General features: G+C 38.6%; 2 protein-coding genes across 7 annotated transcripts; one reads left to right on the top strand and one right to left on the bottom strand.

The window, feature by feature from the left end:
- Nucleotides 1-17,337: 17,337 nt before the first annotated feature.
- LOC103439040 (phospholipase A(1) DAD1, chloroplastic) lies at nt 17,338-18,462 on the top strand. The gene has a single exon (XM_008377590.3). It carries the CDS (start codon nt 17,377-17,379, stop codon nt 18,460-18,462), a length of 1,086 nt encoding a protein of 361 aa, XP_008375812.3. The 5' UTR covers nt 17,338-17,376.
- A 2,269-nt stretch (nt 18,463-20,731) lies between these two features.
- LOC103428470 (protein VASCULAR ASSOCIATED DEATH 1, chloroplastic-like) lies at nt 20,732-45,683 on the bottom strand. 6 transcript variants are annotated; one of them, XM_029105599.2, is made up of 19 exons: nt 45,355-45,683; nt 45,022-45,081; nt 43,184-43,234; nt 42,882-42,947; nt 41,460-41,555; nt 41,199-41,297; nt 40,609-40,706; nt 40,329-40,516; nt 39,806-39,846; nt 39,258-39,339; nt 39,030-39,116; nt 38,851-38,905; nt 38,524-38,590; nt 38,274-38,373; nt 29,207-29,268; nt 29,073-29,115; nt 28,685-28,986; nt 28,167-28,411; nt 20,732-20,762 (listed from the first exon to the last, which is right to left on the bottom strand). In XM_029105599.2, the coding sequence occupies exons 1-19, from the start codon at nt 45,550-45,552 to the stop codon at nt 20,747-20,749; spliced, it is 1,956 nt and encodes a 651-aa protein (XP_028961432.1). In that variant the 5' UTR covers nt 45,553-45,683; the 3' UTR covers nt 20,732-20,746. The 6 variants fall into 6 exon arrangements, 5 of the variants coding, with proteins under 5 accessions (XP_028961432.1, XP_028961431.1, XP_028961429.2 ...); XR_011582736.1 differs by lacking the exon at nt 20,732-20,762 and adding an exon at nt 22,351-22,677 and having other exon boundaries at nt 28,816-28,986; XM_029105598.2 differs by lacking the exon at nt 20,732-20,762 and adding an exon at nt 22,351-22,677.
- Between the last annotated feature and the right edge of the window lie 10,607 nt (nt 45,684-56,290).

The following is a 56,290-nucleotide window of genomic DNA, read 5'->3' as shown; positions in this document are numbered from 1 at the left end:
TTTGATCGAGCGATAGGATGAATATTCTTTGGTGAAAACCAAAGAAAGTTCATAGAAATTTCGGATGGATTGTGGCGGCAGGGTGTAGAACCAATCTTACGCCTCGCCTTGTAGAGTGGTGGCAAATATCTTGCACATAAGCTCATCGTTGTTTCGATAAAGGATCATTGCGCTTCGGTAGCGCTTTAAGTGTCTCTCCGGGTCTTCATCCCCTTTGAAAGATGTGAAATGTGGCATGCTGAATTCTTGTGGAGGCTCTGCCTACTTGATCTCGTCCGTGAAGGGTGACCTGCTTATGTTGGTCATGTTCCGTCGTAGTGCCTCGTCGGTGACCTCGTTGCGTTGGAAATCATGCAATCGCTTGGTCAAGAGTCTCTCTACTTCTTCCTGAATTTGCCTTTGTTGGGGTAGAGGAGCTCTCGGCTGCCCCCAGCCATGACTTGCTGGTCTAGGCTGCTCTTCCATGTGTTTGGCTCGTCTACGTCGCAGATGCAGTGCATGTGGTGCGTTCCTAGCAGGCGAGCGAGTTCTTCGCAGGCTGCTGGTTGAACTTGAGCTGGATTGAGTGACTGCTTCTCTCCGTCCGTCGTGCTGCCTACTCTGATGTGAGGTGGATGATGCTCCTTGTGGGCTTAGCCGCGAATGAACACTTTGTCCGGAAGGTTTTCTCATGTTGACTATCGGAGTGTGACCCCAACCGTGAATGTATGCTCATCCGTGGGCCTAGTCGAGAGTACACGCTCTTCCGCGCGTTAAGACGGGAGTATACGCTATCTCGGGGGCCCAATCGGGAATGTACACTGCCTGAACGTTCGGCTCGTGGCTGGTCGAATGGCTGCTTGCCGGGACGCTGCTGGAAAGGTTCGTCTGCCCTTGTCCTACTTCGGGATACCTCGTCCGGGGCACGTTGGATCCCGATGCGTTGCAAAAGTTGATTCACCAAAGTTGTCTGTTGTGCAAGGGCGCTCGTCAACTCTATGACTTGTCGAGACAAGTGTTGTTCGCCATTTGGATTGGAAGAGCTTGGAAGGAATGCGCCTCCTTGGGCAGTGGAAATGTGGTAGACTCCGGGCGCGAGATTTGAATTGGGAAATGTCAAATCCGTAAAAAAATATGGTGAGAATGCCCCCGGCTCGATGGTAGGATGGTTGAGATAGTCTTGGGTTGACTTGGGCTGCTTGGAAAGCCACTGGAGCATGATGGGCCGTGAAAGTGGGCTGCTCGTCGGGAGCAGGCTGGGTCACGAGAGCAGGCTACTCGGCAGGAGCAGGTTGGGCCGTGAGAGTGGGCTGCTCGACGGAAGCAGGCTGGACCACGGGAGTGAGCTGCTCGTCGGGAGCAGGCTGGGTCACGAGAGCAGGCTGCTTGGCAGGAGCAGGCTGGGCCACAGGAGTGGGCTGCTCGACGGAAGTAGGCTGGACCACGGGAGTGGGCTGCTCTTCGGGAGCAGGCTGGGTCACGAGAGCAGGCTGCTTGGCAGGAGCAGGCTGGGCCACGGGAGTGGGCTGCTCGACGGAAGCAGGCTGGACCACGGGAGTGGGCTGCTCGTTGGGAGCAGGCTGGGTCACGAGAGCAGGCTGCTTGGCAGGAGCAGGCTGGGCTACGGGAGTGGGCTGTTCGACGGAAGCAGGCTGCTCAACGCGCGGTGCATGTGAATGCGAGGCTTGGGTTTGGGTCCATGTAAACTTGGATGGCACGGCTTGGGTTGTGGTCTTGGTACCGTGAGCCTTGGATGGCACGGCTCGGGCCGTGGTGAAAGCTCCATGGACCTCGCCACGAATGGCTACCGAAGTAGCCACCGCGGTGGTTCCCATGGTGGCCATGGTGAAGGCACCATGGACCTCGCCGTGGGTGGCTACCGAGGTAGCCACCGCGGTGGTTCCCATGGTGGAAACTCGTGGTGGTGATGCTGCTCCCCTTATTGTCACATTTTGCCTCACGGATCTCCGCACTCCCATTTCTTGAACACTAGAATTTTCACTTATGGAATTTTCTAAATTTCTAGCCATTATATTTTGCTTATACGTTTTATCAAAGAACCTTTGCAAATAAAAAATTCTAATAATAAGAACGTATGAAAAATATTCAAATGGACTAGAAAATAAAGAAAAAACCTTTTTTGTGCGAGAGTCTTCTACGAGTATGGATTTCAACTCTCAATGAAAGCACCAATTTGTGGATGCAAATTTCTTCCTTCTCGATCTTAGACGATTTTGCACCTACAAAACAATTAACACCTTAGGTTAAGGCCAAGAGCCTCACGCGCCCAAGATGAATGGGGGGGCTTTGGCCGAAGAACCTCCGATGCCAAAGTTAGAATTTAGAGAGAAAGAGTGTTTAGAGAATTTTGGGATTTTTGCCAAAGTGTTGGAATTAGCTTTTTGGTGAGAATTGGAGTATATTTATAGGGATAGGAGGTGGCTAGGGTTTTTAGGTTTAATTTAGGTTTAATTAGCCAATTTATTTGGCTATTAAACATAAGATGAATGTTTTGGTGGTTTTTGAATTTATTGGGTAATAAAAAGGAAGAAATGGTGAAAAAGGTAGAAAAAAGTGATGGATTAGGTTTTGAAATGGGGATAGCCGGCCATGTGGTGTTTTAGGGTTGAATTGGATGTATTTTGTAGTTATTTGGATATAATGGATGGTTTAATTGACAATTAATGGGTTAATTAGGCAATAAACCCATTAATTAGCCAATTAACATAATTTAAAAGGAATGTGTTTGGGAATTACCTTGTAGAAAGGATTTGATGAGATGGACTTTGAATTGTTACCTATTTTGGGCACTTCTGTCTTGGTTGAAAGAGGGTTGCCCGCTGCTTGCGCGTAGGAACCTCGTTGTACTGCAAGGGTATTTTTGTCATTTTTGTCCAAAAATCCACGTGTCGCCCTGTGAATATTTTTGGCTCCACAGTAATGGCAAGATGAGAGTATATCATACCCTTGAAAATTGAATACCATGTCTGTATTATGGACAAGCTGGATAATTAATATAACCATATACGTGTAAGTTGAATACCATGTTCGTAGACAAGCTAAATATATAACCATACACGTATAAACTGAATACCAAGTTTGTAGACTTGCTAAATATATAACCATATAGATGTAAGTTGAATACCACATTCGTAGACAAGCTAAATAATATAACCATATACATGTAAGTTGAATACCATGCCCGTAGACAAGCTAAATATATATCATTCACGTGTAAACTACATATCATGTTCGCAAACAAGTTAAGGATATATCATACATGTGTAAGTTGGATATCATGTTTGTAGACAAGCTAAGTATATATGTCATACACGTGTAAGCTGAATTATACGATCATATACTATAAGGTCTAATTCTAATTAAAAAAATCTATTTCCCCATAAACGTAACTAAAATCATATTTACCTAAGCCCGCTTAATATTTGAAACTGCTGACACATCAAGAAAAAATTCCAATCACTCACATGAAAAATTTAGTAAAGTTTGTATCTAGACCGAGACACAATAATGTCTCATTCTAAATTTCGAGACGAATGAAATATTTAATGTTTATTTAATCTTAAGACTTTCAAGTTAGATTGCCTACGTATTCTGTGAAATGATCAAGTCAATCATAGTTATTCCTTTATACGAAAATTTTCAACATATACTTCTTAAACATTTGAATATCATCCTTAGCAGAAATGAATGTCTCACTTAAATACAAAATAGAGTGACGATGGGAAGATTTTGACCGCTAAGTCTATCAGACCTCTAGTGATACTAACTTCAATATTCGAGAATTATTCAAACATGTTGGCCCTAAGTCAACCCTTAATAAAATGGTTTTTGTTAAAGTCAATCACCCTAATTATTCTCATTCTGAAAGATCCGCACATCAAATTTCCGATCTATGAGTTTCTAAGGTCAACACATTACTTCTAAAATAACACATTACAATTTCATAACGATCTAACGGTCGAATCTCCGCCCATTACAAATTCAAGTGGCGATTAATCATGGAACGGTGCTCAAGTGACCAAATTTGAAGAAATGGAGTATGGATTTGGATTCAGCGCATCGAAATAACATCTGGGGGTCCCAGCCAAAAAAAAAATAAATCAATAGTCAACGTTGACGCGAGCAGAGTTGAGCCGGCGAAGAGGACTCGAGCCACCGGAAAACTCATCGAATTCTGCAAATTTTGCCAAAAAATTATCTGAATATTCTCGGCTTCATTCTCACTCGATTCTCAACCAAACCATGCAATCCATAAATGAAAATTTATGTACTCGACGAGATGAACACAAAGAAAATTGTTTTAAGCCTTATCTCCACCAGGAAAAAAGCCCATGACGGAGATCTGTGCAACGGTGTCCAAACTTTGAAGTTCAAGAAATGGAAACTATTGTTGAACCTGTGGTTGCAAGAGGAAGATGATGGTGATTTTAGAAACTCAGTTTGTCGATGATTTTGAAATCATGGTGGTATTGGTGTTGTGTGTCGGTGGAGGAATAACCAAGAGAGAGTGAGAGTCTCATCCCCAAAAAGGCACGGGGGAAAGGAAGGGAGAAGAAAATACCCCCTGGTTCCCACTAACTCTAAACAACCAATAAAGTTCTCCGAAGACGGGACGAATTTATGAAAATACCCTTGAATTCAAAGTCCCGTAAAAACCTTATTTTATGTACAAATCTTGTTCCTCTTGCGCCCACGTGTTTGTAGTGACGAGTATTATAATAATATACTAAATATTTGTACATGGAAGAAAGGAACATCATTCCCTGCATTGTTGATATATGTTGATGAGCAGGGCCGGTCCAGAGATTTTTGAGGCCCGGGGCGACACCCAAAAAAGTGCCCTAACTTCATATAAGAAAATTATTTATTTTCATACATAAGGCATTGATAAAATTATACTTAGAAAAACACTTCAAACTTAATAATTTAGAAACACAAAAAGACTAATTTATTTTGTATTGAGAGAAGAAAACCAAACAACTCTGGGCTTATAAGTGGATAGATGATGAGTTTTGTTTTCCATTTGAACTTTGAAAGTGTTTTTGTATAAATCATGAGGTGTTTTTTCTTATTTACTAACCTTGTCAATATGGGACTAAAAAAATAATGATGTTTTCGAGTCTTTAATTGATATGTATTAGTAATGAATGGACATTAAATTAAATATTTTGATAACACGTTATATAATTTACAAATTTGCGCTAAAAATTTGGTCTACGTATTACTCATTGTTGAAGATTAGACTTGAATTGAAACAAATATTTAAAAATAACAACCCACATAGCTACTAGCTAGTAACTAAAAATAAATTAACAACCAAACAAAAATTTGTAAAAATTGAAAAAAATAAACATGCACATAGCGTTTCGAACTTAGGACCTCTTGTTAATTTTAAACAACAAAAACCATTGCTTTTAATTAAACTTGTTGATCCTTTAACCAAATTTTATAAATTTATACTCTTATGAAAAGAAATTTGTAAAAATTAGAAAGTAAATAAGCACATGTGGTGTTTTGAACTCAAGACCTCTCATTATTTTCAAATGACCAAACCACCTCTTCTACTTAAATTTTTGTGTCATTGAACCAAGTTTTATAAATTTATACTCTTATGAAAACATATATAAATATACCACCCTAATAATTTTGGTGCCCCCAATATTTTTGGGCCCTGGACGATTGCCCTGCTTGCACTGGGCCTGGGCCGGCCCTGTTGATGAGTGATGACATAGTGATCACCAGAAATAATGTTGCTGCTATCACTTATCTTAAGCAGTTCCTTCTTTCTCGTTTTCAAATCACATATCTTGGTGACCTCAAATACTTCTTGGGCATCGAGGTGTCTCGTTCCAAGATGGGAATAAAATTTCTTAGCGAAAATAAACCCTTGAAATACTTAAAGATGGAGGCATAATTGAGCACGCCAACTACTTTTCCTATGGAGCAAAATGTGAAGTTATCTAATAAGGGCGATTTGCTTATTGATCCAGCAAAATACAGAAGGTTAGCAGGCTAGTTAATTTATTTAACCATTACTAGACACGACATTATGTATGCAGTGCTTAGCCAGTTTCTGCATACAGCCAAAGAAAACCTCACGTGGAGGCAGCGCTTTGCGTTTTGAGATACCTTAACAATACTTTTGGACAAGCGCTTTCATTCCATCTCAAAGTAATTCAAAACTTCAGGCTTATTGTGACTCAGACTGGGCTGCTTGTCCAACTATAAGACGTTCGATAACTAGTTATTGTATTTTTCTGGGAGATTCATCGATTTCTTGGTGAACAAAGAGGCAGAAGACCATTTCACTTTTCTTCGCAGAAGCGGAATACAACGCAATGGCAGGGACATGTTATGAATTATCTTGGTTGCGTTATTTTCTATGAGTATTACAGTTGCCTTATCTTAAACGTGTTACACTTTATTGTGATAATAAGGTTGCCCTACATATAGCCGTCAATCCTGTCTTCCATGAATGCACTCGACACATTGAGATAGATTGTCACTTTGTTAGGGAGAACGTGCATGATGGTTCAATGGTAACTAAGCACATCAGATCATCTCAGCAACTTGCAGATGTATTTACTAAAGCCTTGGGGTGAAGTTGCATTCAATGGAATCTTACGCAAGTTGGGTGTTTTTGACATTCAATATCGAACTTGAGGGGGAGTGTTGGAAAGTCAATGATATCCCATGTATTTGAGAGTATAATTAGTTGTGCGAATATGTAATTGATAAACCCTTTTATTAGTTGGTTTCTTTCTTGTATTGTTAACATGTTGTAAAATCGACGGTGTGTGCAGTAGAATAAATAAATAAGACACAAAATTTACGAGGTTTTTCTACAGTTAGTGTGACTGGAGTACATCTTCGGGGCAATAGTGATGCTTTCATTATAATATGAAATAATAAAAGTACAAAGATAACTCTCTCTATTATCTCCTCTCATCTTCCTCTTTTTCTCTCTTCCTCTTCCGTGAGTCTCTCACTTCTTTCTCTCTTCTTCACATGCTTTCATTTTATAAGAAAAAGTTACTGTAGCAACACTATTCACTTAACAAAATTTCCACAAATGAATAGTGAAAATAATGTGCATAAATAGTAACAAACTATTCATGTGGGCCTTCTACATCACAACAATCCCCATTGGATGACCACAAGTCTTCAATTGACTCCTTAAAATCTTGATCTGTTTTGGATACTCCCCCTAATGAGTATTTCCCTCTAATTTCAAATCATTTAGGCTGATCGTTGATCATTCTGCTTCAGTCTCTTAGTAAAAAGAGTTGCCGAAAGAGGTGTTTTACTTGTTGTTAACTTTCCATAGGTTTATTCTTGAACTGGGTTTGAGGGCTTTCTGTTAGACTTGCATTAAATGTTTGAATTTACTCCTTTTATCTGGAGCGGAATTTGATTCAAGGGTGGTGGACTCTTGTTCTTGAATCGGACTTGTGATTTCTTTAAGGACCTTCGAGGCTTGATCTTGAATGAAATTGGACCATGAGGAGCTTCACGTGGCAAGTGATCTTTGACTTTGTCGGGGATAAATCAATACGTGTTTGTTGCACTTGTCTCCATATGCTTCAATGTATCATTTTCACTTGTCTTATCTGTTCCCCTTGCATAAGTGGTATTTTCCCTGGTTTTCACCCATGCATGTGTGGCATCTTCTCTTGTAGGATTTGTTCATTGATGCAAGAGTGGAATGAAAACCTTGCATTTGAAAGGTCATTCAGAACATCACTTCTCAGTGACTCATCATTCTTGGCAACTCCAATCATCATATCAGCAGTTGAAAATGAGTACTCGAGAGCAATGCTAGGTAAACAATTAGGAAAGGTTCCAGGCAGTTGGTTCCTTACCGAAAGTTTGAGTGGATGTTTCGACATATTGCTTTCTTTATCCTTGTCTTTGCAGATAAGAACAATGACAAAGGAAATGATAGGGAGATTGCATGATATGAGATACTCTTGCTCTCGTCCTTGATGATATGAGATAATCTTGCTCTGGTGTGACTTGTTTTGAAGAGGTATTCTCAGAGAGGAAGAAAACTGAGTATTTTGAGATTCTTTGTTGAAGATGCATTCTCGGGGAGGAAAAAGAGTTAGATATTTTTGTAGGTCTACCTTGTTATGGAGAACAGAGGTCGATATATATAGAGATTTCCCAATAGCAAGTGGTGGTGCTGTGCCTTTACTCATGTCAGCAACTGTGGTGTAATTAGAACAGTAAGATTTACACGTTTTCAATTTTGTTAGAGATCTTTGACAAAGTTGCACACAATATCATAAAAAGCTGAGATTATGTCTGAAAAATGCCAACGAAGTTTATTCAGGAAAATCTGGCTTTTGAAATTCGGAGAAGGGTGCCTCTTCAATCTCTGAACAAGTGGCTATGTTGCCTCTTCTTTTATAGAGATATCTATTGTGTTCAAGAGTATGCTCAAAAAGTTGTTGCATGCAGAAATTTTTCCCTTCTTGCACTTCTGAAATTTTATTTGACCTCCTTTTTCCTTCATCATTTCTGAAAATGACTTGCCCATCTAACATTTGCTTAGATATGAGTCTTATGAGTGATATAGACGAGCATCGTCAGGATAACATATGGCGCCCGTCTTTCTTATCTTATAATGATCCTCTTACAGTTGGGGACTATGTGATGAAAAATAACATAACCGCTATTGTGGTAGCTAGAAATCTTTTCACTCCAAAGGATAACATAATCCTTTCAAAACGATCTAATGAGTTGGCCGTTCAAGACTCTTTGGCTCTCAGTGTTCAGTGCGGGCTCGGTATCCAATATGGGCCAACGCCTACTTGCTCAAACTCACCAAGTTGAATCATTGATGGCTAAGGTAGCAAGTCTTAAATAAGAGATCAGAGGGCTTAAGCACGAGAATAGAGTGTTACACATGCTTGCACATAATTACTTGACGAGCATGAAAAGAAAGCTCGACCAGCTGCACGAATCCGAAATTTGGATTCAAAGTGATCGTCAAAGGTTCGTTGCTAGATTTCGAAAGCAACTGATGCCTTCCCCTTCTGGTGTTTTGCCAAGTATTGGGGTGCCACATGATCAATCTTCAGTGCCTCCTCCTTCTAGGGTACTGCCGAGCACTTAGGCTTCACATGAGCAACCTTTGTAAAGGTTCCATCCTGTTTGTTTGTTTTAACTCATGTGTATGCACATATCTGTAATTTCTCGGAGATATTAATAGATAAGCTTTATTTCATTTAATGTATTGTGCTAAATACAATAAAGCATATACTTCACTAAGATGTGGTACTTCTGGACTAAATATCAATTTATCTTTACCCTCACGAAGATAAATGATCTTTCTTAGTGTCTACATCATTTGAGTATTCAACTCATAATCTTCAATCCATATGGTTATTTAACATCATAAACATCATGGATAAGATTCGTGTGAAGGAAAAATTTTGTCCTAGCTAAGAACAAGTATGAACATTTGAATACACATGCAAGCTATTAACACTTTAAAGTAGGCCTGCATCCAAAAACAATTCATAAAACCCATGACTTTCAAAGCCTAGTATATGGTGAACCAATAAACTCTTTAACAACATTAAAGAGAAGTAAAGATTTAGAGTTTCTTTACCCTTGAAGCTCATCCTTGTTTACACAAGGGATTCACCCAAGTGGAGGGCCTTCAAGTCACCTCCAAGCTCCTTAGATGTTCCTTGTGCTTTTCCTCCCTTTAGTGCTCCTTTGATGATTTGAGGAAATGAGGATTAGTTCTCCAAAACACCAAAAGTTTGATGTCTCTAAGTCTCTTCACCAAGGATGTATCTTGTGAAGATGATATGGATGACTTAGGGAATAAGAGATTGCTAGATGTCCCTCCCCTTAGTGGCCGGCCTCTCTTAAGAAAAAGGAGAGTTTCACCCAATTTCCTTTAGAAAAACCCTAATGAGAAAATAGCTATAAAGTTGCTTTTATAACCTTTTCTTTGGTGAGTGGCAAACTTGCAATTAAGCAAACTTGCCCATTCACCCTAATGGCCGGCCCCCTTTGATGTTATTGGGCTATTTGCCCATTTTGTTTTAGTTGTCATACAACTTAAACATAATGGGCCTTTTGGACCAAAACACTTTTGGGCCCCGAAACCCAAAACCAACATATAAGCCCAATACGAACCTTTCGTAAAATTAATTAACTAATTAATTAATCTTGACCATTCTTCAATTAAACCATTTAATTGCTTATCCATTTCATTTAATTTCTTCACATACATCCTTACTCGGTGTACGATCCATTAGGTTCCAATTAGCGAGGCAGTGGGCGATGTTACTCTTAACGATCGATTGTGAATTGAAACCACATTTCAATTCTCCCATTGATGATTAGTGTTTGCTAATCATTAGGGGTTCCACAAACCATGAGTGACACCTAGCAGTATGTTATGGTTACCCAAGCTAAGTAGAATTGGTTGGAGAACCTATCCAGTTACAACTACAATGCAATACGGTCCTTCTCTAATACAATACTCTTAATCACATTGTTTAAGTGATAGTTTGTTTCATTCTACTATCCAATGTGATACTTTCCTATATGATTCCCTTGAATATGATTTGGAACAAACTTCCTAAGTCATTTTCATTTGCTTTGGCCAAAGACTTTAGAATCATATCTTAGAGTATTCTCCTTCCACCATGGAAGGTTAGAGATCCCTTGTTGTGCATTCATATGCCTACATGACTAGATAGCTTGACCCCAACAATGCCGTGGACACTCCGAGGGAATGCCGTTGACATGATTAAAGATCAAGGACCTAACCATTAGACATCTATGATGCCTCAGGTCAAAGGACTACTTTGCATATTGTAACTTTAGAGTTCATACATGACATGTATGTTTGAACTCTCTTTTGATCGTAGTTCAGTGTACTCGATTACTCTTTCGAGCACCTATGTGTTTGTCTTAGTGTCCAACACCAAATGACTTGAGACTAGTTCATACTCACGTTTGAGTCAACATAACACATACTAACCTTAGCGGATTGTCAATGCCCAATTGGCAATCCTATGGCTAGGAACGTTTTAGGAATGAACATAAGAGAAAGGTCTCGTTAATCTAACTTACTTAGATTACTTATCTCTTAGATCAAATACATTCCTTGGATTCTCTTATTGCTTAAACACATGATACAATAAATAGTGATTAACAATAAGCTTTGCCCTTCCATTAAACATATAAAAGTTCAATACAATAAGTATTCCAAAAGCTATTACATCAAATGAGTGGCTTTGTGGGCATACTTCCAACATCGTGTTGGTAGATTGTTCGATCTGCAGCTCGAGACAATATTTCTCTCAACACTTTATAATCTTTCTTGACTCTTCAGAAGTCTCAATTTAATATCACCAACTCTTGCAAGAGATTTTAGTATGTTGCAACAATATCATAATGATAGTACTCACTAAGGCAATTTATACCATCCATTGGTATTGAGTACATAATTTATGTTTTACCCTTCGGGAGCTTACTTCAAGCAATTTGAATCTTTCAGGGATTTTCTACACTTTATGACACATTTTCCTTTGGAATTTATATAGAGCAATTTGCTCCCATGTATACTTGAGGGATTTACTTATGGAGATATGATATGGGTGACTCACAACCCTTCGTATATAATTCTCCATTCATATGAACTCGTTTACAAGAGTATAATAGTAACCTTGTGTCATATCATGTGAGTGTATTTCACTATATTACAAATGCCCAATGTAACCTCCTTGGTTCAACATCTTTGTTGTATTGTATTCAAGTATATAGGTCCATTTTTTTCACGTTCTTATAAAATTGTAATGGAATTGCCCTTCTCCATTTTGGCCAATAATTTTTCTTTTCTCAACGAACAAAAGAATGTGACTCAATATTAATACAGTTCATTGACGAATTTAGTAGCTACTTGTAAAAACCAGTATTGTCATTGGTTATCATCAATCCGTGATCCCATATTCTCATGTGCATGCGCATGCATAAAAGTTTTTCATTTCCTTTGGATATCCATTGTCTCTTCAAGGGCATTACACTATCTCTTCCAGGATAGTCGTAATTTAGAGAATGCGGATCATAATCTCTTCTTGAGCGTTATAGAGCTTGAATTTTAATCTCCACTTCTAGGAGTTGAGTCATTGGAACATATACGTCTATCATGCTTCAAGCATGAGACATCAAAGTTCCCATGTCCACAGATTGTCCTTCTGGACCATGTATTCATGCAGTGACTGTCATGCTTCCGGCATGCAACAGTTATGCTACAGGAATGCAATAGTTCAATAATGTCATATTCTTCTTCTTTCGAAGGAATGAACCTTTTAAGTCTGAGGGTCTGCCACGCTTCAGGCGTGCAACAGATAAATCATTTGCTGCCATATTATTTTGTCCAACATGAACATCAATTCTTATAGGCATATTTGCAGCAAGTATATATGATTTCATCACTTTCGTTGCATCAGTCAATTATTCTTACTTCATTTCTAATTGATTGCTTCATGAATCAAAATAAGACAAATTCTCTTTGTTCTTCTAGAACGGGCTTTTCTCATCATTCTTTTGGAATGATATTTTCTCATTGTTCTTCTAGAACAATATTTTCTCCCCCTAACGGCGGGAAAATTGTCTTATCAAAATGACAGCCCGCAAACCATGCGGTAAACATATCCCCAGTCAAGGGTTCTAAGTATTGAATGATAAATGGTGAATCAAATCCAACATAAATTCCCAGTTTGTGTTGATGCCTCATTTTAATATATTGTGGCAGTGCAATAGGCACATAGATAACATAACAAAAAACTCGTAAATGTGTAACGTTTGGCTGATGCCAAAACACGAGTTGTACTGAGAAATATTGATGGTTGACAACTGGTCTCAACCGAACTTAATAATGAATTATTTAAAATGGCATGTCCCCATCTTGCAATTTCTTTTTCATGAGCAAAGCACGAGTAATCAACTTCATCCGCTTAATAAATGTTTCTGCTAAACCATTTTGAGTATGGATATGAGGAACATGGTGTTCAACATCAATGCCTAATGACATGCAATAATCATCAAAACTTTGAGATGTAAACTCTCTAGCAAATATGCATTATATTATCATTTACATACATCAAGGAACTTCTGGTCCTTATTTAATAGCCTTGGATTGGGACTCTCATAGCCTTTATTACAATTAAGTTGTGGCACTTCGGCTCTTCAAACTTAAGGTACTCATCAAGGAACTTCATGTTCGATCTTGAGGATCTAGGGACTTCATGCTTGATCTTTTTGCATGATGAAACTTCGGGTCCAATCATTTTATGTGATGAGTATCAATAAACTTCAGGTTCTTATCTGATCAAGGAACTTCGGGTTTAGTATGTACTCATCGTAACAAAAAAAAGTACAATAAATAAATTAAAGCAATAGGCGGTAATTCTGGCCATGGTAAATAAATTGCTTTTAAGTAAATAAAGCGTGTGACAAGGGCTTTGATTCAGCACCATTCACATAAATATCAAAGCTTTAAAGCAAAGGGTAATAATTCTACCTACTGTAAATAAATTGCTTTAAATAAATAGAACTTGTGAAAGGATTTTAAACCAACACCATTCACATAAATAAATAGTATCATAACCTTTTATTTTGCCACTTCCTTTTGTCCCTTTTATTTTGTTAATTAATGTTTTTTCTTTCTGTCGGCACCAAGCTTCAAAACCTTTTCTTTTCTCACATGTTGCACAATTCCAAAAAAAAACTTTGCTTTTTGTTTTCTTTCACATGGTGCAACATACATTTTCAAAGCTTTGGTCCCATTTCCCTTTTTATTTCAGTTTTCATTTCACAACAACAATAAGTTCTTTTAGTTACTCATGAAGTAAAAGTAACAATAAGTTCCAATTGGTGTTCCTCCTCCGGTGAGTTTCGAAAAAGTCGAAAAGGTTCCCATAAGTTTTGGAGTCAAGAGTGTCTACAACTTATGAGAAGATCAAACTGTTAGATTTAGTTCAAATTTTAGTATGATATGGTTAAGAGGATACCGAACAACTTTCCTGAAGAAACAATTTCGATCTGAGCTATCGAAATGGAGTTTTGGTACTCATAAGGTGGCTGTCCAGTTTTCTGCGGAAATTGGAAATTGGTTTGGTATTTCAAACATCTGCGACGATCGCACCGTTAAAGTTTTCTGAAAATTTGATATGTTGTAGTTACTGAGCGGACGAACAACTTTCAAGAAAAAAATATTTCAATCCGAGGTCCGCAAGTTGGAGTTTCGAGGCTGTTTACATGGCTGTCAAATTCTCTACGAATTTTGAGTCTGTACTCTTTTACTTCTGCAAAGGATGATATACAGTCATACAACAGTATATATAGTTGCTTCAAGAAAATCAATTGTACTGAGATTTGAAGATGAAATGAAAAGATTTTCTTATCTGTGAGATTCCAGCTGAAGGAGGTGAACATGGTTTGTGGTGTTGTGCTTTCCACTGGCACGAGAGCTTCTCATGCTGATAATGTGTAAAATTGACGGTGTGTGCAGTGGAATAAATAAACAAGACACAAAATTTGTGAGGTTCCTCTACAGTTAGTGTGATTGGAGTACATCTTCGGGGCAACAATGATGCTTTCATTATAATATGAAATAATAAGACTACAAAAATAACTCTTTCTATTATCTCCTCTACTCTTCCTCTCTTTTCTCTCTTCCTCTTCCTCTTCCTCTCTTTTCTCTCTTCCTCTTCCTTGAGTCTCTCACTTCTTTCTCTCTTCTTCACATGCTTTCCTTTTATAGGAAAAGTTACTGTAGCAACACTATTCACTTTAAAAAATTTCCACAAATGAATAGTGAAAATATTGTGCATAAATAGTAACAAACTATTTATGTGGCTCATCCACATATTTTTCACAACATAACATAGATTATAGGTCTCTAAACATAATTGTAGAAATTACTACTGTTTATATTCCTCTATCAATAACAGAGAAAGGTATTGTGGCAAACATATTCTTTTTCCTTTTTACACTGGAAGAACAACAAAGCATTCTTTAGAACTCGCTTTTCCTTCGGGATGCTTTGGGCCTAGTCCATACTAACTCAGAAACGGGGAATGTGAAGGTTTTAGCTCATCTCTTTACAACACAAGCCCATCAAAGCTTTCGACACAAAAACCCGCCAACACTCATTAAAGTCAAAAGGAAAATGTTATACACAAATAAAACTGTAATTTACATAGGAAAAACGAACTACTTAAATGTAATGCGTAAGATGCTTAAAGCAAGTCCACCCCTAAAGACTTTACGCCAGCACTCAGCGCATTTATCCACTCAAGTGAACAGTGATAGACCACAAGGAACAGTAATAGGCCAATGCATCTCCATCCCTAAAAAAATAGCCTAGTCAATTTTATTAAAAAATTATTTTTTTATTATAAAATAATAAAAAAATATTTTTATTTTTAATTTCTGACTTTATAAAAAAATATATTATTATTATTAAAATATTTTTATTTTCTCATCTTCCACACCTCCTTTCCCTTCCATTTCTGCATCCACCCCTATACTTCCTACATCTCATGCATCTCATCACCTCTTGCATCTCCACATCTCAACAACTAGCTCCTCTACAGCATCTCCACACCTTCTGTCCTTCAACGCCGTCGATTCGTCCTCCTGCATCTCCACACCTTCGACGCCGTCACTTCGTCCTCCCGTCGTTCTCCCTCCGTGGTTCATTCCCTTTCGACATCCTCTCCCGCCTAGACCAGCTCCGCTCCTCAGCCTCCACAACAACTCCCTCTCTGGCGCAACTCCCTCTCTGGCGTCCTCCGACGCCACGCTGACGTCAGATAGGCCGGTCCCAAGGTCTGTCGATTTTAGGCCGGCCTGTGGACTGGCTTAGGCTAGGTGCCAGCCTGATTTTTTGACTGGGTGCCGGGCTATTCCACCTCCGGTGGAACTGCTCTTATGTCTTATCCTAATACTACATGACAAACCCACGCGTTGCGTTAGATTTCATATACCAACATATATATCATTCATCTCCCTACCTTTCTCTAATAAAGTACCTTACCTTTTCATTGCTCCCCGTCGATTCAAAGGTGGAGAAATTTTTCCAGATTCAGGGTCCATTAGCTGACCTGGAGTTCCACCAACCTTAAATTGACACCTATACATATTTTAACACCAACCCACCATTTGAAGATAAAAAAAAAATCATATTGGGGCTTGGACCCACTCCTTCCTACCTATCTCCCTTCTTCGGGAAACTGAAAGGCTTTTTATGAATTCAACACCGGCCAGCCTTCTCTCTTCCTCTCCCTTTGCCGTCTCCATGCACACCGGCAACCAAGCAATCTCCGATGAAAACATCCAAGATTTTTTCATTTACATTATTCAAAATTATAACTCAACAATTAATTTCAAAATTATGCCATCTCTTTTAAAATCATATTTCAGTTGGGAAAGACTATAGAAGAAGATGGTATCAAATTCATATTTTAGTTGGGAGATAAAGACTGGAGTTTCAGGTGGGTGCTCTTAGTGGTGGGCATGATGTAGTTGTTGGGTGGAAGGCATCAACATCGAGTGGGTGATCTTGGTGCTGGCAGTAGCGGACGTTCGGATGTAGGTGGTGGTGACGCTTTGGTCGGAGATTGCTTGGTTGCTGGTGTGCATAGAGATGGAGGGGAAGAGAGAACGTCGGTGCTGTAGTGATGAAAGGCCTTTCCTGAAGAAGGGAGAGAGGAAGAAGAGACTAGAGGGGCCCAAACCCCAATATGTTTTATTTTTTTAATTATTAAACGGCATGTTCTGTAAAAAATGTTTCCAAGTATCAAATCATAATGGGTGGAACTTCACGTCAGCTAATGAGCCGGACGGTGGAAAAATTTCTCTCAAAGGTGGTCCTATATGTTGAAGTTCTCTCTACTAGTACAAGAACATTTTCATCTTCTTTACTGTCTCTTCGTCATACCAACTCTCTCTCTGTCTCTCTCTCTCCGTACACAGGCTCTACTTTTTGTTATTATAAAAGGAGTCAAGGACCATCCCTAGCTCCTTCGAAATGCAACTACAAATTGGCACCCACTTACAAAGTGAGAGACTCAGTGAAGAGCTAGCTCTCTCTGAACTTCTCACAAACCGATCACAATGAAGCTTTCTATCAGACCCTTCTCACACAAGGCAACAATCACCTCACGCACCCTCACTCAATTACCAACTCTAAACCCCAATCACATGACCTTGACTCACAACCTTCCCAACTGGCAGCAATTGCTCAACCCAGTTGACATTAGCTCCCTAGCACTCACCCCTGTCACCCCCATAACCACCAACCCCACCGCCGGTAAACAACCCGTTCGCAAAAGTTGGATGGATTACCAAGGCTTCAACAACTGGGAAAACCTTCTCGACCCTCTAGACGACAATTTACGGGGTGAGATTATCCGGTATGGTCAGTTTGTCGATGCCGCATACAAGGCATTTGAATTTGATCCAGATTCCAATTTTTACGCAACATGCAAGTACTCGAAAGCCTCATTGTTTGAAAAATCCGCGCTTCCGGGAACTGGCTACAGGATTACAAAAAATTTACGTGCCACGTCGGGAATCCAGCTTCCAAGCTGGATAGAAAAGGCGCCGAGCTGGGTCGCAACACAGTCCAGCTGGATTGGCTACGTGGCGGTCTGTCAAGACAAGGAGGAAATTGCAAGGCTTGGAAGACGGGACGTAGTGATTGCCTTTAGAGGGACCGCCACGTGTTTGGAGTGGCTCGAAAATCTTCGAGCCACTCTCACCCAACTTCCGTCCAGCCCTAAGGACAACTGTGAACCAATGGTCGAAAGTGGATTTTTGAGCTTATACACTTCAGGAACCGACTTAATCCCAAGCTTGCAACAAATATTACGCCAAGAGATTGCGCGGTTGCTTCAATCCTACGGCAACGAGCCTCTCAGCATAACATTCACCGGGCACAGCCTCGGCGCCGCGCTTGCAACGCTCGCAGCGTACGACATAAAAACTACGTTTAACCGGTCGCCGCTAGTCACCGTCTTTTCGTTTGCCGGGCCACGTGTAGGAAACAGTAGCTTCCGCCGGAACTTGGACAAGAAAGGCCCAAAAGTTTTACGCATTGTGAACTCCGACGATGTAATAACTAAAGTACCTGGTTTCGTAGTCAATGACAATGAACGGCGCCACTTGGCATGCGACAGCGGGTTCCGAAAGGCGGTGGAGTTCCAGAACTGGATCCACCAGAAGGTGGAGGACACGCAGTTGTCGTACGCGGAGGTTGGGAAGGAACTCAGGTTAAGTAGCAAGGACTCGCCGTACCTGATGGGCACCAACGTGTCAACGTGTCACGAGCTCAGCACGTACCTCCACCTCGTCGACAATTTCCAGAGTTCAAAATGTCCGTTCAAAGCCACGGCCAAGAGAATATTCAGCAAAAAACAGTAATTAACAAAAGCAACCCGTAGAGAGTAGCCACTAACGACATCGTTTCGTCCATCTCATTTGTGCATATCAACGTAATTTTTCCCCGCCAAATCTTGGAGGAGAGGGGTCTCAATTATTTGTAATCACTAAACGAGATAAATTAACTAATTAATGACGGGTTTTTGTTTGACTATTCTAAGTGGAAGTGAAAGCGAGATTATTGACTCGCTCAATAATATCACGTTGTTATGTTTGACTAGTAGAGCATAGTTTGAGATACACTTACAGTAACATGTCGTTGCTACGTTTGATTTGTAAAGCAGTCTGAAGTAGCTACCGAACCATTTTCTTTTCCTTATGCTTTTATTCTCTCCCCAAAAACATGCAGCAATACAGCATTTGAGCAATCACAGATTCACAGCAGAGGCAGGTGGGGTTCTTTTTATACGTAAACCACCGGGGCCCGTGTTTTCGTAAGAGCGTGACTAAAACCCTAAAAAGGCCAATATTGTCTGTTTCTTATTGGAGGGGTCTCAGAAGCCACAAGTATCCTTGGCACCGACACATTATTACGCATTGCGGTTTCCGTTTGACTGCACCGACTTGGGACGTGGCACGTCCTGCTACTCTGTTGGCAGCAGGGGTAGCGCCGTCCATACCCAACACTTCCTCAGTCGGTTTAAGCGAAAATGACCGGAGTAACCGTCGGCGCCAATTTTAACTGCTTCGGAGCTAAAGCTTTTCAACGCACCAACATAAAATTGTGGTCATACTTGTGTATATATATGACAATAAACTTCATAACTTTTTTATTTGGATTGTTGTGTTTCTGTTAAGGACTTGGTTAGGAAGAAAGATAAGGGATGACATAAGTGATGAGAAACAAGAAAAGAAAACGAATAATTGATACATAGGATTAAATAACAAACCAGTTTCAATAACATATATGTAGGATTTATATAATAATTAGATATATAAAATACAATATTAGTCCATCCAATATGGGTGTTATATATATAAGTGTGTGTGTGTGTGTTCTTTGTCCCACATCAACCGTTTCATTTTCTCCTTCCATACTAGCCACTATATAAGACTTTGTGAAAGGGAAAAGACACACCAACAAAAGACATCAACTGTTTCATTTTCTCCTTCCCTACTAGCCACTATATAAAGAGACTTTGTGGAGAGGAAAATATCTTCACTCTTCTAGTAATCTTTCTCTCTCTTAGTTTACCCTCTATGGTATCACCTTTGACCCTAGTATAAAAAAGCTAATAAGAACTATGGCAGTTTGATGTTTGTGCATTGGCACAAGGTACTTAGGCAATCTAGCTGGGTTAGATGCAACCGAATCCTCAATTTTGTGATGCTCTTGTTCGTGGTTCGTGAAACGAGTTGTAAGAACGTGACCCACCGTGGAAGATTGCTTGAGCTATTCACGTTTTTATTCCTTTGAAATTTCTAGATTTTGTTGCTTGGTATATGTTCTTCATGGTTATATGAACTTGTGTATGAACTTTGGTGAAAAAATTCCAACCCGTTTGCTAGAAAAGGTTTGTTTGGAGAAAAATGTGATTCTTTTCAAGTTTTGTGACCCCCTTTTCGTGCTGTTAGAGTCAGTTTTTGTAATTTGACCTTTCCAACGACATAAGATATCATCAAACACGAGTGAGATATGGTCTCAAAAAGTTGACATCACAAAATCGATAATCTTGGATGTCCAGATTTCTTGGAGGAAGATAAAAGTGATTCATGATTTCACTCTTGGCCTCACCGTTGTATCTCTAACGATTTTGGGCATGTTTATCTACACTATTGGATTTGTCTTTGGGAGATGAATCGAATGGCGGAGGGGGTGTCAACGAACAACCAAAGGCTGGCGCGTAACTTGCACGCAACAATGGAAACTAGATGTCAACGAGCGGCACATAATTGAAATTGGACAATTTGATTCGTCCGTAGTAGGGTCCATTGAAGAAAGGATCATATATTTTTTGTGAGTATTCTTTTTTAGTCTTATCAGTACACAATCTAGTTCTTTTCTCGAGTACATTCATGTACCAGAGCCTTGTAAATATTAGACATCTTGCCCAGTGGGAAAGCTACATCCAGTACTTGACCAATGATTTGAGCGATATGCCCCAAGTTTTTTTTAAGTGCGGGAACACATATTTAGATCGGTTCTCAACCATAGATATAGAACAAGAGCCAGCTGAAGGTGAATTCATGGCCCTTGTGTGTGACTTCCACGATCTATCTTCTTGTTTTGTGAGTTCTTTCCTTCACGGTTTTGCTCCCATTCTTTTCAATCTTGTAATAGTCTGTGCCTTGAATCAAATCATTTTAGAACGACTTTGGTACTCAAGATCAAATAAAATGCGATTTCAGTAATGACAATATAATTTGTTTTGTTCAATAAGCAAGTCAATTCCTTTTTGCCTTATTTGTCTCTACTTGAAACTCTGAATCATTCTTTTGAAGCCCATCCTCTTCATCATAAGTGATCCACTTGCCCTGAAATGACTTGACCCAATAGGGAAATCCCAATTCATTGGGCCTTTCAATGCAATCAAATAGAAAACCCCCAATGCGCCATATTCTAGGAGCCCAAACGAACATTTTTGAAAATATTAGGTTATAAATTATTGGATGAATTCTTGACAGAAGAAAAACATATTCTTTCTTTAATCTTCCCAAGAGCTTCTACCAACCGCGGCCTAAAAAAAGGAAAATACGAGAAAAAGTAGAGGTGCTTCTCCTTGCTCTCCCTATGACGACTTTAACTCTCGGCTCCCTTCGCAAGGGAATAGAATCCCCTCCCCTCCCCTTCCCTCCCCTCCTTTTACACTTTCTTTTTTTCTCTATATAAAGAATTCAACAAAAAATGTTGATGTGATTTAATCTTAACTGTTACAAGAGTAGGGGAGGAAGGAGAAAGATTAGGAGAATCCTACTCCCTCTACAAGTTACGGTTTTACAAAGTCCGATGTTTTGCCCTCGATTTCTTAACTTTCTTAACTTTCTTAAACTTTATTTTCATATCACTCTTCAACCTATAAGTTTATTTTATTTTATTTTCATTTAGAACTACAACTGTGCTTTTAGTGAAATTATACAAGCCCTAAAATCTCAGGGGGGACCTGAGAGGAAATTTCGGAAAAAAGACCTTCTAGGTCCCCTTATTTTAAAACTCTCAGAGTTCTGCCTCTTCTATGTGTGAAAATCTTAATAAGCCTAATTGCATTAAAATCTTTTGCCTAGTTTCCATTGCTCAAGACGCACCTCCAGAATAACTAGAGCCCCCGGCCCTCCAGAATAACTTAGTGCTTCTCGAGCCATCTCTCTGTCTCGAGTGTCATATGTTCTTCTTGGCAATATTATTCGAGAGGCGTCAATATGAGCTCGTGCTGTTCTCGGCGGAGGCTCGAGTTGTTCCCCAAGGGGTGTCTCGGGCAATGGGGACTAAACAAAAGGTTTGAATGCACAGAATTTGCTGTATATACCACAGAGTTATCTTACTCAAGCTTTGCCAAATAAACAAGGGACCCAATAAACAATTAAAAGCCATGAATAATCATTCGTTTGAAACACTTGCTAAAAGAGCATATCAAGGCACGGTGTTCGCTCTCTAAATCCGCCATAGGGCCTCGCGGGCATGCCGGGGATTTGCTCACATACGAGATTGGTAGGGTGCGGGCGTGCCACTACTAGATGCCGCTAGTAGACGGGATTTGAATGATTGAGGTTGTGCCTGAGTTTGACTTCGAACCAAGAGATTGTGCCATTGAGTAGGAGTTACTCAAATCAAAGTTCTTTCTTTGCCTTAAAAATAAGGACTTTACTTATATGGAGAAATAGAATAATATGTAAATGACAAGGTTGCTTGGAAATGTAAATGACAGAGGAAAGTGACTAATATTGCAGATTGCTTGTAATTTATATGATGGAAATGAGTACATAAAAGCTACAAATGAGATCGATACTACAAGTGAGTAGCAGAGCTAATAAACAAGAAAAGCAAAGGATGCTTGGCTAAAAATAAATGTCTACAAGGAAGCTGATGAGCTAATTTGAGTAGAGTTTTGATTGGTTGTTTTGAGTGTTCCTAATCCTTGTGCTTGTGCTCCTTTATATAGAGGTTTGGAAGAAACCCCCTGTTGAGGTTTTGTACTTGCTCGAAAGAAGCTTGGGCAGCTTGCATTTCCTTACTTGGGTAGCTTGCATTGCTTTTGCCAACTTGCATGTAGAAACAATATTAAAAGGGGAACTTGTATTTCCACCACATGTTTTCATCACATGTTTTCCCACTTGTAATAAACTAACAATTAAAAGAAGCAAGTTGGCTTCTTTCACATATTCTTGCCCGAAAGCATGCATGGTGACTTTCCATCCACTTGCATGAAAAAGCATGCACTTTATCTTTGATTAAACAACTCTCTTGGTAAATCTCCACCAACAACAACAACAACAACAACAAAGCCTTTTCCCACTAAGTGGGGTCGGCTATATGAATCCTAGAACGCCATTGCGCTCGGTTTTGTGTCATGCCCTCCGTTAGATCCAAGTACTCTAAGTCTTTTCTTAGAGTCTCTTCCAAAGTTTTCCTAGGTCTTCCTCTACCCCTTCGGCCCTGAACCTCTGTCCCGTAGTCACATCTTCGAACCGGAGCGTCAGTCGGCCTTCTTTGCACATGTCCAAATCACCAGAGCCGATTTTCTCTCATCTTTCCTACAATTTCGGCTACTCCTACTTTACCTCGGATATCCTCATTCCCAATCTTATCCTTTCTCGTGTGCCCACACATCCCACGAAGCATCCTCATCTCCGCTACACCCATTTTGTGTACGTGTTGATGCTTCACCACCCAACATTCTCTGCCATACAACATCGCTGGCCTTATTGCCGTCCTATAAAATTTTTCCTTGAGCTTCAGTGGCCTACGACGGTCACACAACACGCCGGATGCACTCTTTCCATCCAGCTCGTATTCTATGGTTGAGATCTCCATCTAATTCTCCGTTCTCTTGCAAGATAGATCCTAGGTAACGAAAACGGTCACTTTTTGTGATCTTCGCTAGATTGCTCCGGTCATTAGTGTGGATAAGTATATAAATGGATAGAGATAGGAAAGCAAACACAAGATGTACGTGGTTCACCCAGATTGGCTACGTCCACGGAATAGAAGAGTTCTCATTAATTGTGAAGGGTTTACACAAGTACATAGGTTCAAGCTCTCCTTTAGTGAGTACGAGTGAATGATTTAGTACAAATGACATTAGGAAATATTGTGGGAGAATGATCTCGTAATCACGAAACTTCTAAGTATCGGAGTGTGGTGTCGTCTTGACTTGCCTTATCTGTCTCATAGGTAGATGTGGCATCTTCTCTGGAAGTACTCTTCCTCCATCCAGGGGTGGTATCTTTAACTGGTGGAGATGCACAAGGTAATGTATCAATTTCACTTGAAGCTTACTTGTAGTTTCAGGCTTGGTCAAGCGCGATACAAACCATGTAGTAGGAGTCCCCCAAGTCGCCAAGCTAGGGGGTCTGCTGAAAGAGGTGACAGACAAGGTAAGCAATCAGAGCTCCGACTGATTGTTCACCTTCTCCCCATCTTGCAGCAGCATGAAGGATAAAGAGAAGAAAAATGAGAAGAGATGATATGAGATACTTTTGCTTTTGAAGAAGTAACTTTCCACAGGCTTATTCTTGAACTGAGCTGGAGGGTTTTCTGGTTTCCTCCAGAGTATAAGGCCGACTGAAGAATTTGAGGGTCAAAACAAGTCCATCAAATCTAGAGTACGTTCCACCCTGCTGATATGGGATACTTTTGCTTTTGACAGAGTAATGGATGTATCGGCACGTGTGCTGTTACGCTTGTCTCCACATGCTTCCTTGTATCCTTCGCACTTGCCCTATCTGTTCCTCAAGCAGATGCGGAATCTTCCCTGGAAACATAAGATGATGAAGATGAGTACTCGAGAGCAATGCCAGGTAAGTAATCAGGTAAGGGGTTCCAGGCAGTCAGTTCCTGGCTGGAAGCTTGATTCCAAGTGCTGACATATTGCTCTCTTTCTCCTTGTCTTGCAGGTAAAAACAAGGCCAAAAGAAAAAACAGGGAAAAAGCATGATATGGGATACTCTTGCTTTTAACCCTGATGATATGAGATATTCTTGCTCTAGTATAGCTTGTTTGCAGAGGTATTATCGGGGGGAAAGAAAGCTGAATATTTCGAAAGGCTTTGTTGGGAGTGCCCTCTCAGATATGATGAAGGGTTGAGCATTTTTGCAGGTCTGCCTGTCCGTTGGGATGGAGGTCGACATATATAGGAGTCTCCCTAACAACAAGTAGTAATGCTATTCCTTTACCCTGCTTGGTCATAGCACGGTAGTGGGAGCTGCCAGTTTCACATGTTTTAACTCTGTCAGAGCACTTTGAAAAAGTGGTCTGTGGTATCTGGCTCTCGAGATTCGGAGAACGATGCCTCTTCGATTTTTGAGAAAGCAATCATGCTGGGGGTCTGACTCTCGAGATTCGGAGAGCAGTGTCTCTTCGATTTTTGAGGAAGTAATCATGTTGGGAGTCTGGCTCTCGAGATTCGGAAGGCGGTGCCTCTTCGATTTTGGAGCAAGCAATCTTGTTGGGAGTGTTGTCTCGAATGTGAGTAAAGGTTGGACATGTTTGCTAGTCTACCTTGCCACGAAGCACAAAGGTTGACACACAGGGACTTTCCAATTATCCAGCAATGGTACTGTTCCTTTACCCTCTATTCGATTTTGAGAAAGTAGTCATGTTGGGAGTCTGGCTCTCGAGATTCAGAGGACGGTGCATCTTCGATTTTGGAGCAAGCAATCTTGTTGGGACTGTTTTCTCGAATGTGAGTAAAGGTTGGGCATGTTTGCTAGTCTACCTTGCCACGAAGCACAGAGGTTGACACACAGGGACTTTCCAATTATCCAGCAGTGGTACTGTTCCTTTACCCTTGTGGGTAATAATATGGTAGCTAGACCTTCAAAATTTATGTGTCTAAACTTTGTTAGTGCTGTTTCTTTGCTATTCTTTTACATTTCTTGGTCAGAGCGATGTAGTGGGAGCTGCAAGCTTCACGCGCTCAACTTTGGCAGAGAACTTTGGCAAAGTGATCTGTGGTACCCATGAGTTATTGTTGCGTGTGGGAAGTGGGTGATTGAACAGTAAGATTCATGTGCTTTCTACTTCACCAGAAGTCTTCGACAGAATGCCCATAATTTCTGCAAAGCTGAGTGTGCGTGTGACAGGTGCTGACAAGGCTAGAAAAGTAGATGCCTCTTCGATTTCTGAGATCGGCCCTCGTGGTATCTGAGCAGCCCAGCTTTTGAGAAAGCGAGCGCCTCTTCGATTGATTCGGAGAACGGTGCCTCACCGATTTTTGAGAAAGCAATCATGCTGGGGGTCTGGCTCTCGAGATTCGGGGAGCAGTGTCTCTTCGATTTTTGAGAAAGTAATCATGTTGGGAGAGTGGCTCTCGAGATTCGGAGGGCGGTGCCTCTTCGATTTTGGAGCAAGCAATCTTGTTGGGAGTGTTTTCTCGAATGTGAGTAAAGGTTGGGCATGTTTGCTAGTCTACCTTGCCACGAAGCACAGAGGTTGACACACAGGGACTTTCCAATTATCCAGCAATGGTACTGTTCCTTTACCCTCTCTTCGATTTTTAAGAAAGTAGTCATGTTGGGAGTCTGGCTCTTTAGATTCGGAGGACGGTGCCTCTTCGATTTTGGAGCAAGCAATCTTATTGGGAGTGTTTTCTCGAATATGAGTAAAGGTTGGGCATGTTTGCTAGTCTACCTTGCCACGAAGCACAGAGGTTGACATACATGGACTTTCCAATTATCCAGCAGTGGTACTGTTCCTTTACCCTTGTGGGTAATAATATGGTAGCTAGACCTTCAAAATTTATGGGTCTAAACTTTGTTAGTGCTGTTTCTTTGCTATTCTTTTACCCTTCTTGGTCAGAGCGATGTAGTGGGAGCTGCAAGCTTCACGTGCTCAACTTTGGCAGAGAACTTTGGCAAAGTTATCTGTGGTACCCATGAGCTATTGTTGCGTGTGGGAAGTGGGTGATTGAACAGTAAGATTCATGTGTTTTCTACTTCCCCAGAAGTCTTTGACAGAATGCCCATAATTTCCGCAAAGCTGAGTGTGCGTGTGACAGGTGCTGACAAGGCTGGAAAAGTAGGTGCCTCTTCGATTTCTGAGATCGGCCCTCGTGGTCTCTAGGGAGCCCAGCTTTTGAGAAAGCGAGCGCCTCTTCGATTTCTGAGATCGGCCTTCGTGGTCTTTGAGCAGCCCAACTTTTGAGAAAGCAAACGGCTCTTCGATTTCTGAGATCAACCCTCGTGATCTCTAAGCAGCCCAACTTTTGAGAAAGCAAACGCCTCTTCGATTTCTGAGCAGGCGCCTCTTTGATTTCTGAAGCTCCGTCGAGTGCAGATTTTTATAGAGGCTGGCATTAAGTTCCAAAGCACACTTGAATCTCCACCAGTAGAAGCTTCATTCTTGCACTTCTAAGATCTTGATTTGTCCGACCTCTTCTCTCTTCAACACCTTTGAAAATGTCTGGCCCCTCCGACCGTCGTTTTGACTTGAACCTTGTTGAAGAGGCAGCCCCGCCTTCTCCAGACAACATATGGCGCCCATCCTTCGTCTCCTCAACTGGTCCTCTTACCGTTGGGGATTCCGTGATGAAGAATGATATGACCGCTGCGGTGGTGGCCAAGAACCTTCTCACTCCCAAAGATAACAGACTACTTTCCAAACGGTCTGATGAGTTAGCTGTTAAGGATTCGCTGGCTCTCAGTGTTCAGTGTGCAGGTTCTGTGTCTAATATGGCCCAACGCCTATTTGCTCGAACCCGCCAAGTTGAATCATTGGCGGCTGAAGTGATGAGTCTCAAACAGGAGATTAGAGGGCTCAAGCATGAGAATAAACAGTTGCACCGGCTCGCACATGACTATGCTACAAACATGAAGAGGAAGCTTGACCAGATGAAGGAAACTGATGGTCAGGTTTTACTTGATCATCAGAGATTTGTGGGTTTGTTCCAAAGGCATTTATTGCCTTCGTCTTCTGGGGCTGTACCGCGTAATGAAGCTCCAAATGATCAACCTCTGATGCCTCCTCCTTCTAGGGTTCTGTCCAGTACTGAGGCTCCAAATGATCCCCCTCCGGTGCCTTCTCTTTCTGGGGCTCTACCGACTGCTGAGACTTCTCCTAAGCAACCTTTGGTAAATCTCCACCACCAAAACAAATTGGAAGAACAATATTATAATGTCAAACCCCTCCACTTGCATCTAAATATCTTTCCAAGTTAGCTTTCTTGCATATTAATCCTCCAAATGCCATATTTTACCCAAATTGCCCAAATAAGTAAAAATGGGTATATTTTGAGTGCAAACACACGGAAAATGAAAACAGAAACTAGTGCTGTTTCTTATTATGTATAATTAATCGACGCTACGGGATATTTAATTTATCACTTGAAATCAAATGAGAGCATTCTGACAGGCCGTGATTCGCCGTTCCCAAGAGGAATGACTTAACTATAAATCTCAATTAACAATTTTCTCTACAAGTTTACGGATTTTCTTCATAACGGAACAACACATATTTTGTAACCGGAATAAAAAGGACAACATACATTTCGTAATCACTTGAAGAATTAGAAGGATATACAATTGGACGTTACCTGCGCTTACTTAGATGATTAATATCCTTGAGTTGAGCTTTTAACAGAGCATGTTCATGCTGCATACTCTCCAGCCGAGTCTCAACCAAGCGCATCTCATCTTTTAGGTGGTGGATTCGCTTCTCCAGCCAAGCGACCACCTCCGATGATCTTTCACCTACTTGACTTCCCAAGCCACTCCCGTAGTCCACAGGCGATTGCACATGGATGTGTTGGGGTCTAGCTAATAGCGCAAGTATGCTCAACTACAATCAAAGAAACAAATTATGTTTAACTAACATAAAAGAACGATTAAGAAAGCTGACGCAATGCAAATTCCCACTAGCCGTCACATTATGCATCGTGCAGCACAATGTACACAAACTAATGCAATTTTAACGTTCTGACTGCGGTTACTAGCAAAGATCAAAATAGTAACAAATTAATCCAACATGACGACAATTCAAGGAAATATGTACACAGCACCAGGGCCAACACGTGATAACAAATATTTGACCAATATGGTCGTGAGTAAATACCTGCATGATGAAAATCACAACAAAAACGATGACTATGATTAAGGGAAGCTGGCTTGGACTTCTCAATGAGGACTGGAATTTCAGCATAGATTCTCTTAACCATGATGTAAGAGGGGAAACATCAACCGTACCTCCCAGCAACCGCTTCCCAACTTGCCGGGCTGCATCCAATGATTTAGACATGTGTTGTACCCTAGTGTGTTCCCTGGGCTCGTAAAACCTTTCTGTAGGTACACCCATCTCTGCTTCAATTTGAGGATGAACTTCAAATTTCTGAACAATGGTAACCGCAGCAATCCTCTCTGCTTATGAAAATAATTATATGAATTGATCCGAGTATCCACATTAACAATAATTACATGATTTAATTTGTCCACAACAGTCCTACCTTCTTGTTTTTCTAGATTCTTCTTCTTCAACAATTCATGTGCCTGAATGAAACATTAGTCCATGCAAAATTTTAGGCAACTCTGACAAACTCCAAAATCCACACAGATGCAAAAATAAATAAATATATAATACCATGTTTATCCAGGTTTCAAAAACTTCTCGACATTCTTCCATGGTAGACTGCACTATTTTGCCTGCAATTTCATACTTAGCATCAGATCAAACATAATATTAGGTCTTTGATCACAAAATTACTCTACATCCCTAATTTTTTGTATATAAGAGACGAGCATACACCGACATAAATAATAATCGTTTTAAAATGGATAGAATGGCACACAAAACACTACAAAATTTAATAGTATAAAACCATTAAAGAGTTGCTTTCAATCATGACTCTCTCAAGGGCTATTGCATAACTTCAAACAAATAGCACAAAGCATGTTAAAGCAAAGCTACCCTAACTAAAGCACAAATTTTCACTAAAAAGATCCTCCCCTAGAAACTCATTGCGGCATGCATGTGTTAGGTTTTTTAGCTCGTCAATTAGTGTCCTTTTCTGTTTAGGATTGTTTTAGGGAAAAATAAATAGATTTTCTTCGAATGAGGAAAGGAGATCGTATAACTTATAAATATTGCAAAGTTATACCGGGAGAGAGCTTGGCTAATCAGCATCGCTTGTTGGTAATGGACGTACATATCAAAAGAGAGAGAAAAAAGAACAAGACCTGTAAGTGCCCAAGGACTAGATGGTGGAATCTAAAAGGAGAAAAACAAGCCATTTTCAAAGAAAAAGTAATCACCCAATGCGTGTGGGATAGAGAGGGGGAAGCTAGCCAAAGGTAGGATTCCATGGCTAGTTGTATCCGAAAAGTAGCAAAATAGGTATTTGGAGAGTCCAAGGGCTTTGCTCCACACCAAAAGGAATCTTGGTGGTGGAATGAGGAGATACAAACAAAGGTGAAGGCTAAGAAGGAATGCTGTAAAACCCTATACAAGGATAGGACCAATGAAAATGGTGAAAGGTATAGAATAGCGAAGCAGGAGGCGAAGAAAGCTGTGAGATAAGCTAAGCTAGCGGCTTATGACGATATGTATAAGCGACTAGATACCAAAGAAGGAGAGTTGGATATCTATAAACTAGCTAGAGCAAGGGAAAAGAAGACAAGGGACCTAAACCAAGTGAGGTGCATCAACGATGAGGATGGAAAAGTTCTTGCTACAGACAACGCGATTAAAGACAGATGGAGAGGTTATTTTCATAATCTTTTTAATGAAGGACATGAAAAGAGTACTTCTTTGGGGGAGTTGATTAACTCCGAAGAGTAGAAACTACTCCTTTTACCACCGAATCAAGAAGGAAGAAGTGGTTGTAGCTTTGAAAAAGATGAAACATAGATAAGCAGTGGGCCCAGATGATATACCAATCGAGGTGTGGAAAGTCTTGGGAGAGACGGGTATAGCATGACTCACATACCTTTTCAACAGGATTTTGAAAACGAAAAAGATGCCAAATGAGTGGCGAAAGAGCACTTTGGTGCCTATCTACAAGAATAAGGGCGACATACAAAATTGCATAAACTATAGGGGCATTAAGCTAATGAGTTATACAATGAAGCTCTGGGAGAGAGTCATTGAGCTTAGATTGAGGCAAGAGACACAGCTTTCGGACAACCAATTCGGGTTCATGCTAGGGCGCTCAACCATGGAGGCAATCCATCTCTTACGAAGATTGATAGAAAGATATAGAGATAGGAAAAATGATTTACAGTCTTTATAGATTTGGAAAAAGCGTATGATAGGGTCCCAAGAGATATTCTTTGGAGGATTTTAGAGAAGAAAGAAGTACGAGTAGCATATATCCAAGCTATAAAGGATATTATGATAGAGCAAAAACTGCCGTAAAAACTCATGAATGACAAATCTAAAGCTTGCCCATAACTGTTGGGTTACATTAAGGCTCATCCTTATGTCCTTACCTTTCTGCATTGGTAATGGATGAGTTAACTGGACATATTCAAGATGATATTCCTTGGTAAATGCTTTTCGCAGACGATATAGTGTTGATAGATGAAACTCAGGAATGGGTAAATGCGAAGCTTAACCTTTGAAGAGAAGTGTTGAAATCTAAAGGTCTTCGCCTATGCCGATCAAAGACAAAATATATGGAGTGCAAGTTCAGCGCAAATGGAGGCCAAAATGAGTTAGGGGTGAGGATCGGAGATCGGGAAGTACCAAAGAGCGACCGCTTTTGCTACCTAAGATCTATCTTGCAAAAGAACAGAGAATTGGATGGAGACCTCAACCATAGAATACAAGTTAGATGGATAAAGTAGAAGAGTATCCGACGTGTTGTGTGACCGCTGTATGCCACTGAGCTCAAGGGAAAATTTTAAAGGACGGCAATAAGGTCGGCAATGCTGTATGGCACGGAATGTTAGGCGGTGAAGCATCAACACGTACATAAAATAGGTGTAGCGGAGATGAGGATACTTCGTTGGATGTGTGGACACACAAGAAAGGATAAGATTAGAAATGAGGATATCCGAGGTAAAATAGGAGTAGCCGAAATTGAAGAAAAGATGAGAGAAATCGGTTATGATGGTTTGGACATGTGCAAAGAAGGCTTCCAGACACTGGTTAGAAGATGCGACTAAGAGACAGAGCTTTAGGGTCAAAGGGGTAGAGGAAGACCTAGGAAAACTTTGGAAGAGACTCTAAGAAAAGGAATACTTGGATCTAACGGAGGACATGACATAGAATCGAGCGCAATGGCGTTCTAGGATTCATATAGCCAACCCCACTCAGTGGAAAAAGGCTTTGTTGTTGTTGTTGATTGTTTTAGGGAAAAAAAAGGGGTGCACGAATTCTTCTCCTAAAAGGACTAGGAAAGAATCTTAGTTTCCTTATTCATTTTAGATTAGAAATCGTAGAAGTCTATTTGAAATTGGAAAAAAGTCTAATTTCCTATTCCACTTAGAATAGAAATCATAATCTATAAAGGACATGTAAACTGCACCCTATGCCTATAATAGGGTGTGGTAAAGCATAAATTTGGGAGAGAAAAAACAATGACAGCCGAGACAAGAGAGAGAGATTAATTCTAGGGTTTTGCAAAAGTTCTGTAATTGTCTATTATTAATAAAAGGAGAGGTGATTTCTCTACCTAGACCTAGAGAAATCACAACTAGATGTAGGCAAAAGTTCTACCGAACCAGTATAAGTCTTGTGTGTTTCTAAGTTTTCTATATTTGCTCGTTTAGACTATTGTCGTTGGTTACATTAAAGAGCAAGGTCTAGTGTGCAGTTTTTTCAACAATTGGTATCAAGAGCTAAGTTCAAGGTGTTCTATGATGTCAAAAGGGAAGATGAATGCGGATCTTGGACCTGCATTAAAGCCCTTTGACGGCAATAATGACTTCACGGACTGGCAAAGGATGATGAAGAACGTACTGATACAGTAGGATTTGGATGATGCACTCGATGGTGAGAAGCCGACAAACATGACAGCAGCAGCATGGACTAAGGTTGTCAAGAAGGCCAAGAGTTCCATTGAGATCCATCTCATAAGACCAGTTCGGTCACACATCATCAAAAAGATGACTGCCCAGGAAGGATGGGAAAAGTTGGAGAATGTTTATATGGGCAAAATCGTGTCCAATAAATTTTTTCTAAAAGATGAACTATTCGGGCTTCGACTAGAAGGAGGTGATATTGAAGATCACATATGCACGTTCCAGAATTACACAGCTAATCTTCAGAAGGTCGAAGAAACTTACAAAGATGATATGGCTATCATCTTGCTAAGGTCTCTACCTTCGTCTTTCAAGCACTTTTGAACAACTCTAACATTTGAAAAAGAGTCCCAGAAGCTTGAAGACGTAATTCAAGCTCTTCAATCATATGCTAAACTAGATGATATAACTGAAAGCTCTCAAGGCCTTTATGGAGAGGGGGCGGGAAAAGACAAAGGAAGAGAAAACCGGCAACAGAGGTAGGTCAAAATCCAAGAAGAAAAAAGAAAAGAAGGAAGGTTGCTTTGAATGTGGTTCACTTGATCATTGGAAAAAGAACTGCAAGATTTGGAAAGAGAAGAAAGCCAAGATGGAAGGAAGCTTAGGTTCAGCTAGTGTAGTCACCGAGCATGAGAGTGACAAGGAGCGTCTTTTAGTAATATCAGGCTCCAAGGCTTTCACAAATTGGATTTTGGATATCGGATGCACTTTTCATATGTGTGCAATAAGAGAAAGGTTTGATACTTACAGGGAAGCCAGTAACGGGGAAGTCTTAATGGGGGACGATTCTTCATGTCCTGGTAATGCGAGGTGACCTACAACCCAATAAGTTGTATAAGTTAATTGGGACCACTATAGTCGGGGGAGTAGCTATCTCTGTAAATCAGAGTATAGAAGACAAGATTGAACTCTGACATCATAGGCTCGGGCACATAAGCCAGAAAAGGTTGCAAGAATTACACAAGCAAGGCCTGTTGGAAGGCGTGTCATCTTGCAAATTGGACTTTTGTGAATATTGTGTTCTTGGAAAGCAAAGAAAGGTATCATTCGCAAGTAGCAGTGCAGATAACCGAAGGAGCAACTCAGCTATATTCACTCAGACGTTTGGGGCCTTGCACCAACTAAATCAAATGGTGGAGCTAGGTATTTTGTTACTTTCATGGATGATTTTTTTCTGGGAAGGTTTGGGTTTATTTCATAAAGCAGAAATCCGAGGTTTTTGTAAAGTTCAAGGAATGGAAAACAAAAACCGAGAATAAAATTGGCAGAAAGATCCAAGTACCTCATAAGTGACAATGGATGTGAATATACAAGTAATGAGTTTACTGATTACTGCAAGCAGGAAGGCATCATAAGGCACTTCACAGTAAAGAAGAATCCCCAACAAAATGGAGCTGCTGAGAGGATGAACCGAACTCTCATAGAGAGAGGAGCATGCGATTTCATGTAGGATTGCCTGATAGTTTTTAGGCAGAGGCTATTAATCATGCAAGTTATTTGATTAACAGATCACCATCTACAGTTCTCGATTTTAAGAGTGCAGAAAATGTATGGTTTGAGAAGCCGATGGACTATTCCAAGCTTAGGGTGTTCGGCTATAGTGCTTATGCACATATTCCAAGTGATGAAAGGTCCAAGCTCAAACCGAAGTCTACACATTGCATACTCTTAGGTTTTGAGAAAGGAGTGAAGGGTTTCAAGCTTTGGGATATCAACAAGAAAAGGTTGTCAGCCGAGATGTTGTCTTCGATGAGACAACCATGCCTCTGAATGAAGTCGAGAGCAGTAAGGAGAAGGACAATGTTGAAATTGAAGCAACAAAGAATCCGTTAATTAGTTGAGATGAAGAAGCTCAGGTGGAGCAAACCGAGCAAGAAGCCGAATCTGTGGTTTTAAGGAAGAAGAGCATCAACATGGTTCACCAGTTAGGAATCAGGTGGAGCAAGAAACAGGGCAAATTGAAGGCGCTCCAATCCGCTTGATATCCCAAAGGGTTCGAACTCCAACCAACAATCCACCTGCATTCCGGAGATACATAGCACTGGACAAACCTAATCGAAACAAGAAGAAACCTAATAGGTTTAGGTTTGACCAAAGAAATGGAGTCTCTTAACATTAGTCAAGGAGATTCGACTACTTATCGAGAGGCAAGTGATGAGCAAGATAGTTGGATAAGTGCTATGATAGAAGAAATTGAGTCTTTACAAGAACTCTGTTTGGGAGTTGGTTCCTAAGCCCAAAGACAAAAAGCTAGTTGGATGCAAGTGGGTATTTAGGAAAAAGGAAGGACTACATGAACAAGATGCTGTGAGATTCAAAGCAAGGCTCGTGGCTAAGGGGTACTCACAAAACGAAGAGGTGAATTATGATGAGATCTTTTCACCTGTAGTCAAGCATACTTCTATCAGATTGCTTTTAGCAATGGCAGCTCAGAATGACATGGAGATTGAGTAGATGGATGTGAAAATAGCATTTCTTCATGGGGATCTAGAGGAGATGATTTTCATGGCTCAACCAGAAGGGTTTGTTGAATATGGGAAAGAGAACCTAGTATGTCAGCTAAGGAAGTCCCTCTATGGCTTGAAACAGTCTCCAAGGCAGTGGTACAAGAGGTTTGATTCCTTCATGCTGAAAATCAATTTTAAAAAAAGTTTATATGACTGTTGCGTATACTATCATGTGTTCCAAGATGGGATGATCATATTACTATTGCTATATGTGGATGACATGCTAATTGCTTGTCAAGACAAGTCTAGAATTCAAGACTTGAAGAAGATGTTGAGCGAGGAGTTTAACATGAAGGATCTAGGTGCTGCACATAAGATCCTTGGCATGGAAATTCAGAGAGATAGGATCGCTGGAAGGATCTGGATATCACAAGCCAAGTATATTCAAAAGGTTCTTGAGAAGTTCAACATGCAAGAAGCAAAGGTAGTTTCAACTCCTTTGGCGGCTCACTTCAAGTTAAGTGGGCAACAGTGTCATAAGTCTGAGGAAGAGCAACAAGTAATGGAGAAGGTGCCTTATGCGAATGTCGTGGGCTGCCTTATGCATGCAATGGTATGCACACGTCCCGACATAGCTCAAGCAATCAGTGTCGTTTCCAGATAATTGGCAAATCCAGGAAAGCAACATTGGGATGCAGTCAAGTGGATTTTGCGTTATTTGAAGGGTTCTTGGCGAGAAAGGATTATGTTTGAGAAGCAAAAAGAAAATGCAAGGGTGTTAGGATATATGGATGCCGATTATGCAGGGGACTTGGACAAGAGAAGGTCAACTTCTGGTTATGTGTTTACATGCATAGGAGGACCAATCAGTTGGAGGGCACTACTGCAACCAGCTACAACTTTGTTGACCATAGAGGCAGAGTATATTGTATTGGCCGAAACTGGAAAGGAAGCAGTTTGGCTTAGTGGCTTGGTAAGTCAAATGGGAATCACTCAACATTGTGTGAAGCTGAAGTGTGATAGTCAGTGCCATTCACTTGGCAAAGAATCAGGTTTTTTTCTGGAAGATCAAAGCACATTGAAGCAAGGTATCACATAATTAGAGATTGGGTGGAGTCTTAAGGAGATTTGGATTGAAAAGATTCATACGGATGACAATGCCGCAAATTTTCTTACAAAGATAGTGCCAGCCAAGAAGTTCAAGCATTGCTTGAACTCGATCGATCTCGTTGATTGATTAAAGTGGAGCACCTCCTCACTTGAGGTGCAATGAGGCAAGAAGAAGATTGCCAAGGTGAAGACTCTTGAAGATTTCCAGAGCTGCTTCAAGAAGGTTCAAAGATAGTATGGTGTGCAACGATCAAGACTTGATTTGACTCACCAAGGTGGAGATTGTTAGGTTTTTTGGCTCGTCAATTAGTGTCCTTTTCTGTTTAGGATTGTTTTAGGGAAAAAAAAGGGGCGCACCGATTCTTCTCCTACAAGGACTAGGAAAGAATCTTAGTTTCCTTACTCAATTTAGATTAGAAATCCTCGAATTCTATTTGGAATTGGAAAGGCAGTCTAATTTCTTATTCCACTTAAAATAGGAATTATAATCTGTAAAGGACATGTAAATTGCACCCTATTCCTATAAATAGAGTGCAGTAAGGCATAAATCTGGGAGAGAAAAAACAGTGACAGCCGAGACAAGAGAGAGAGATTAGTTCTAGGGTTTTGAAAAAGTTCTAGAATTCTCTATTATTAATCAATGGAGTGGTGATTTCTCTACCTAGAGAAATCACAACTGGACGTAGGCAAAAAGTTTTGCCGAACCAGTACAAGTCTTGTGTGTTTCTAAGTTTTCTATATTTGCTAGTTAAGTCTATTGTCGTTGGTTACATTAAAAAACAAGGTGTAGTGTGCGGTTTTTTCAACAGCATGTACAGAAAGCACAAGTCAAAGGGCATCAAACATATCTTCAAACAAATTTTACTAGATTTTAAATGGTAGACTGCCATTACACTGATTTGGTAGAAATATACTTGATGGAATATGCATAGGGGCACAGCTCATGAAATGCTAGTAGACTGCCATTACACGATTTGGTAGAATTATACTTGACGGAATAACCTAAGAGTGTTTAGTCTAATGGTCAGGCCCTTGGTTTGCTACCAAGTGGTCTGGGGAGTTTCTTACTTCCCAAATGTTGTGGGGTCAGGCGGCGGGGGTTTGGTGGGGGGGGGGGGGGGGGACTTTATGGAATATGCATAGGGGCACAACTCATGAAATGCTCTCCGATGCACCAGCACTTTCCCAAGAGACAATGGCCCCATGTATGTACATGTATAATCTAAAGTATTATTTATTTTGTCAGAAACAACTTGGACACTACAGGATCATAATGCTAGAACATTCCAAACACAAGAAATTTGTTGGGTTTTTTCCAGCCTATGATAAGTTGTCCTAAGTCTATTGGGAATTAATAGTCTTAGAGGATTAAATTGTTTTCCCAATTTGAGTTGTTTATCCAATTGGAGTTAGTTTCTCAATTGGAGTAGGTTTTATAACTAGTTTCCAATTAGGATTTATAATCCTTATTGAAGAAGACCTTTATTATGTCTATATAAAGGGGCTAGTGTACTAGTTTTGTATAGGAAGGGAGCAAAACAATAAATTGTATACCACTCAAGGGATTAGAGTGAGAGAATATTGTAAAGTGTGAGAAAAGAAAAGAGTATTTCTTGTTCTTGTTCTTTCAGGTTTTTCGTCAAGTCCTAGTTCTAGAGATTTGACAAAGATTATTGGTTGTACTCATTATTGATATAGTGAAAGATTGTTGTTGCTGTCCCGTGGACATAGGCACACATTGCCGAACCATGTAAATTCTTGGTGTTATTTATCTTGGTTATTTGTTTTTCGATTTCCGGAGTTTGTTCTATTTTTCTCATTCTTAAACACGATATTCTCAACAAGAAGTGCATCTTTTAATGAACTTTAATTCTTTGTATGACTTGTATTTTAATGTGCTATTTATATTCAAATCATAGGGTTTTTGGTACAACTTACTACATCTTGACTCATACGTATGTAACTATTTATGCATGTCTTTGCCTCTCGTATAATTTCTTTGGAAACTCTGGTGTTTCCCATGTCGAATCAATCAAATCATTTCTCATGTCACATGTTTATGTCCATGATTGGCCAACACAAACCAAGGTAAATTCCAGAAATAAACAAGTGTTGTCCAGGGCACACCTTTCCACACAGTTCTCTTTGAAAATGCCACATTCGCATAAATCTTCAAATTGCAGCAATCCTTTGATACATCAGGATCTCTCTCAATGTCCCAAAATCCCTGAAATGAAAAAAATATATATGAGATAAATTGAGTTCTATTTTGTCTACAACAGCCAAGGTTTAGAAAGGTAATCAATAAATTTGTAAGAAAGATATATATAATACATGTATGGTGGAATTATGAAATTGGATGAAATGTAGCTTGTACCTCAACACGGAAATAATCTCCATAAGGCACATCGTTGATTTCTTGTGATGTCTCAATAACTAAGTGGCTGGCAAAAGTCAAAGTTAATGTGTCATGAAAATAACAGACATTCTTGAGATGAAAGCAAAGTGTGGACTGCATAAATTTGTTAGATTATTTACAGTTCATAATACATCCCAGCCAAAACAAGATTTGCAAATGTACGATCTCAATTTGACATGGCACCTAAGTTAATCTGTCATCCCTTCCTCACAATATAATCACAATCTATGCAAACCAATTCAAGAAACATTCAAAAATGGCATTATAAACACTAATATCAGCAACCTGTTTCTGTGAACCCGAAATTTCTGGAGCTCCTGGCAGCTGCCAAATTTTGCCCCTTTATGACAACAAAAACATTTTTTAAAACAGACTGAAACATATAATAGAACCAACCAACAAAGCATGTAGGTCCACATGAGAGATTCATAAAGTAAATGATAAAACTAAAAACATGGGCATACCAAAATAAATTTTTATTGGGTGCTGAAAGGAAACATCACGGGAAAACCCAAATTTATCATGAGGATTCCATGGAGTACACTTCAACTCTGAAAAGGCATAAAAACATACAGATTAGAAACTTAAAAACAAAATAATAATAAAAAGACTTTGCCTCAAAATTCTAGAACCATCAAGAAACCTGAATTATGCACTAAATACAGGGATTCATCAAAGCTCCAGGAATTTACCTTTATCTCCACAACTTCTATGAAATGATTCTGTGAACACATCATCAGAGAAAAATAAACTAAAGAAATCTTCAACCTTTATCTGCACTTCACAGATTGGATGTTAATTTTCAAACTAACTTTTCCATAATGGAAACAGTATTTGAAATGACAAAAATAAATAAAAATAATAATGGCAGAATGTAAAAGATGCTAATATATTCTCCTCCTGAAGCTTTGTTGTACTTCACAAACCTACCCTCTTGTTTTTTAAGTAAACATTTAAATATAATAGGAATGCTTCTTTCTTACTCTTCCCCCCAACATACAGTCATATATGACGTCAAAACTAGATTCCATTATCTCAGAAACTAGATTCCATTATCTCAGAAAAAGAAGAGAGCGGGAGGGGGGCGGGGGCGGGGGCGGGGGAATGCAGGTAAAATGTCATGCAGACATCAAACTATACATGGATTGGAGGGTACTGCAACTATACCAATCTTTAAGGGAGAAGAATGTACTTAGCATACATTCAAATATAATTATTCAGAGAAAGAAAAGAAAATTACCGGAAACTGTGACTCTGCAACCTTTGTATAACACTCTGGAACTGCATGTCAAAAATAACCAGCTCAGCTAACAAGACATAACCAGAATTGATGGATTCAATACGCTCAAACAATGAAACTTGAAGAAGAGAAAATATAGAAGCATCAATTAAATTACCAAAACCTAGTAGCCAATCAACTCAGATATACACATGCTTTAGCAAGATTTGAACCCATGACCAACTTCACCCCCACCTACCCTTTTAGAAATTAAACAAAAGGCTAGGGACATTTGTATGTATAACTGTGTCATACAGAAATTCATCCACTGATCAAATGTTTCATGCATATCCCATCCCATTAAGACCCCAAATATTTCATGCTTCTAGAAAGAGATGGAAGTGGTGAGGTGAAACTGTATTGCACAGGGACATAGCACAACAAAGACAATTATAACACCCAGAGGAATCCAAGTTTGATCCCCAATCATCCCTGACAAATGAAGTAACATTAGCAATGATTGTAGATTGTACAATAAACTCACCATTTGGAGCATCAGAGTTTTCCTCTTTCCAGATCAAAGTATCTTTCGAACATGAAGGGTCACTATTCTGAGCTGGTTCTAAATCCTCTTTTACAATATCGTGTTGCTCTGGAATTGATGTCAATGCAGAGTCGTCTACAACACTGGATGCAAGCTTAGAGTCTTGTGAAACATGAATATCCCTGTTCCTGGTCCAGGTTTATTCAATATATAAGGACGAGTCACAATTACAAAACATCATATACCAGAATAAAATATTAAAGATATTTCTGAGAAGTACCTGTCAGTGGATTCCAATTCATTAACTAAGAATTGGGAACTTTCCACCTTTTCAATTCCAACCCCATTCTCTTGGCTGCCAGTCTCAGATAACAAATCCTGAGAGAAAATTGCAGATAAGAGGGAGGAGGAAGAAAAAGTCAAGATGAGATCTTTTGAGTGAAGCACTCATATACTGTAATATGTTGACGTCAAACTGAAGGCAAAAGACTGATCATGCATCATAGGAAATTTACATGTTCTTGTAACTATTAGTTAAGTCTTTCCATTTTCTTGCAACTATGCTTTCACACTATCATATGATTTTAAGAATAGTAATTAGGCCTTCACATTTTCCTGAACTAGTATATACCAAGATGAACAGAATAATTCAGCAGCCCTCACTAGAACTTCAATTAGAAAACAACTTATGTCCAGTTATCTATGGTTACATTTCCTGTTAAATCTATAAAGAAAACAAAAATGAGTTGTACACATAAATGAAATCTTCTTTCATGAAATTCTGTATAAGTAAAAAAAGAAGTTATGAATTAATCCACTTAAAGAAATGAATCTATCACTGCCAACTGTAATAAAAAATAAATTAGACACCTGTTCTCTAAACTCTTTGCCACCATCGACAAATTGCAACCATCCATCATTTATTATCTTAAGTGCTTCGTCGCGAGACAGAAAGGATGCAAAGAAGTACTGCCAAAACAGTAAGTGGTGTAAGATATTGCTGATACTGAAATGACATTAAAAGGGCAAGGGGTTTGCAAGATATCGTTGCTGATACTGAAATGACATTAAAAGGGGTAAGGGGTTAACAAGATATCACCAGGACAAAGTAAACATCAGATTTAGCATTACCTTCTTGCTTCCAGCAAAAATTTCTATGGCATTAGGGAAGATCCCTGCTGTCTTTGCTCTTCGTACACTTGTGACTTCTTGGAATGGAATTATTTTCTGAAGGGGAATTTACATTTAATACATAATGATATTTTTTAAAGTCCAAACCAAAATGAAAACATAATTTTAATAATTGTACACATAAAGTGACCTTAAATCTCCTGAAACAATGTATGGAACCATCTGGACCACTCCTCATTACGAATGAATCAACCAATGTCCTAGAAACACAACTGGAAAAAGAACTCCCCACCTAATGTCCTAGGAGAAACTTAAGGACAACATTCAACCAAAAAAGAAGTTGAGATCTATTTGGATCATATCTCCAATATGTCTACAACTTCTTAAACAATCTCTTGAACCATACATTATTCAGAGCCTTCCTGCCTTCAACCCTCAAGAACTGCCATAGCAACAAAGTTCCACCTACTCCAGTAGACCGTGTAAGATATCAAAGGAAAGAAGCACTAGGAGAGTCTAGGTCATCTTTAGTGTGACAAGGTTAAACCTAAAAAGTATTAAAAGCTTTATATCAAGTAGAGATCTTCTCAGATAATATCTTTTAAGGGAGCTGATTTTCACAAACCCTTTTTAACTTCTCACACACCCCTCTTGATTTCTGGCCATCATTTTGAATAAATCAAACAGAAATAACAACAGGATTAAACAAGGGTGTGTGCTTATCATTTCCCTCTTTTTAATAGGTGGGCTACACCCTAAAAAGTTTGCAATGGCTGAATTCTTTGGATTTAAAGGCTACTTATAGATGACTAAGCAAATCCTATCCATCGAGGACACTAGGGGGGATCCATGTATAGAATTGTAGACCTTCATCTGCGTCCAAAAACTCAAGTTCTAAATCTAATCGAAACCTACAATATAAAAGGCTTGCTGTATCAATTCCAATTAACTTTATGCTTCAGTATCAAAACCCATAAAGTTCCCCAAAATTTTTCTGTTTTAACACCACATAATTCTCCATACTTAGCTTCTTTCTTTTTTATATCAAAGGCTGGCAAAATTTGGAATATTATTATCAGTTTTGATTACTGTGTGATTCCTGAAGCCCCTTTAAACATAGAATTAATAATTAATTAACTCAGCAACAACAACAACAACAAAGCCTTTTCCCACTAAGTGGGGTCGGCTATGTGAATCCTAGAACGCCATTGCGCTCGGTTTTGTGTATTAGTGCACAATCAATGCATGAACAAGATTTGTTGAATTTATATATAAAATTGCTAGAAAAAAGGAAGATGAAATTTCAGCATAGGAGGCTAAAGTTAGCAAAGAAAAGAATATAAGATGCATAGCACTTAATTTGCAACAATTGTAAATTTATTATAATAGGACAAAGTTCAGGACACAAATTGAATATCATACCTTTGTCTCAAATCCAAATATATTTGAGTAAAAGCAAATATAATGAACAAACAGGTACATATGACCCTACAAGAAACATGTAATGAGTTAGCAACGCGTTAAAAACGATGTTCAATCAAGAAGTAAAAAGAAAAGTTATAATTTTCGACAAAATCAAATTTTCATCATGAACCAAAACAAAGAGTATGGTAATGCATTAACCTACTACCTAAACAATGAGAAGCAGTACATCAGTTTTAACTATAAGACCTGACATAAAACTTAATTTCTAAATAATAACCTATAGAACGTATAAAATGAACCTGAATAAGTATGTTCTCTTGGAATGCACAGTTGAAATCTTCGATGAGGACCTAAAGAAAACAACAAAAAAAAGTACAGGAAAAAAAGAGAAAATGTCAAAGATACACTCAAATAACATAAAAGTAGAGGTTCAACTATATGTATGCATGGATGAGAGGGAGGGAGGGAGGGAGGGAGGGAGGGAGGGAGGGAGGGAGGGAGAGAGAGAGAGAGAACTTCCTCTACTTAACATCACACTAAATGCTCAACAACTATAACTATTTGAATCAACATGTAAAGGCATGTTCCTCCTAGCATCAACATATACCACTAGTGGACATTGTACACTTTGTCACACAAACGATTAAATGTCATCCAAAAGTCAATAATGTCTGTGTTAATGCATCCTATGACCCAGTCTACCTTTTTAAGAAGTAAAATATAGAATAAACTGTAGTAGTCCTTTCAATTACAAACTTAATACTCAAGGATAAAGTGAAGATATCCGAGGAAAAACAGGCATTTTACCTCCTATCATTCACTGCAATGCCTAACAGGCCAAATATTGCTCCCAGGCTAACTACTCACATTATAATTCCTGCATAAATGGATTTTATTCATACCTTATGGTATAGTTCAGCAATTAAGTTTTTCTTCAAAATATTTTGACCGCTTCTAAATAATTCATCAGAAAAATCGGATCATGTTCATATGTGTCGTACTCATTAAAATGAAATCACGTGATGAGTGTAACACAACAATGATTTGACATATATGAACTAAATGTCCTGACAAAAGACTCCTTAGCCGCATTTAACAGGTATTTTAGCCATGATGATGCTACTTATATAAGACAACCAGTAAAACATAGTACAAAAAAGAATTTGGTACTCAGCTCTGTGTCTCATTTCTCCACCAATGCATTTGGGAAAGAGAACAGACTCTTGAATTTTAACAAAGTTCAAAAACTTGATGCATATCTCAATGCCAAAAGTAGATTAGTGCTGCCAATCACATCCTATTTCTAATTAGCTAACCACCCAATAAAGATTATTCTAACTTTCACGACAGTAAGACTAAATTAGGGTGGAGAAACAACCCAGCAAAATATGAAAGTTAAATAAGAAACCTACTGAATTGTAGAGCATTAAAAATCAACCCAAAAGGGTGGAAAAAATAGTGTATATCAAGTTGGTATTTAGGGAAAAAGATTCTTAGTTCTTTGAAAATGAGGTACAACCTGCTAAAAATTTAAGGACTTGTGGTACTTGCCATGACTTCCAAGTTAAACTTTACAGTATAATATAATATATAACATAGTATATCATGTGCAATGCTTGAACGAAGAGGCTGAAGTTTGATCAATTATGTTAGATGGGTGATGGATCCTTCTATCAGGACTGATGCTCAAGTACCTTCCTCTCTATTATTATTATTTAAGTCAGTACACTGTTGAGTTTTAACTCTAGCAAACTTACGGTACCTAAATACATAACCTTTTTCTTACTAATCAGAGGTTCAACATTTCTTCTCCGAGAACAGCCTCAAGGATATTACTTTTCCGCTATAGTCCGATCACAATTGCTCTTTGATCTTCCCTAAATCAGTTAACTCTCAAATAGAAAATCTGTCAGTTCACCATTGTTATTCCTAGAAATGTATCAAACCTCTAAACAGTTTTGCATTGCTAGATAAGCACAAGATTTGCTCCGAGTTTGGTTGACAGACACGATTACTTTAAGTCCCAGGATGGTAACATCCATACTTTACTTTCCGTTTCTAAATCAATCAAAACGAAAAAACACAAATGAAAGGGGAAAAAACACTTTGAATAAAACCCGAAATTATATTCACTCACTTCTTCGGGCGGAAGGCGAAACAACTGGCGATACTCTTCACTCCTCAATGATGCTGCGGACTGGAATATAAAAGAAAAAAAATAAAACAATAATCCCAATTTTCCTCAATTTATACTAAAAAAAAATCATTTCTTCAGTAAACAAGTCTAAATTCATTTTTCAAAAAAAAATTGCACTAATTTCTTCTTCCTAAGTTGAAATGCAGCAATTAACTAACAAATACTCAAGAATTTTAAGTGAGATTTGTGTTTTCGAACTGGGAGGCCAAAATTACGAACTTTCCCGAACCACAATACAAGTAAATAAGCTACGAGTGTATGATCGGGAATGACCAGATCGGCGGTGGGAGAAGAATTGCGAGTCTCGCTGCGATTGGGCGTGTCGGCGGAGCAAGAGAGAAGCGGCGAGGGCGAGCGTTCAGCTTCGGAGGGGGCGTCGGTGGAGAGCCTGGACGGCGACGGCGAGGGATCCTTGATCGGGTTCTGCGGAGGAGCTTCGATCCTCTCCGGGCTCGCGGTGGCCACGGCCATGTGTGATACGTTTCGGGTCGGGTTTTCGGGTTCGGGGCGAAGGGGAAGGAGAAGTGGACCTTCTAATTTTGGTTGGGGGAAAAAGCGTCGGTTAGGTTGCTGTGTTGTGGTTGTGGGGGTGGGAGTTGTAGTCGACCTCACTCTTTGAAAACGAGGGAAAGTCCAGAGGCGGTCAGTATGGGGTCAGTCGTCCGACGTTGACGTTTTTCCACGTGGCATCTCGAAATTGAATAATGAGCTAATTACAATGCACGCTGGGTTCGTGGTGAGTTTATGATTGGATCGGATAGTCGGTACGTAATGACAAAATTACGGTAGACAAAATTAATCTTTATATTGGTATTACGTTAAAGTAATATTTTTTAATAGGTAAATGAAAAACTTTTATGTTTTAAGTATTATAAATGACAAGTTTATTATTTAATTGAATTGTGAAGCTAAGTCTAATTTTTTCTTTTCAATATCGCTGTCTGAAAAAATAGATGTCTAATACTCTAATAAAGTCATCTCCAATACATCGAAAAATTTAAAAAGAAAATCTTTAGAAAACTTTTTTTTTTCACAAACGATATTAGTTATACTAAATGAGAGGGGTGATCTTTAGAAGACCATCTTCAATGCAAAATACTTTAACACTTATAGTTTTTTTTTTTTAACAAACAATATTATCTACACTAAGGGATGGAGTAGTAGACTAAACATCACAATGAGTTAATAATAATATAGTTCAAGTTCGAATTTGACCGTTAAATTTAATTTCCAAAATTATTTAGATCTTTTATTTTCACATTTATTCTCACATATTCAATGCTAAGCAGAATTGAAAACATTTCTTATGTTTCCATTCGAATTAAAACTCAACTTAAGATTTAATTCATTTATGTGCACGTCCTTATTTAATAATACATTTTCAAATGTTATTAATCTCTTTTTGAAAGTGACCCAAAGCATTTTAGACGTGGAGATATCCTTATCAATCAGGCTGCTTCCGTTTCTTCGTTTTTTATTTTTCGAACCGACGTTTCAGTATTAGTGGTTCTTTTAATTTTTTGAAGAAAAATTAGAGCATCTTCAAAGAATATGTCAAATATAGTATGTTAAAATTTTATTTAATGGCTAATGTGGCAACTTGAATACAAGTATTAAATTCTATTCTTTTCCAATAGATATGGCAAATATTTATTTTATTATTTCATTGGGCCTAGAGTTACATTAACTATCAAAAAATAATCAAAATTAGTTTTAGTTTTTATTCTATTGGTTGTTAATGCGATCCATACATTAAAAATTAAATTAAATATATTTGACTCCTTTGTTTGTTGTCAAAAAATGCAACTAAAAATGAGTCAAATGACTCACATGCCACATCATATATGGCACATCTATTGAAGAACACTTAAATATCTTTTAATCTTATTTGGCATATTTGACATCTCCTTTGGAAATGGTCTTAGTGATACACCCCGATTCGGAATGTCCATTAGGACCCCGAATCGAGATGTGATGGCCGACACTTGGAATGTGACGAAGCCATAAAATGTGATAATGTATAAAATGTGAAAAAATTCATATGTACACGAGTGTGGGGTGAGCGGGTCTGGACCCATTTCACGCGTGGTACAGAGCATAAGTAAAGTACAGTAAGGTAAGATAATAATTATATCATCAAAAGAAGCCACCTACACTTTTAATCATATTTAGCATATTTGACATCTCCTTTGGAGATGGTCTTAGATTCCGGTTTAGTGGTTCTCTTAATTTTTTAAAGAAGAAATTAGATTTCGATCTTTGATCACCAATTCTCTCTTATATCACCTATTATCACGGTCAAAATAATTGAAGATCATGGTAACTGAAACTCTGAGATTTCAGTCACCCAATTCAAGTTACTCCATTTCTAATTTATACGTTTGCATTCGAATTCATCAATATTATTGGAGGATAAAATCCGATTTCGACTCGCCCATACCGATCATCCAAATAGATGGTGTTATGTAAGACAAGCCTATGATGGTTAGACTAAAGGGTAAAGCTCACAAAGATCATGAGCCATGTGTCCTGACCCTCACTAGAGCATGAGAAGGAGAACATGTGGAAGGAGGTAAAAAACTACCTCCACTACGGAAGAGGGAGCGAGGGAGCTAGGGACAAGTAGCGGTATTTGCTTCCCAAGCATTAGACCTCTATACGAATTTAATTGATTGAGTTGAGCATCACAATACTTCCACCTCCACCTAAATGAAGCTTCAGAAAGAAAGCAATCAGGGTCGCCTCTCAACAAGGGATTCAACAAATGTGCGGATTACAGTCAACAGATATGTGGAGAAATTTCCACGTGGCATCTCGAAATTGAATAATGAGCTAATTACAATGCACGCTGGGTTCCTGGTGTGTTTATGATTGGATCGCAACGGATAGTCGGTACGTAATGACAAAATTACGGTAGAAAAAATTAATCTTTATATTGGTATTACGTTAAAGTAATATTTTTTAATAGGTAAATGAAAAACTTTTATGTTTTAAGTATTATAAATGACAAGTTTATTATTTAATTGAATTGTGAAGCTAAGTCTAATTTTTTCTTTTCAATATCGTTGTCTGAAAAAATAGATGTCGAATACGCTAATAAAGTAATCTCCAATACATCGAAAAATTTAAAAAGAAAATCTTTAGAAAACCTTCTTTTTTTTTTTTTACAAACAATATTAGCTATACTAAAGGAGAGGAGGTGATCTTTAAAATATCATCTTCAATGCAAAATACTTTAACACTTAGGGGGTGTAGTCAAACTTGGATTTGAGAGGATTTTAAACTTTAAAATCATGGTGTAGTCAATTAAAAGATTTTAAAGGATTTTAGAATCCATTAAAATCTAGGTGTAGTCAATTAAAAGATTTTAAAGGATTTTAGAATCCATCCAAATCTAAGTGTATTAAAAAAAATTAAGATTTTGGAAGATTTCAATAAGTTGTGGTTTTTGTGGGATTTGAAAGCAAAAAGTATGTATAACCAAAACTAAAAAGAATCCAACCTTACCCCCTATGATTTCAAATCCTTCCCCTACAATCCACCACAATCCATTCAAATTCTTTAAAATCCATATGAATTTTGTAGGAGTTTTTAATCCTCTTAAATCCTATCAAATCTATCAGTTTTAAAATCCTTTAAAATCCTTTAAAATCCTTTAAAATCTTAGGGGGTGTAGTCAAACTAAGATTTTAAAAGATTTTAAAAGTGATAGATTTGATAAGATTTAAGATGATTAAAGACTCTTACAAAATTCATATAGATTTTAAAGAATTTGAATGAATTGTGGTGGATTGTGGGGGAAGGATTTGAAATCCTAGGGGTGAGGTTGGATTCTTTTTAGTTTTGGTTATATATAGTTTTTGCTTTCAAATCCCACAAAATCCACAACTTTTTAAAATCCTTTAAAATCTTAATTTTTTTAATACACTTAGATTTGGATGAATTCTAAAATCCTTTAAAATCTTTTAATTGACTATACCTAGATTTGAATGGATTCTAAAATTCTTTAAAATCTTTTAATTGACTACATTAGGATTTTAAAGTCTTTTAAAATCCTCTCAAATCCAAGTTTGACTACACCCCCTTATAGTTTTTTTTTTTAACAAACAATATTATCTACACTAAGGGATAGAATAGTAGACTAAACATCATAATAAATTAATAATAATGTGGTTCAGATTCGTATTTGACCGTTAAATTTAATTTCCAAAATTATTTAGATCTTTTATTTTCACATTTATTCTCACATATTCAATGCTAAGTAGAATTGAAAACATTTCTTATGTTTCCATTCGAATTAAAACTCAGCTTAAGATTTAATTCATTTATGCGCAAGTCCTTATTTAATAATACATTTTCAAATGTTATTAATCTCTTTTTGAAAGTGACCCAAAAGCATAGACGTGGAGATATCCTTATCAATCAGGCTGCTTCCGTTTCTACGGTTTTCTTTTTCGAACCGACGTTTCAGTATAGTGGTTCTTTTAATTTTTTTTAAAGGAAAAATTAGAGCATTTTTAAAAGAAGATGTCAAATATAGTATGTTAAAATTGTATACAATGGATATGTCAAATGTCACATCCTGGCTCGGGCACCCACCACATCCCAGGCTCGATTTCACCGTAACATGAAATTGTCCGCTTTAGGCACCGACCACACCCTCACGGTTTTGTTTCTAAGAACTCGCACGAGAACTTCCCAGTGGGTCACCCATTCTGGGAATGCTCTCATGCGAACTTGCTTAACTTCGGAGTTCCGATGGAACCCGAAGCCAGTGAGCTCCCAAGAGGCCTCGTGCTAGGTAGAGATGGGAATATACATATAAGGCTTACAGGATCCACACCCTTGGGCGATGTGGGATCTTACAATCCACCCCCTTAGGGGCCCAACGTCCTCTTCGGCACACTTCCGGCCAGGGATCGGCCCTAATACCAAATTGTCACACCCCGGCCTGGGCCCCCACTACATCTCAGGCTCAACTCCACCGTAACACGATATTGTCCATTTTGAGCCCTTACCACGCCCTCACGGTTTTGTTTCTGGGAACTCACACGAAAACTTCCCAGTAGGTCACCCATCATGGGAATGCTCTCGTGCGAACTCGCTTAACTTCGGAGTTCCGATAGAACCCGAATCCAGTAAGCTTCCAAAAGGCCTCGTGCTAGGTAGAGATGGGAATATACATACAAGGCTTACAGGATCCACACCCCTGAGCGATATGAGATCTTGCCGACGCGTAAGGGCGCGTGGAGTCATGAAATTTTTTTCTAAAAATATGGGGATGTTCCTGAGGTTGAGTAGGTCATGGTGGTATATTCAAATACCTCATTTGAGCAATGTATGAGAAGTTATTTCCTAGTTTTGTGTATGTGCTTTAAATAACATTTATTCAGTTACTTCGCATATAGGTGAGACCTATCATGAGGACGAGCGCCATCAATCGAGGCTCGGGGGCTACGATCCTTCGACATATCAATGAGTGGGCTTTTGGTTTTCCGTATATACCTATATACTTGAGATTTTTCCCATAAAATGAATTTGAATGATTATACGTTTTGAAATGTTATGCAAAGTATCTGTCTATTTTATTATACATTAGTAGTTGCATATATTTATGATTAGTGTTGCGGATGCACAGGTAGGTGCCAAGTAAGTTTATAAATTAAAGGTATGAGATTGTTTTAATTATGCAACATTTGATGTGATGTATTGAGAGCTCATAAACCTGCACCCCGATGTTAGTGCTCCCGCCCAGGGTTAGGGCACAGTCTTTCACGTGATGTTCACATCCTGCACCATATGCTCACCTTGGATCCAAGTTAGGTGCATAGGCTTGTCGTACAAACCACTTTAGGTGGTTCCGACACGTAGGTGACCCGCGATTATTCGCACAGTCTTCACGTGATCGTAGCACTTTAGCAAATTTATTTTACACCTAGTCTTGTCACACAGACCACTTTACGTGGTTCTGACTCGTGTGCAGGATTTGATATAGTTGAGATTGGTTATGAGCTATAGACTCAGCTGTACAGATTGAGTAAGAGGAATTCGGCTGATGCGATATATGGCACTAATATATTTTATCTGGATTACTTATGACATTGCATTGAGATACTTTGGCATGGTATATTTCTATGGATTTTCATCCTGAGCATGATTTCTAAGATAGCATATATTATTATTTTTTTGAGAAATTATACAGGTTTTACGGCGAGGGGTTAGAACTTTTGAGAAATGAAATGATTTTGAAAAGCTTTGTTTTTGCCCACTCACACTTTCTGTTTTGCGCCCCTCCAGGTTTTAGGTTGAAGTACTTTGGTGGTTCACGAGGATTTCAACGGTGGTTTTGACAAAACATCATAAATGTAGGATCACCCTTGGGTGTTGTATAAGTAGTACTTGTCCTGCTTGACTCCAATTAGGATATTTATGCTCTGATTGTGTATTTCACACTTAATCTCGCACTAGCACTCTATCTTAGCTAGTACTGCTAATAGTTTGGTTTTTATCGCTCGTATATCTCTATATCATTATTGCTTCCGCATTATGCACATGGTTACGTCACTCTCACGTGACGACCAGCACACCCTGATTCTGGTCGGGATGTGTCATCAAATATTTATTTTATTATTTTATTGGGCCTAGAGTTACATTAACTATTAAAAATTAATCGAAATTAGTTTTAATTTGTATTCTATTGGTTGTTAATGTGACCCATACATTAAAAATTAAATTAAATATATTTGACTTCTTCTTTGTTTGCGGTAAAAAAATGCAGCTAGAAAGTAAGGAGTCAAATGACTCACATGCCACATCATATATGGCATATCTATTGGAGAACACTTAAATGTCTTTTAATTCTATTTGGCATATTTGACATCTCCTTTGAAGATGGTCTTAGATTCCGGTTTAGTGGTTCTTTTAATTTTTTAAAGAATAAATTAGATTTTTGATCTTTGATCACCAATTCTCTCTTATATCACACATTATAACAGTCAAAATAATTGAAGATCATGGTAACTGAAACTCTGAGATTTTAGTCACCCAATTCAAGCTATTCCATTTCTAATTTTTACGGTTGCATTCAAATTCATCAATATTATTGGAGGATAAAATCCGATTTCAACTCACCCATACCAATCATCCAAATAGATGGTGTTATATAAGACAAGACTATGATGGTTAGACTAAAGGGTAAAGCTCACAAAGATCATGAGCGATAATCCACGTGTGTCATGACCCTCACTAGAGCATGAGAAAGAGAACATGTGGAAGGAGGTAAAAAACTACCTCCACTATGAAAAAGGGAGCGAGGGACAAGTAGCGATACTTGCTCCCCAGGCATCAGACCTCTATACGAATTTAATTGATTGATTTGAGCATCACAACACTTTTTGCAGGAACCCACATCCACCTAAACGAAGCTTCAGAAAGAAAGCAGTCAGTGTCGCTTCTCAACAAGGGATTTAACAAATGTGCGGATTACAGTCAATGGATATGTGGAGAAATTTCTTCATGTAAGAAATTTCACACCAACAGTTAGCAATGTTTATGGGAAACATACAAAAAGTTGTATGGAAAAGCCATGGATGCCACCCAAGCCAAAATAGGGGCATGGGCCAAAAACCCCCCAAACAAGGAAGCTTTCTATTCACTCTCTTTTTAAGTATATCTATGGTGGCCATGTTGCTGCATACATGAGGACTTTGGTGGAGGATGGGCCAGAGAAATGCCATAGTCACTTCAGTGAATATATTAAGAAAGGAATTGAAGCAGATAACATCAAGGAGTTGTACAAGAAAGTTCATGTTACCATCGTTGTTGATCCTACAATCAAGAAGACTGAAAAGCTGGCTCCTAAAAAACGCAAGAAGTATAACCTGAAGAAGCTTACCTTTGATGAGAGGAAGAAAAAGTTGGTTGAGAGGTTGAAAGGCTTTCAATGACCTAGCAACGATGACAACAGTGATAGTGATGATGAGTACTAAGCATTTAATGGGATTTGTGCTCTGGTGCATGAATTGTGGACCATATTAAAAGCACACGAATACGGCCTGCGCTTAAGGCTCCTAATCAAAAGAAACATATTATACATTAACTCTCGATCGTCGACAGATAAGAATTTGTATCTTATTCATGCTCATTAGTAATATTGATGGTATTCGAATTTCGATTACTCCATGCTATTACTACATAAGGGTTCGTTTGAATGTGTTTTTAAAATGACTGAAATCGCTTTTAGATAAAATGTTTTTTGGTTCCAAAAGCACTTAAAGTGCTTTTTGCAAGAAGCACCAGCTATGTGCTTCTTCCAGAAAGCACTTTAAGTGTTTTTCCAAGATTTACTTGCATATTTACTAAAAATTGGTTCTAAAAACATTTTCACCGAAAGCGCTTTCAGTTATTTTAAAAGCACATCCAAACGAGCTCTAAATTGGCGAGCAAAGATCATGAGATCATGGGTTGAAGACCTAGACTGAATAAGAGCTGAAGGTTGAAGACCCAAAACTCATGGTCGAAGACCAATATGATCGTGGCTGAAGGCTAAAATGATGGTTGAAAACTATATGACCGTGGCTAAAGGCCAAAATTATGGCTGAAAACTATATGACCGTGGTCGAAGGCTAAACTCATGATGATATCTCAAGTCAAATGAATTTTTGCAAAGAAACATTTTTCCTCTACAAACCCTAAATGATATGTGTTTGCAAAGAAAAAATGGGGGAATATGGGAGCTAAAAATTACTCCACTTAACAACCCACTAGCATGTCAAACATTGAGAGTGGAGCTATAATCACTACAAAAGAATATGGAGTGAAATAATGGGACTTGGAGGCCAAGCTTTTAATGCCTATAAAAAGACTAAAATCCCACCAGAACGAGGGAGAGAAAATGAGAGGTATGAGATCGTTCTATACTTACAAGCATCCTGAACAAACATTGACATGTGTGTCAAAGAGTGTTTTCTTGCAGGTCATCCTCCTCCCTCATTGATGGCATGCGAAGATGGTGTCTAAAACTTATCAATGTGTTCAAGATTACTCATTAGTGGAGAATTGGAATATCTGAAATTTTCTACTCCAACAATATGTACTGCCAAATTCATATTTTGCTGAAATTTGAGTCATAATCATATTTTCCCCACGAGTGCTCAAATGAAAGCAAATTTTTGCAAAAGAATTTCAAGATACTGCATTAGTTTTTTCTTACATCGGGAGACTTTGTAAAGATTTTTAAACGGGTAATCTTTGTAAGTTGGAGATTTTTCAAGGGGAAAAGAACTGCACTTGCATTTGCAAAGAAAACTTGGAGATCCTACGACTAGTTCGAGGTTTTTTTTTTTCCTTTCTTTTTTGACAAGGCGTTTTTGTATCTTCACTTTGATGACTTGTATTTGAATATGCGAGCATTTCATTTTAGCTTGTACTAGCAAGAGTGCCCGCGCGGTGCTGCGGGTTTTGAAACTATATAAAACATGTAGAAAGTTGTAAATATAAATTATAAGTCATAGTGCTTATATAAATCTATTTACAACCCTATCTAGAATAAGAAACAATGAATAGTGTTGAACTTATTTAATCTAATGGGTTTTGTTTCTTCACTTTGTTCCTCCTTTCTTCTGGTAGTGTGTTTTCATTTATCTGTTAGAAATTGAAAAAATAGAAGTTAATGTGAACAAATGACAGTTGGATTTGTTGAAGGATCATCTTGCTAAAGATCAGAACAATAAAAGGACTTACAGAAAGTTAAATAAAATGACTTACGCAGTTGAAAACTGTTGGCAGACCAGGTCCTGCATAGACGAAAACATTAGGCATTATTAACTAAACATGTTAAGTTTATGTCAAATTTTATATTATGTGTGTTTTGAACTATGTATGATAACGATGAGATAACAAAACATATGTGTGGTTTGAGCTATGGCCTTAAACCTTAAATACTGCATGAATCCAAGTTTTACAAATTATTCATATTCAAACCAATCAATTGAATTATGCTTAAACAAATTTGGTCTACAATGTTTAAAAAGTGAAAAAAAATTAAACTGTTTAAAAAGTGAAATATAAACCCTCATTTTGCATAATTGTTAACTTTGAAAAACGAATGCATAAATGGTCAGATGGTGTTTTAGAGAAAAGTTTCTCTATCTTGATATTCAACACACAAAATGTCAAATCTAAAGTATTTAGCAACTTAAAATGGCTTCTGGAATTGATTTGTTCAATGAGATAATGAGCGAAAGACATAAAAATAAGATCGTACTAAACTTTTTTGTGCATTCATTGGTTCATTGTTAAAAAGATTTGTAAAGATGAGAGATTTTTACCTAATTTTTTAGAAATGATGGTGGAGCAGTAGTTGTCGCAGTCTTAGTTATAATTTGATGGTAGAAACTTTTCTATGACAGTTCACATGCGGAACAAAGACTTAATAAGCATTTGACCAATGAGTGATCCAATTCAAGTTCAAGGGGTTAAACCTGCAACCAAAAACAATAACAAAGCAACCCATAAGGTTATGAAACTAATCCTATGTATTTGAAACTATATAACAAGGCAACACATAAAGTTAAGAAAAAGATAATCTAGTCGACAAATTTAAATTCAATTTTTATATTTCAATATATTTGTTTGTCAAACTCAGTGATCAAACTTTACATGCATGCTTTCTAAAAAGAAAAAAAATAAACAAAGAAGAATTGAAAGTACTGACCATTCCAAGCAAAAGAGAGCGAAAACTCATTTCGTAGGCCATCTCCAACCGAAGGGTCCAGAGGGCCAGAGGGCCGAAAATAGCCCTAAAACCGTCTCCAACCGAGGGCTAGGCCAGAGGGCTCTGGAATCTGGGAGGGCCCCACGGGATCGGAGAGGGCTGGAGGGCTGAAGGGCTGCTGCTTTTGGCCAGCCAGCCAGCCCCGGGCTGGCTTATTTTTTTTTTTAATGTTTTCTATTGCTGTCGGTTAAAACCGACAGCATTGAAGAGGTTTTTTTTTTTTTTTTTTTAATAGTTCTACTATTAGTGTCGGTTATAACCGACACTAATAGTTTGAAATGTTTTTGAATATAACGGCTAGTAGCCGTTGGATTATTAGGCCTCTTTTTTTTTTTTTTTTTTTTTAATGAATTTAAACTTCTTTTTTTTTTTTTTAATGAATTTAAACTTCTTTTTTTCCCTTTTTTTTCCTTTTCATATGAATCAAATTTTGTT

The sequence above is a fragment of the Malus domestica genome, chromosome 07 (genome assembly GCF_042453785.1).
Source record: "Malus domestica chromosome 07, GDT2T_hap1".
NCBI classification, from domain to species: Eukaryota; Viridiplantae; Streptophyta; class Magnoliopsida; order Rosales; family Rosaceae; genus Malus; species Malus domestica.
This window is presented reverse-complemented; position numbering and strand designations above follow the sequence as displayed.

Coding starts and splice junctions, on each gene's coding strand:
- LOC103439040 (XM_008377590.3), top strand. CDS start 17,377: ATGGATTACCAAGGCTTCAACAACTGGGAAAACCTTCTCGACCCTCTA.
- LOC103428470 (XM_029105596.2), bottom strand. CDS start 45,552: ATGGCCGTGGCCACCGCGAGCCCGGAGAGGATCGAAGCTCCTCCGCAG. Junction 39,340..39,805: donor TTGCAGAGTCACAGTTTCCG/GTAATTTTCTTT, acceptor TGTGAAGTGCAG/ATAAAGGTTGAAGATTTCTT. Junction 39,117..39,257: donor TAGAAGTTGTGGAGATAAAG/GTAAATTCCTGG, acceptor ATGCCTTTTCAG/AGTTGAAGTGTACTCCATGG.